Raw genomic sequence first — 72,089 nt, forward strand, 5'->3', positions numbered from 1 at the left:
GGCGATAATTTTACCTTATAAGATACTAGGCAGTTACCCGCTGCTTCGCATGCAATTTTGAAAGTGTTGCACCTGTATGAGCACTTCTGGTATGAGTGAATTATATTTTCGACCCCAATGTTGAGTTTGCCTTCTTCCCACGATCAATGAATAATGTTAATTTTACAAGTCCATTGTAATTGAATTGTTCTTGTTATAATTTGATCCGTAATTGACTTACTTTACTTTCCTACCAAGAAAATATATCGGATCAGAGAAGCCCAAATGAACTAAGATGAGTTTTATGTCGGTCTTAGTAAATAGTAATTAATTTATAACTGAAAGAAGTAAGAAATGACACAGTCCATGTAAGAAAATTATGGATAAAAAGCTGTGTGTATAAAATACTAAAATGTAAACCTTTAAATATAATTCTTATGTACGGTACTAACAATAATAAACGATGCTATGGTTCGGACTAATTTAAATATTTAGAACCTATATATACTAAAAATACTTCTATTAAATATAGTTTTGGATATCAGAGTGTAACATAGGGTCGCTTGAAGGGTAGATGTATTTTCAATCCGTACATCAGGCTAGCGAGAAGCTAGAAGAGCCAGAAACAATCTCCTACGCCACTTTGAAGCTTGTTAGTTAACATTGCGGTGAAGGAGATTTACTCCAATCCAGAAATCCGAGACATCAATCCAGATAAGTAGGTTATTCCTATACCACTTTAGGCTAGTTCAATATACCTCGTGTACTCCAAACTTCTGATAGTGTTTAGAAAACTAGTTTGTGTGAGACTTTGTTAGTGAGTTAGCTAAAGTGACCTAAACGTTTTTCAGATGAAAGAATAGAACTATAAAAAAGAAGCAAACCCGCTATTTAAATCACACAAGGGAATGTATATAAAATATGTTACACATATTTAAGTATCAAGATGTGCCAACGGTGGAAGTCTAACTAATAAAAATAAATATTTTGAAACAGTCAAAATTATCATAATTCAAAGTATGAATATAAAAATATGTACATTATGTTTGATCTAACTAAAATGTTACATACACACCATGTAGCCTCCTATCTGTATGTAGCTGTTTTTCAATGAGGAATAAAAAGAAAGTGTTTTCTTATATTTTTATTCAGCATTATTGCTGCAGATTATAACACGGTAGCTATGGTAGGATAGGTTGATTCAATTGAATTTTGATTTTAGCACCAGTTCACCTTCCTTGTTATTGCAGCTTCTGGTATGTGATGCTGTTTCAGACTTGACTCCTGAAATCTGGTCATGTTCGTCTGGAATAATTCGACGACAAAAAAGCTAAAAACGTAACATTTACATCGTTTTGACAACAGAGACACCTATAAATAGGTGAAGTGGTAGTCTCATTGTCTCATCAGGTACACAATTGATTGCACTACGATGTAATAGACGCGATCTACAAGAACAGTGAAGCAATCGAGTTTTCTACAAATAACGTAGCTATTGTAGGAAGGGTTGATTCAATTGCATTTTGAGCTTAGCTCCAGTTGACCTTCCTTTTTATTGCAGCGTCTGGTACCTGACGCTGTCTCAGACTTGAGTCAACCACTTCATCTGTAACTGAACTCCTTCTTAGTCAGAAAATTAATTATATATTTGAATAGTTCTTTTATAAACTGATCATCCCCTCCATCCTCCATCGGGAATAGTGAATTTATACCATGTTGTATTTTTATTAGGCGTATGCAGAGATTGTCAATGTTATCACCTACGAAAATTAAAAATATACTCGTATAAATAAATACAAATGCCTTATTATTTAGACGTCTCCGTATAGTACACTGATTTACAGAACACCTCAAGCCAGTCTTAATTCTAGGAACTTAATCTATGTATGACTTATTGTATTCGATTTTAAAATATCCAAATGTAATTGGTGAAAATAAATAAAAACTAAAGTCACTTACAACTAGATATCAGAACAAATCTATCAGCTTTAGATTTAAAAGTACTGTAGACAAGGATTTTGATATCCTTAAACCAGCGGTTAGGATCTCGTTGTACATTTAAGGACCAAAGTAGGAAAAGCTTCTCCTATCGACTTCCAGCCTCATTCTGAGGAAGTGAAGCTGGCTGTCCTTTCGGCTCCTACATTGCGAGAACTAGTGTCTTTGCACAAGTTTGTAACCAAGATAAAGAGATTCTCCGAGTGTTAAGGCCTTATGGGGGTTATGAATTAACCCAAATCATCATACTAGTACGTATAGGTCACCTCAGTATAGCGTGTCACTGACTTTATTCTTGAAGACAGCAATAACCTTACAGGCAGATTTTAGTTAATATTTATTATATTTTACAAGATTCTAAAAAACCAGCAATATATTTATTTTATATTATTATTACTATGACAACATTCTTTCCAAATTTTACAATTTATTTCCCATTCTTGCACTCTTTATAGTTCTTTCACTTACACAATACAATGTTTATGTTCTACCCAGTTCTCTTTTTAGGTGATCTTATTACTATGACACAATATTTTAACAAGTCTTATCATTTATTGTAAACGTCTTTGATAGTTATTATATTATACTTGTTCAAATCCACCTTATAGTCAGTAACGTGTTCAGCAGAGTTCTGAGGCTCCGAACTAAAATTTTAACAGTACAGTTAGTGAACGATTTAAATATTTGGTGAACATATTTTGAATCATATGAAAAATGGTAAGTGTTAAAAGTACAATTTTATTTCATATTAATACACTTACATCTATCTGTAAGCTTTGTTAATGTAGATATGCTCTATTATAAAACTGTTGTAAGAATGCATCTCGCCCAATACTGTATAACCTTTTGTTTAATTTAATATTCATATATTCTTAAAGTTGAGTACAATAAAGTCTCTTCTGACCTTCTCATTCAGATCCCTAGAACTAGAAAGGAGTTTGGAATCTAGTTATTTACATATTGACGTTGTAAGAGGGTTTGAGACTAGCCGAGATTGTTAAGATTGTTGAGATCTTTAATCATTCCGGGGCATTTGACAAAATTTACTCTTATATAATATACATCAGTGTCTAAAGAAATCTCACAAAATTTAAAAAAGCTAAGAAAACAATTAAAAATTAAAGAAACACAAATTTAATATAATAAAACTGGAAATTTCGTAGTTTAGTAAATAATGGACGTATTTACCATGTACATTTTTAGTTTATAGTGTTTATATTGAGTGGTTATGTTCTTTAGGAGGTTTCAAAGATCAGTTCGGGGGATTGGTAAAAATGTAATTATTCTCTGTCTGTCTGCCCGCAACATCTCTCAATAGTGAAGTGATCTATAGACTTGAAATTGTTGATTTCTATATGAAACACGGAGTTCGATAATGGTACATGTCACTCCATGGGATTTGTCTGAGCGTTATCGCATATATTTACATTGGTCTTATGGGTAACCATGATAAAATTGAGAAAATAGTAGAATAAATAAATTTGTAAACAAACGTAGTACAGATCTAAGAGATTGAAACATATGAGATATTAACACATGTAGCCTACTGTCCCAACACATACATAATTTTATAGTGAATAGAAAATTGTATTATTTATACACTGACATGAAACTCTATTAATGAACGATAACCTGATTCTATCATGTGGCAAAATATGTCAAAATATTTCATATGTGGATTTTAAATTTTGCATGAAACATCACTTCTATAAGAATAAGATCTGTGATATTTGGTCAACTTCTTTTTTGTACGACTGTCTGAATGTCTATCTGTCCGCAGGACATCTTTAGAGTGAAATGAACTACAGATTTGGAATTTTGCATACAACTTCATCAAATCCACACGTTGTGTGGTGTATTTCAACTTTGTACTAATCGATCATAACCTGTAAATGCCTTCTGAGATTTAGGTAGATCTGTTTACTAGAGCAGTGTAGAGCAATCTCTTAAAAAGATAAATATCAGGAATTATCTTATCACAACCCCCCTCCCAACAATGCTTAGTCAAGGTTAAGCGGTCAATGGGTGAAGTGAATAAAGCTGAGCAAATGCTCTTTCCTCCAAAAAATGAGTACGTACTCTAGTTTCATGTGAATAAAAAGAACTTGCTCAGTGGAGGCTCGGAGCACTCTCTCATGTTGACGACTAGACAATTGACTTGGAGTATCTACTCACCTTTTTAGGTGAATAAAACTAGGCACTTGCTCCAAAATGTGAGCAGGTACTCCAGAAATTACCGATCTACTCTTTAGTTTTACATAATTATGTAGGCACGGCCACAAGCCTTGTTGTAACACACCTAACCTTGGCTTGTGGGCGTGTTGGATACGCGGTTGTACACACTACCTACATAAGACCCTTGAGCGACTGTCCCAGACACTGGCTTTACGGGTGTAAGACTGGCTCTATTGAAAGTCGTACGCACGTAAACACGGTCATTATGACCCCAGAGTTTAGATATTTTTTGTATTATTTTTGTTTTTTGTGTGTTTTTTTTAAGAGTTGGAGGTAGATAGGTATTTTTATCCTAGGATCAGGATGAGAATTTATTTTACATTATTATACATTTACTACAGAGTAGTGAACTCCAATCCATCACAGTAAGTTGTTGAATAAGAAGTTCCAATCATAGCTTGTAGTTCCTCTGTTGAAATTCCGTTTTGCTCAGATGGTGCTGTTGATTGTGGCTGATCGATTTCCTTAGATTCTTCTCGTTTCAATTGTATATCAACCAATTTTTCAGCTTTTTTTAAGTACTCAAGCTGCTTAAGTAACACCAAACGTTGTAGCTCAGGCAAGGTCAAATCTTTAGTTTCCTCAGTTTCAATTAATTTAAGTTTTTTCTTTGCTTGTTTAACGTTTGGTCCTGTTACTATAAGTTGTTCAGCAGTTGAATCTTGCGTTTTCCTTGTCGATTCTCAGTTGTTTTGTCCGAGCTAGTTTCAAAGTTGGTGGAATCCACCGAAGTCAAAAGTCAAAAGAAACACTGTTTTCATTCTGAGTCTCTTCAGTCCCCGCAGTAACAGTACCTGAAAACGTAACGTTCTTTATTACAAGCGTAGTTCTGAAAAAAATTAACACAAAGTATACCAGTACAACATGAAGAAAAAATGAGAGTTTATTTATCATGCCAACAAGATCAAATAACTTTTATAAAAAGCAAAATTATTTTTTTAGAAGTTTTAACTGAACTTACCTTTTAAACGCACAATAGCCGGGTTGTCGGTGTCACCTTCAATAAAATTAAGTAACTCCTCTTCCCATGGTTTCAAGATAACCTTCTTGTTGCCAGTCTTGTTAGTATCGGCCTTTGACTTCACTCTACTCTTCATATTATTGAATTTTTTCCAAATTTGGCTTGAGTCGAGATGCAATCCCAATTCATTATCGATTCGATTTTGAATCTCTTCAATGGCTATGTTTCTTTTGTTTTTGATATTTGGTATATTACTCTTTTCCAAAATAACTGGATATTCCTTCATAATCGAAATTAAAAGAAGCCTGGTTTTCAAGTTGTGGGTTATTCCCTTTATCACAAGCCATCACTTGTTTTGTTGTAACTCGTGAGACAACTAAAACAACAATGCGAATGTGGACGCTGAATATTAGTGTTATCTGCTAGTGTGATATCTGGACAAGTTGCAACACGTCTGTCTAGCACAAGATAGGGAAGGGAACTGTGAGCACTTGCTCCATTTGCCTGAGCAAGTCCTCTGGCCCAATATTGACTTTTTATTCACATTGAATCAGAGCACTTACTCGTGTTAGAAGGAGTTACTCCTCACTACCTGAGCATCTGCTACGGAGCATGTACTCCAACATTATTCACTTCACCAACTGCACACTGTTACAACAATGGGTGAAGTGAATAAAGCTGAGCAAACGCTCTTTCCTCCAAAAAATGAGTACGTACTCCAGTTTCATGTGAATACAAAGAACTTGCTCAGTGGAGGCTCGGAGCACTCTCTCATGTTGACGACTAGACAATTGACTTGGAGTATCTACTCACCTTTTTAGGTGAATAAAACTAGGCACTTGCTCCAAAATGTGAGCAGGTACTCCAGAAATTACCGATCTGCTCATTAGTAGATACAACTTGCTCAAGTAAAGACGTTCAATCTTGTGATGGCAGAGTTTTTAAATTTTCGTGCTGTAAAACTTTACAGAGTGCGTCGCGAATCTCTAGAGCAAAACTACCGAGCTCTTTATCGTTTTAATAAAATGAATGTTGAGTGGATTAGTGATCATTTTCCTGGGGAAAACTTTGAAAGGCGTGGTGGTGCGTTGCCCAATTTGGACAGAATGCGTACTTTTCTTCGATATGTTGGTGATCCTGGGTTTCAGAGTGGTGTTGCCGAAGATATTGGTATCGACAGAACTACAGTCACAAAAACCATTTCAGATGTATTAATGAAGCAGCTATATTAATGAAGAAAAACGTATGGATAAAATTTCCTTCTACAAGAGAAGAAATGGAACAACAAAAAGCCAATTGGCAAGAAAAATACAGATTTCCTTCAGCCATTGGAGCTGTTAACTGCACTCAAATACCTATACGCAAGCCTTCTGACCATGGCGATGAATATATAAATAGAAAGAGGTTTCCAAGTATAAATGTGCAGGAAACTTGTAATTTTGCTGAAGAGTTCACAAGCGTAGATGCTTCTTGGCCAGGTTCAGTGCATGATGCACGAATTTGGAGAAATTCAGATATTTACAGAATTATGGAATTCAATCAAGCTAATACACTCCTAATTGGAGATTCGGGTTACGGGATAGCTCCCTGGCTTATGACCCTATGAAAACCTAATAACTGCTAGAGAAAGAGCATACAACCTGTGTTTGGCCCAAGAAAGAGTAATAATTTAACGTTGTTTTGGTCAGTTGAAACAACGTTTCCCAATTATGCAAAACAAAATTAGGATTAAAACTAAAAATGTTTCCATCGATGGTTGTTTGTTGCTTTATTCTTCTTAATGTAGCAAAAAGACTAAGTGAAGAAGACTTTGACTTTAACATTGAGGAAAGGCAAAACAATGAAGTTGGCAATGTAGAGAATCGTAACGAAAGAGACATCCGCAACAGAGAAGAACCGAAATTTCTCGGCTGATACATGAAAAACAATACCAAAAATATCTAAACTCTGGGGTCGTAATGACCGTGTTTACGTGCGTAGACTACGACTTTCAATAGAGCCAGTCGTACAGCCGCAAAGCCAGTGTCTGGGACAGTCGCTCAAGGGTCTTATGTAGGCAGTGTGTATGTATACAACACGGCCGATTCGATTTTGAATCTCTTCAATGGCTCTGTTTTTGTTTTGTTTTTGATACTTGGTATATTACTCTTTTCCAAAATAACTGGATATTCCTTTATAATCGAAATAAAAGAAGCCTGGTTTTCAAGTTGTGGGTTATTCCCAAATGTCTGGAAGGTGAATCGCTGATGTAACAGTGTACTTCCGTGTCGCTACTTTTCCTCTGTTGCAGAAATGTTTGTTAATGATGAGTGATCTGAACTCGGGAAAGTACCAATCAGAAACACCCCTTACGTGCCAACCCTCGTTTCTAGCGGAAAAGCAAAAACGTTTCTCGAGGTAATATCTAAATTCAAGCTCAGATCACTTAATTTCCCCAATAGTGACGTTGTCGGTATAATGCCAAAGTACCTGATAATACTTTTTTATATATTTTAAGATGAAATATCTTAAAATCACCGACAATTATGAATTCTTTACGTAGCTCTCAGTATAATTCATTTATTGTTTTTTGCTGTATTCACTATAAACCTTTGCAAGCAATCACTGTATATGAAATGGTACTATGTCGTTCTATTTTTTTATTGATTCTGGAAATTATAGACGTCATTACTTTTTACTTTTCGCTATAGATTTACATTAGTACACTAATTAATAAAGTTTGTACAAGTCGCATGATTCTATAGATAATCAAGACAACCACAAAATACAACCCGTACACAATATTTATGGCAGCAACTCGAGCCTACGCACAGGCTTTCTGCCCATGTGTGCTTATTTCCTAGCTCACAAATATTTTTAATATTAACACTTTGTAAATTAATTACATTTTTTAATTATTCAACTGCAAAATATAGATAATGTAAAATTAGTTGTATACATTAATTCCATAATTTGTATGTTATTGACTAAACGTATGAGATTACTGATCAGTTTATATTGATGTAGCATTATTTTTTAAGGAGTTAGAATTTTTGTTTTTCACTGTATGCATGTAAAACATTTGCATTATAATTCAATAAAAAAAGGAAGTAGTTGTTAGGGTATGAGACTATCAAATTTCCCGTTGTTCTGGATAGATCTACAAGTATAGAAGTATGGCAGCTTACATCAGTATATTGAGTTGTGTAAACAATATAAGTGGGTTTGTGTGATATTTGGAGGTCGGGAGCTCAGTAATGCTCCCACCCTCACCGAAGGGGTGGTCGGTGGGGAGGGGGCAAGAAGCTGAGGAGGGGATACAGCTCAGTACTCTCTGGGAAAGGGCGGGAAACACATGGCGTCCAGACCTTCGCTATAGGGAATCGACACAAGGTAAACTACCATATTGTTCTGTAATTTGTATTCCATATAATATTTATATTTTGGTGTAATTGAGTATTTTATGTTTGTTTAAAATATTTATGCCAGGATATTTATCATATATGTGGTTTTGTGTGTTAAGAGGTTAGAAGCAGAATATGTGTTTAATTATTTATGTATACATGCAAACATTCAATTAAAAATTAAATATTTACTGAACTTTGAATTAACATGAACTCTAAATATGTAAAAATTAAATTTTACTTAAATAGAGTATTGAATAAAGTCTCAGTGAAAATATTTTTAACTTCTAGTCTTTAAGTTCCTTGTCGCAATCAATAAAATATGCTATGTAATAAGAAGATTGATATTGTTGTTCATTTAAAAAAATATTATTAAATCTACAGTAAGTGTACAGTTATATTGCTCTAATTACAGTTATAAAGGATTTATGATTCAGTTGTTTAACATCAAAATCGATTCAATCATGTAATAATGTTTTCAAACTAGTAAAAATATTACATAATACAAAAAACAACATTTTTAAGTAATTCTTAAACAACTAAAATAAATTATATTTTTTGTAACAACACAGCAGTTATATATACGTATTTTTGAGTGACTATTTGCAGTTCCTGCCATAAAATTTATAACCATAGTCTTGAGTATCTAATATAACGTGAATATATTGCAAAATTACCACATATTACGTGTTAAGAACATGTGAGTTATTATAAAATTGTACTATCATATTATTTTATTCTTAATGTTAAATACATGATTTAGTCACATTATCAATGAGCTAAATTTATTTAGAAAACTTGTCTTTTAAAGCCTGGCCCTTTATTTCTGTGTGTCTTAAGAAGATATTTTAGGCTTCGCTACATCTTTACATCTGTTGCGATGCCTAAATAGCATATGATTTCACTTCACAATGTATTTAGTAGCCTAATTTTTCAGCTAGATATTAATTTGATGATTTTGTTTATTGTATAAGTACCGTCTTTTAATTGACAAAACTGATATTACAGATTTATAATTTCACTTGCAATTATTTCAAGGAAAGTTTACAATAGTTACCTGTTTATGTACAAAAGCCTCATCTTATTTTATTGCTTATAAAGTCCATTACGTAACGCTTTTATATTTTGCATGTTTAATGAAACGTTTTGTTGTGTTCTGTTATGGCCTGCCAGTAATAGTTGCCATTTTGGATTTAGATTGATATTTATTTTCAGAATATATACATTCTTAAGGTATTATCAAATACATAAGATTGCAGGTCATGTTTTTAAACCAAAAGAAATACCTTGATGACAAAAGGAATTGCCATTAAGACTACTTGTTTGGTTGATGGTTGACTAGTTCTAGTGATGGAATACTGAAATTATATAAAGGCGTGGCATGGTTTACAAATTTTTTTCTATTAGCTTTGTTTCGTAAAACAATATTGAAATTGTTTTATATATCATTAAATTATATACGGTGACCTAGTAAACACCGAATTTGAATAGGTTCTAATCTAATTGCTTTTAATTAGTAATTCCACATTTTCAATAGATGTCATCAGTAATAGATATCGTTTGCAGTCATGGATCACTACACGACAGATCGGCGCGTGGGTAGTTATAATACGTTATAAATACGGAGATTGTTTTGACGAAACAGTGCTAAAGACGCGCGATGTTCGGTCGAGACAGTGCAAAAATAAGTTATTTGTCAATAGATTGATTACAAAATTCGAAGAAACTAGTTCAGTGTTGACAAAACGATCATAGTGTAATAGATCAGTTCGGTCGCTTGAAAATATTAGAAAATGTAGTAAAAAATCTTCTCTTGTTTTCTTACATAGTTCAACTCACACACGAGATCAAGCCATAAGATCCTATAAATCGCTCGATTCTGTAATTTTGAAGATTGAAAATCAACATGGAAATGAAGGGAGTTTTCAAAAATATTGCTCTTTAGTAATGAAGTCTAATTTCCATCGCAGTGCTTGCATAAATAAGCAAACCTGTTGGATTTCGGGAATCCTGTAAAATCAAATATTTCTGCCATTAATTACATTTTGGTATCGATTTCGGACTAATCAAGTCATTAAACTATATTGATTTGAAAACACAGTTCAAGGCACCTTCAATGTAAATGTTCAGCTTTACTGACAAATTATAAGAGAGTTTCTTCAGCCCAAGCTCGAGTGGGAACATCTGGTTTCAGAAGGTGCTGCGACCTACAATCCTGTTGAATATGATTGATTTGCTGCATGAAGGGTTCTAATAAAAAAATGAAGATCAGAACTGGCCTGCAAGATCATGCGATATGACACCTTCTGACTAATTCCTTTGGTGATATTTGATGTCACTGGTGTACCAATAGTCTCGTTTGCAATCTTCTCGGCTGAGTTGCCGAGCTTTGAGCAGTTCTGTACTTATATTAGTTAAATCGAACAGTTAAAGGTTACGGTTAATCAAAAATACATGCTCAGTTTAATATGTGTTAAATATTAAACTTTTTATTTATTGATTTACAAAATTACATGCTGGAGATAGTGACTAAGCTCCATAATGTGACCAATGCCGAATTTTGTGGACCACATGAGCAAGAATAAAAGTGAAGGTGGTAAATTAATAACAACTTTTTCATACTATTTTTAAATTTACATAGCACAATTATGACTATCCTAGCCCTCAAGGAGGAATTCATCGTGGATTTTGTGAATAAGTGGGAAGGTAATAGAAACCTATGTCAAAGTGGTTGGAGCTTGCCAGAAGATTACATGTGGGTCTTTATGATACATAATATTCCATAAGTAAACGAAAATACTGTACCTTAAAATTCATATTTCTTTTGTAATTTTACTTGTAAACTTATCGTTTGTTAACATTTTAATCCAACATTGCTGTTGGGGAACCTTTTTTTTTACTCATTATTACTTTCAAACGTCAAAAATATAACAGTTGCAATGTTTTATTTCTTTGTTGTGTGATATTTGTTAAAAAAACAAAAATAAATTACAAAATATTTAAAACCTGAATAAATGTTCTGCAAAAACATGACAGCCTCTAAGTTTCTTTCACTTTTCCGAACTGGGATCAAATGGGCCTATTTTTACGAGAATTTACGCATATATTAGTGAACATAAATTAAAAAAAAACTGTTTCTATTATCAATTGATGTAGAGCAATTCATCACAAATATAAAGTTAAACTACTATTTTATACCCAATTTTCAACCACCGAGAATATTATTTATCTATGGTTCGTGTATTGGGAATGTCTGGCTTTTGGGTAAATGGAGAGTCTTTAACTTCCCCATACTATTTATTTAACGTAGGACAAAAAAGAAACGTATATTTTAGTCCTACTTTTGACTCTATACCTTTTTCAGAATTGCACTCTTTCCCTTTTATATTGCTGGTAAACTTCTCTTGAAATAAAGATTTAGCTCTTGGGAACAAAGATAATTGTTTAACTCAACAGAAATACTCAGACGACGTTGGCTTCTCATTTAAAAGCCTAACCATGAAATATTCGGATTAAAATTCGGAAAATTAGGAAAAATGCCCGATATTTCTCAGTTAACATTCACGTGTTTAAGATCCAAGTCACAATAAATATTAACACTCTATATTAAACTTCTAACACACTAATAGGGAAAACTATTGTGTTTTAATATATTAATGAGAAAAATACAAAATACATTCTTCAATGCAAGGTATGCTACTAAGTTATATACTAGCGTACTAATAAATATGCAATATATCATTATCTTATCATCATCATAATATGGTATTAGTAAAGTAAAAGCTTTGAATGGCTTAAACAATAACCATACTAAGTTTATGTGTGCTATGTCTAATTCTGGATTCAACAGGACCGGAAACAGCCAGAAGCCTACTTTTCTCTGAGTAATCATGGCACTGCCATGGAATAGCTCCTGAAGCTTAAAATTCTAGTAAATAAGCGTGGTAGTTATTGGCTTGTGTGTAGTAGTATCGTTCTTAAAATAGATTGTGAGATCGTTTCACATCGTACACAAATTTGTGTTAGCACGGTAGGGGCGTACCGACAGGGGGCGACGAACGGGACCTGCCCCCCGCAAAGCCTTATATTTCAAAGCAATCGATCGCCTGATAGTCTATTTGAAAATCAAAATCTAATTTATGTTGGAATTATTGGTTATAATCAAATATAAATATTCAAACCATATAACTAATTTAATGTAACAACTGCCGAAATACATGCAAATTTTCTCAAAACCTGAAATATTTGTATTTTACCGTCACATAGCAACCACGAAAGTGAGGTTTGTTCTTAATATTTCTGTTCGCTTCTACATGTACTCGGTACTTCAGTAACCAAGTACAAAATGTACTCGTACTGATTGTTAATCACACGTTACAGTGTACTCCTAAAATGGTACAGGTACAAGTTCCAGTTATTGTTACGGCTAAGGGTCCGAGTACTTTGTACCAGGAACGGTATCTGTTACAGTAACTAACTTTCGGTTTGCGGTGATTGGAATTTCTCTGTACAGACGAGTAACCGGTACAATAAGTATCTTCTGCAGTAGTCCCGATGTGATCGGCTGTCTCAGTAGTGAGTGAGTTGCCGAGCTCTCAGCAGTTCTATACTGTATTAGTTAAAACAAATAGGTAACGGTTAGGGTTAATAAAAAGAACTTGCTCAGTTTAATATTTGTTCGAAATTAAAATTGTATTTAGTGATTTACAAAATTAAACGCTAAAGATAGTAGTTAAGGTCCTTAATGTGACTAATGTTGAATTTTGTAGACCACATGATCAGGAATAAAAGTGAAGATGATAAATTAATAACAATTCTTTCATACTATTCCTAAATTTACATAGCATTAGAGAAGACGTTTATCTATCCTTAAAAACATTTTAATCTGATCACAAGTTTTGAAGTATGAATGTTCAAAGTTGGAGTTTTGTTTAAAATCTTAAAACCGGTATTTTCGTTGTTATGGATATAAAAACTGGAAGTTATTGTTAGTAAACAGTTTGATATTGCGAAAAGTAGAATAAAACAGCTATAAATTAAAATGACTCCCGTTATTATTGTGCTATTAGTTACTCTGTGGTCAACTTTCAAACTCAGACATTTATGCTTTTAGATTAAAGAGTTGGCAAATATAGTTAAATACACTTCATGTAAACTGTGTTTGTTACAGATTTTAATTATTTCCGTAAGCTTTCTCTGGTGATAGGTAATAGAGTGGATTTACTGTAGACTTTATACACTCTGACCTGATATTTGCCCTCGTTTTATTAGTTCAGAATTACTAACAAAACGAAACAAAACATTAGGTCCTATCATTAGGACCATAATCAACATAGGTCATTTTACCATTTTAGGTCCTATTTATTTCAGCAATTTCCCGAAGGAGGGACCCCGGTCTCCCTACTAGTATGGGGGTTTCTATACCCCTTACTTTCCGGTTTTTAGGACACCTTCCATAGGAGATTTCTGGATGTGCCACTGTAGCATAGTACTCGTGCGGAGATCATCTTGCCGGCCAGCTAGAACCCAAAACCTGCCGAAAATGTAAGCCAACTGACGTCTTTTTCCAAATGATCTTTGAATCAAGTCTTTACTAAAGATCTGAGAAGGATTAAATAATATATTTTAGTACTTGTAACGGAACTAAGAAGTGGTAACATCGTTGAACACAATCCCAGACATACTCTACTAGCTGTTACTAGCTGCCTTATATTTTCCTATTAGTACATGTAATTTTTTTCTCAATAGTGAAAGATAGGAGTACGCTACACACGTGTCGAGTTACATTCACTCAGGGTGAATGCAAATCTGTAACTCATTTCATTCTCGAGATACAGACATTCTCAATTCCTGCAGACATGCAGACAGAGAAGCAGACAGAGAAGCATTTGTGTAAAAAATAAGTTAACACAAACATGATGTGTATGTATTTAGCCATTTTTATTGCTCGTATTTGATATGTAATAAAAGGCTTCTCCATCATTTACTGATAGTTATCTATTTATTTTATGAGAAATACGTTGAATTTAATTATTCTTGACTCTAAAAGCGAATATGCTCTGCAGTTAATATAGATTCTACGCGACCATTATGATTTAACTTAAAAGGTATTTTTACTTAATATATACTTAATGTATGGTATTTCGATTTAGAAGTACTGATATTTATGGTACAAGAAAGTAAATAATTTTGTAGCAGTGGTTTTAAGTTCAATACTTTTGAATAAATGTTACCATAAACAAGTTTAATTACATTAAAATAAAAATATATTTTAATAAAATCTAACTTTTGTGTCTTAGCTAGGTGGACACTGAGTTCTGGGTTTCATATTAAATATATACTTCATTGCTTTCATGCACATATGCTTTACGGATGTTTTCGCGAATTTAAAGTTTTTTTAAGCTCTATAGTTATTTTTAAATAAAACTTTAATTTCATTGTTTTATCTAAATTGTAATACAGTCGTGTACGACAAATGGTGTTTCTAACAATAGAAACAATACAAAAGTTATTTTTAGAATATATTTGTAATCACTCAAATGAAAAACAATATCCGGAAACTCGAATTTTTGTGAATACAAATCACAAAGCTCTATTTCGTTAGTTATATTTCACTAGTAAATAGTGGAAGAAGATTGTGCCAAATTATAAGAAATTGGAGTTGAAAATATGGCATTTAGAATGTTCAAAATTTATTACAAACGTAGTTTAGAGTTCACGATCAATACATACTCCACATTTAAACATTACCTTGTAACAACAGCTTATTCTCCTTTTGAAATGTATTTGAAGTGTACTAAAACATTTAAATCCTTAGCACAGTTCATTATATCTTTCCTTTGTATTTAACATGCAGCATACTGCTGGCCACGTATTATTGGTCAAGGATTATTTAATAGTTGTCATTCCAGTAAAATTGGTACTATACCACAACTGTTATTAAGAGACCTAAAGTGCCTTATTATAATCTGGTTGTTTGGCCATTTGTTTTACTGTTTGTCCTTCTGCTCACCTGTCCCATAAGTGTTTATAGAAAGGTCCTGGATATCTGAAACCTCTTATGTAGAATCTTAGTGCAAGAAAACTTTTATTGATTTTGGAGTCAAAAGTTCAGAGAGCAGTCCGTATGTCTATCTACATGGCAGTTAGTCATGTAATTCTTATAATGAACTACATGTGTCAATATAATTCTTTACTTGGACCCTAATGACTTAAAACGTGGTACTTACGTTTCTCCAGATCCAAGGAAGAACTCTATCGATTTTGAGGTCGAAAGGTAAAAGGTCTATCTCTTTCGTTACGCTCTACCGGGTTTCTCAATACTTCGTTGTATTGGTTTATTAGAAACATAGTTGGAATTGCTATTTCGATAATGTATTCACAGTACGTTTATATATTTTTATTTGATTTATTTCATATAAAAGTTCTCTTCGTTATTTTTATTTCTGATAAATTTATTAATACATATCTGAATTTTGTTGAGAGTTATCAACTTTCAAAAAGATTAACAAATCTGATCACTTTGCCTTCGCCAATGTCGTTTTTTAAATGCCGTGGAAGTCGATAAAAAGGGGATACCGCAAAATGAAAACAAAATATAATACTCTCCATAATTTCTTATCAAACATAAACGATAAACTATTAAATATAATATGAATATAAACACTTAAATAACAATTAATTATGCATCGTCGTAAACAAAATACACTTTTAACAGTAAAGAATGATGTGGAAAACTTATGTATCCCCAGAAAACACCCAACAACGAACATTTTCCATCAGATTCTCAGGTAAGAGGTGTGCTGCTGTGGGATGGTATTAGATGACATGTTTATAAATTGTGTTTCCCTTCCCGTGAAAGATTGATGCCGGTTGGTTCGATATAAACTTTTCACATTTTATATCGTGCTGTATATTGTATTACATTTACATTGAAAATACTTTTTGGACTTTTACATTTTAAATAGATAAGAACTTTCAGAATCTCGTACATACTACCACATTATCCGACAACCTAAATATAGGAAATTTGTTTTTATTTGAACTCTCTTACAGTCATCGTATCTTTAAATAACTAAAAGACATCGTATTGTTAGTTTCGTTAGGTATTTAATAATAATTTTATTTATAGCAATGTTAGAACGCATTCCTCTCAGTTAAAAAAACCTCTTTTGAATTAGAAACTCGGAATTAAAAAAAATAGATAAAAGTGTTTATTATATCTAAACGTTACTTACTAATTTCTCTTCTCAACGATGGTAATTTCTTATTCATTTTTCATTTTACATAAACATTTTAAAGTTGATGAAACTCAAATTAGAATATTGGGAATCTTTAATATAAAATAAAATAAGAACATTCTATTGTAAAATAAATGGATACATTACCATTCTACGAGGGAAAACTTTTAGTTAAACTATATACGGTTAATAGGAGATATTTATATACGAATTAATTCCTTTTAGACCTCGTTTTCTCTAAATCGAAAGCATTAAATAAGACTCTTATTAAATGTTTCCAACATAAATATTTAAAATCCTATGTTGAAGTGAGTGGTAAAATTCATGTAATATAAACAACTTGTATTATTTTCACAGCGTAATCTGGTAATAGTAGAGATCTTAAAACTATTGCTTTCTATATAAACCCAAATTATTAAAATTGTACATTTTGTGTTTCGATGGTATTATATATTTTTCATTCTTCTACTATGTCCATCTTTATAACTACCACTATACAGTGATGACATATATGTGAATTAAATAAATTTCAATAAGTTCATAATTTTAAACGTATTTCTTTAATAATGTTATTTTATTAAAACAAACAGAAAACTATAATGAAATTAAGACGTCTAATTGGTATTCATTCAGTTAAATCTCATCCTCAAAATGAAATGGTTTTGAATTTGTAGAATACATTTTCACCTAAAACTTAGTTAACCCGTAATTTTCACAGTTAATAACTAATCCTACGCTTTTATTATCCAAACGCCCCTTGTTCTAAAGGTAGATAATTAAATTGTACGTCTTTATGAACTCCATTGTTAGCCATACAATCACTTTGCTGAGCAACAGGAAATTACTAAAATAAACCTTTTGTACTTTTAGCTGACAGTGAAACACTCTCTTGTAACTTTATTTAGAGTAAAAAATTAAACACTTGCGAAGGAAAAATATCGACCTAAACGAACGACATTCTAATTAAAAAAAATACAATTTATAGCTCATAGTTATATGTAATTAATTACGGACATACTGTACTAACGTAATGATTTCGAGATATTAAGTAATAATTGAAGTATGAATAGAGATAAATGATAAAATTAACGGTAAAGAGTTAAATGAAACTTCTGATTAAGAGAAAGTATAAAGAGAGAGAATCTGGACGTTCTGATATTTTGTATTATATGTGTAAATTGAAATAACTATAAAGTGAAAGACAATAACACAAAACAATGTATCAAGACTAGGCTGTTGCGAAACGACCTTGAGGTTTGCCCCATAATAACAATGTTAAATCTCATGTACTTTTAGGCTATTTGATCATAACGTTATGACAGATGTATCAGATTAAAGATATAACTACGCATAAAAACATAACAAAATATTGTCGGAAGTGTAAAGTTTATTGATATTAAAACAATGACATATTAAACGTATGAGCTTTTTTAATATCATGTAAAAATATAGAAACGCTAAAATAACGTTTGGGCGCGTCCGAATGGCATCTTTAAAAAGAGCCGTATCTATAATTCTATCACAAAAATAACGTCCTGAAAGTTCATATTGTTTAACGTTGTTCTTATGGGCCTACAATAAAGATGGCCTTCAGTACCTCATAATTAGTAGCCTATTAATTTAACAAGCTGTTTATTTTGCTATTAAATTCCGAGTATACGATGATCAAAAGAAATTATAGGTATTGGATCGTAACTATTTTTAACAATATTTCCAAGTTTTTAAATAATACAAATAACAACATGATAAATTTAGGTTTTCTTATTCCTCACACTAGACCTGTGGAATTGCTCAGTAGTACTTGAGCCTTGAGGGCCTATTACGCACTCCAGAAGTATTAAACAAACCTCTGGTCCTCACACCGGACTGTCTACGCCTACCAGAGTGTAATTCCACGTCTGCTGCGTTTGGGAAATGCTGCCCACCAGTTGGAATTCTTTGGCGTATCCATGCTGGTGTTTCGGAGGGGGGTCTTCTCTTGGGTGTCTGAGCTTGGTGAACATTGAAAGCAAGAGTCTACCTTTGGTTGCTCATCCCTGCTAGTATTTTGTTATATTGTTTATTTTTGTTCTATATTGTTTTGTCATTTCATTGTTAAATGTTCATAGTTTATACCGTCAGCACACACATATAGCATGTACTTATAACACTTATAGTATTTAGTATTAGCATGTGGTTGCTCTGTTGATTTTTGTCTTGTTGTATATTGACCCATGCACTAGAGTTAGCACACGCTTAGCATGAAGCATGTAGTTATTATCTTGTTGCCTTGTTTTCAATTTGTCTTTGATGCACAAGTTGCATATACTTAGCATGTACATTATTATGTAATCATCTTGTTGACCATGTTATCTCTTTTTGTATCTTGTCTTTGATGTTCTATTTTATTAACTTTAAATGTATACCATATTCAATTGTTCTGTAACCATGGATAGTCCAGTAGTACTACTATCGCATGTAAGTGGCTATGCATGAAAAGTGTATTATCAATATTTCGAACACTATGTTGTAAACATTTTTGTAAAATAGCGATTGCCGTATGTATTAATAAATAAATAAAGTTTTTGTAGTCACTGAAACAAGTAACGAGATGATCCTGTTTCATCAATTTACACTTACCATCCTTGCAAAAGCTTACAGAGACGACAAACGGACCTTATCTTGCACACAATAGTCAAAAAGGAAGAGACCCGCTGTATTGCTCACTGCCTTGTCTAAAAAATTGATTATTCATAACCATTGCAGTGCCTAGAGAGCTGATTATCATCAGAGAAAATCACTCTGTGAAGGTGTTTTCTCAAATATCCGTACACTGTTATTTATTTTTATTAGCTTATTTGTGTTCAGGCAAACTATCCGTACAAAAGGAATATGAAAGTTTCAGGCAAACCCTCCTTACTGAGAGAAGTTTATATCGGAAGCATAGAAAGCAAAATTCGAAAAAAAAAATCGTGGGGGCCTGCTAAGTATCACATGTGACATGAGGAAGCTGACTACTTCCCGGCCGTGACAAAACCCTAAGGAAGGGACCAGAATGTTTATATCCACCAAGTACCTGTCACGATTGCCAGTCATAAAACAATGAGGAAATAAAAATACAACTTACCTACCTTAAATACCTTTTATTATTACATTGATTGAGTAGATGTTTCGTTATGCCTAGATTTGCTTACATATACGTAACATCAGTGCGTTTTGCTTTATTGCTCTTTGAAATAGCTGCAAAAAAGTAAGTCAGCTTCAGCCAATGTGTTAGTCTGGAAGTCAGTGTTTATACATATGATGGTATTCTATTAATAATCTTGATACATACGTGATAACTGTATCCGCTAGGTTTAGAGTTTTATGAGTAATATATGTCTTATTCCAAGATGATAAAATTACGATATTTTCACATACACCCGGCTTAAAAATAGTCACAAATATTTGCTATGGTGCGATTTTAATAGTTAAAATAGCGTTGGTTTTCTCATAAAGTTCAAAGACTGTATTATTTTTGTAAAAGTTGTATCAAACATTTATTTTTCTCAGTGATAGGTATAAGTTTAGTGTATCTTCAAAGTTTCAACTGTATTATTTTAAAAATTATAAAGAGAATGCTATAATAAAAACTTTTTTACATTCCTTTATGCAGCTATATGTTAAGCTATTTTCACAGTTTATTTTTTCACTTTCAGAACCACTCTGTATAATACAAGAATATTTTATGCAAAAGTCTACTGAACTCCGCGAGAAATATACCTTTACACAGAAAATATACACATATATAAACTATTTCCTCAGATTTGGCAGACAGTTTGTGTAGTCACAGCTTATGTAATAATTTTGCACGATAATTTCAGCATGGTACGTACAATTGATACTGTAAATAGATCCTGCAAAGTTGATGTCATTATACTCTGATATATACATTTTACAAACCCTTTAAGGCAAATAAGTTTTTTTATTAAATTAAAAGGTTTTTCAAAGCTCTTTCCGTGCTTGTAAAATGAAAATAAATTAATTTTGCATTTTTTGCTGCATAGAAGTTCACTGTTTAACTGAATGCTTACATAGAATTTCCTCATACACATAAAGTTCATTGGTGTGGATGATTTTTTTTTTTTGTAATAGAGGGGAATTTTTACAATTGTGTAATGAGACAAAAATTAGCTGCCATTAATGGAGGAGCTGGTGGCCAACCGCTCGGTCGAGCTAAGTGGTTGGACTTTGGACCTGAGTTAGGATCACGCACGGTTAAACCTATCTGTAGACAGGATAGGATTTAAGGCACTTTTTATCGGTACACTACCGACTCAATCTCCATTATGTTTATCACACCTAAAGACGGGCCAGAGGCCCATGAGGGCAAGTGGAATAAGAATGGAAAAGTTAATCGGCCTTTCTAAAATAAGTAACGTAACTTCTATCATCTTCTGCTCCATTACCAAAATCAGTAATATATAAAACGTTTGAGAGTTACCATATGATTGAATATACTTTGAAGATAAAATTTAAATACTATAAATTTTAATTTTTCAGAAACGTGCAATCAAATTAATATACGACATTCCGTGAAAACTCAACTGCACTGTATATTATATTGAACAGTTGTCATTCTGTCACTTATAAATGTCAATCCTATTGTCACATTAAAAGATATTCATCGTCTCCACTCTGAGAAATCTACGTCAATGTAATGCTCCCATGCATAATAAGTTGGTAATAATGACTTATATGTCATTACGTATATCTTCGATGAATCACAAACCCAATCAGCGTACTGTCTACATATATGACAAATTTATAATAAAAATAATTGAAGCACTATTTATTAGGGAAATTTATTAAAATTGTCTGTACAAACATTGCTATTTTTTATAATCCGTTAAATGATTTAAAACTAGAAGGGAAAGTGTATGGTAAAAACATACATATAAATGTAATGTAAGGATATTAATGACAAAATGTTAGTATTGAACAATATCACTGAATATTGAATTTATTAAAAATATTATTGTGTCATTGTCATGCATCTGTAGATGTCAATGTTGTCAATGCTATTTCTTTTACCTGCGATAGAAAATTCCAACTAAATATTATTAATGTCTAGAAAGACCTTCAAACAAACAAATATACTGGTACTTGTCGCGAGTTACTTTAGCTTGAATGTTGTATTTGTTTTAAACTCTAACAAGTTCTCTTGAACTCGCATATTACATAGTTTGCTAAGCGACTTTACATGAAGTAGGTAGGCACTTTGTAACTTTCCAAGATTTTATTTAATAACTTTCTATAACTTCTATTAACAAAACTTTTATTTTGCGTGAGAATTATTTTGTTAAAGTTGGCCACATTTGCAGTGATTTACTTAAATAATTAAATGATTTATAGTCCCTGTCAAAGCAACGAGGTAAACGAGGTTTTTTAAAATGTGGTACTATATATATATATATATATATATATATATATAACATTTCACAAAAAATTTAACAAAGCCCAGATTTATTACATTTCTGGACAAGAATGTAATATTTGACAGACTAAAAGGTTGGGTCTGAAACTTAAAGTCAATTACTTTAAACATAATATTATTATTTCGAAAATAATATTATTTTCATAAGTATATAGGCAAAAAAGAACTCTCAATTAATTGTCATAAAAATTCATGGATTTCTGTGTCCTCACGTTAAATCCTGTCAAACCAAAATGTCGAATTTTTCTTAACTAATCAATAAAGGGTGATATTTATCTCATTATGGAGGTGATAAAATTAATAGTGTATTGAAAGAATACAAAAGTCATTAATGTTTAAATTATATATGGCATAAACTGCAGTTGCCACAAAATCCAAAACGTATTCTAAAGTGAACATTTAAAAGAGTCCGAGGTCTTATAAGGCTATATTTCAAAGAAATCGCGGATTCTAAACTGTTAAGGAATTTTCTACTTCTATTTTAAGAATTTCGGTCCCAGCATATTAATAAATTTAGAAGAATTTAAATAAGCATAATTTAATTTATTAGATATATAAAAAAAATCTTGCTATATCTTCATATTTCGCTTATGATTAAATGGTATATGTACAAATATAATACGTTAATCAAATATGTATGCAAGGAAGTAGCTTAATTTAATTTCAATAACAATGTTATCACGAAAAGCACTTACTTTGATGCAACTCGAACTCGGATCTCTCAATTGACTCTCAAGATCACTACACAGAGCCATTACTTTTCACGATTCAAATATTTTGTATTTTGCCGTATATATATATATATATATATATATATATATATATATATATATATATATATATAAACCTGTATAAATTTGGAAAATGCTCAAAGATGTCCAGATTGCACTTGTATTTACCCAGACTATTACTACCACCGTAAAGTTGCTGGCAACAAATACCAGGCACGTAAACTGAGGGTTTGAATAGGATATCAAGGATTCACACTAGAAAAGTTTATTTTCTTTACAGGTCAGAAACTCGTTTGTCTCTCCATTCCCCACGGAATTTTCAATGAATAATGAAGCGTTCTTTAGCTGTGGCTTCCTTCTTGAAGTTTTTCTTTTATATCTATCATAACTTTGTTTTCAGTCAGCAGTCTGTCTGCATTATACTTCAACTGTAAAACTAAAGGGACCGCTTTATAAAAGTTTACATAAAAAAAAAACGTAATGGCATATTGTAATATAAACGATTTGTTAAATATAATTAATTTATAAATTTTAAATAATTAAATCTGAGCAATAGAACTAACTTAAATACCTACTGAACACAATATGTATAAAAACAAGATATACACATATATGTAAATGCCTATTCAAATTAAATAAATAATTTTATTTACGTTCCTTAGAGTGCAGTGTAGGGTATTGTAAACTACTCTTAAAACCAGTAACCGTTAACATAAACACCGTTCTATTGTAAGACATACTGTAATAGTCTAAATGCAAAGACGAGTTCACTCAATCGTAAATTGCACTTATAAGCAGTTAACGTTATAATAAACACCGCTCTATTGTAATAAATGCAGTGGTACCATAGATGCAAAAGACGAGTTCGCTCGAATCGTAAAATTGCACTCTTATCAGCATTTAACCGATATATTAATAAAAAACCGCTCTTATTGTAAATAATAAATGCAGTTAGTACCATAGATGCAAAGTCGAGTTACTCAATCGTAAATTGCCTCTCTTATAAGCATTAAAAAGTTTATAATAAACACCGCTATATTGTAATAACATTGCAGTTAGTTCCCATAGATTCATAGACGAGTTCACTCAAATCGTAAATTGCACTCTTATAAGCAATTAAAGTTATAATATAAACACCCGCTCTATTGTAAAATAAATTGTATTAGTACCATAGGTGCAGACGAGTTCACTCAATCATACAATGCACACTACTCTTAACGTATTTACATTATTATGGATGTAGATTTATCGCTAATGTAGGGAATTATCATAAACTGCTAGTATAACAGAACGTAAAGTATAACACCCGATAATATAATGAAACTACATTTTTTATAAATATGGATTATGGATGCATATATAACATACATGCTTTTTCCTTCTGCCTTGCAGCAAAATCTTCAACTGTTTTAAGCTTCCCGAAGTTGCTCCTTTTGGAAGGCAACTGAAATTAAAAATTTGAAATTATACATACATGGAATATTATTATTTTTTATTTGGATTATCTTGATCTTTAGCTTATTATGTTCGTTATATATGTACCGGAGAATGGTCAAATGTGTATGAGAATAGGCTATGTCTATTTTTTACAATCGTATATGTTATAAACACAAGGCTCTTGGAAAGACAGAACGCTTCATTGTGTGGTGTAAGATAACCAAAATGTTTAATATAATTCTAAGATATAAAATAAGCATATATCAAGTGTTGACACAATTTTACAACAAAGATTTAAGATGTCAAGGGATAAATTTGTGAATTTATTATTATATATTAATTTTCAAAAAAAAAAATAATTTAATTATAATCGAAAAAAATTATAAACGATCATTAAATATGAAGTAGGTTGTTCAAAATTTAAACGTTCAAAATAACAAATGATCTTAAATAAACCTTGAATATATTGTAGGTCTGAATATTAATAAATCACAAATATATAAATGAACACATAAAATTGTTAATATAATTTATAAAACCAAGTTTTTATAATAGGGTACTGACACCTAGTATTTATAAACACATTCAACTCGATTAGGTTACATTAAGTTAGGCAAGTTTTGGTTATGTTATGGGATCACAAGTCCAGATTGAATAGTGAGAAAGATTTCTCAAAAAACAGTTGCCATTATAAGACATTTCAAATTTTGTAAAAAAAAAAAATAAATAAAACTGGGCTATCAAGTACTTCGATATCTGTTGATTTCATATTTTATAAAAATATTACCGGTTATTTATATAACACCAAAGTATTCTATATAAATACTGTCAGTATTTCATAAATTATCGCGATTAAATACATAAACTAAAAACAATATATTACATCTGTCACATTTTAGAAAAGTAATCGTTAAGCTTCGCATAATTCTTTCTTTCTGAATTATCTTGTATGGCTTTTCAGGAAATGCATTTATCTTTATGCTCTAAGTAGTCTTTTCTATTTAAAACTACTCATAAAAATTTAATTCACTTTTAGACTAGTAGGAAAGAACTTTGTGGTCCACAATAGGGAAATTTAAAGCTTTGGTAGTGATTTAGAATCACTAAAAGGGTTTTGGTGATGTTGAACACTAATTACACTAAATCCCGAACCAGCTACTGTTGTAGAACTGACCAACTAAACTTGGGAGTCAACAACGTAATCTTATATATTTGGAAGTTTGCTTCAGTTACGTTAGCCCTTCCGAACTAAAAGACAAATTATTTTATTTGTATAAGGTTGCTCGGCTTGTTTTGACTATCAAATTTGTTTAAATAGGGAAAGATGAACTCAGTGATTAAACATACTGTTTGTTTAATCAGTAATATTTTATATCATTTAATCAACAACAACAAAATATATATATACGTAACTATTAGTAAGTTATTAGATTTATCTCGTAAATAAGTATTTACAAAGTTATAACTTATGACAAAGAAAAAACAGTGAAGATAATGTAACTTGCCCTCTATCAAGAACGAGCAATTTATCACTAATTTTTCAAGTTGTAATGTTTGGTTTCAAATGTTTTATGAAGACGCTGTGGGAAGATGGGTTCTACCGAAAGTCTGAGTTAAGGTGAGTACAAACGACAAAGTAAGTGAATCAATGTTAATTTTGGATTTCGTAATATAAGAAATCTTTAATGTTTTTAATATATGGTTCAAGAGGAAATAACTTACATGCGTCTCGTAAACATGCGCATTTACCCACTGAACTTAAATTACTGGACTGTAACTACAAGGGTGTAAGATATATACATAAATGAATGAAAATAATATTGTCTTATAACACATGTAGCTCGTTTACTTATAATTTTCAAGCTTAAGAGTTAGATTTATTGCACATTGAAAAAGTAACATTTTTACTACTTATTCATCGTCAAACCACACAACATAATACAAGTACTCTAAAGTCTTACAAAATAAATATAATACTATATAATAATATATAATATACTACAATTACAAAATATAAATACATCTGCATTAAAAATTGTTGGGGATGGGTTTTCTAATTGCTTCTCTCAAGTATTGAAATAATTGGGCAGTAGAGTCAATTATCAACGGTTTTTCCTGTTAAATTTATTTAAACTAATAAGGACGTTCATTACAATGAACTGAATGAAGTATTATCTAAATCAAATAACATTTTTCATTTCATACTGTAAATTCTAATATAATATATAAACTGAATAGTATGGGTGAATCAGGTAAGCAATTTATTTTGGTTTTGACTTCTAATAAAGTCAAGGACCAGAGAAACCGCAGCCGGTGAAATTCTACTTCCATCTCTTTAACTGTCTCTCTTCCGATACTGATTACATCATTTCTTAACCCTGACGGTGATATACTATTTTAATCCTGCGAGTTTTATAGTACAGTCTTTGAAACCATTTTAGAAATGGCGTGAATATTTCAATAGAATGAAAAATATATACCCCCAAGTCTGTTCGGTTTTGTATCTTAAAACACTTTTTGATGGCATAAGATGGATGGTACTTTGTATAAAAAATTCATGATTTCAATGGCGTTTTATTTGAACATAGATATCTATAATTTTGACCATAATACTGTGTGTGAATTTCACACAGAAATTGTGTTAAAGATAATGAAACCTACTCCATTGTTATTTTTTGCTAGTAAACATTGTAATTCTGTCAAATACTCAATTAAAACAATCTCCAAAACGTATCTTATTATGTTGTTTAAAATTTAAATTATTAGTCTTAAAAATAATTTGGTCTTTGAAGCTGACACTTTATTTTGTACCTTTTTCATATTATTGGTAACGAAAGAGAAAGTCCTACTTAGTTTCGTCTGATTCCAATTTCACTTTGGTAATAAATAAAAATTACACATTTTTTTACATTTTATCTAATGCCTTCAGATTAAGTGACTCATTTCGATGATGTAAGTTAATTGCATTTTTATTTATTACTATTTATAGGTCTTGAGCTATTTCATAGCATTTACAAAATGTAGTAGATATTCGTTCGAATTTTCATACTGTATTCCTTAAAACCTATGAGACGTAATAAACTTATAATGTAGCACCTACATAAGCTGTGGGTGAAAAATTAGATTACGTTTGAATTTCATCGTGTTATGGTATAGTTCCGTATCTTTCTATAAACTGGGATTACTGAATTTAAGGTACTGCCACATTGGCATGTAGAATAGTCGTAGTGCTGGACGAATGACACCACTGGTGACAAGGGGGTGGGAGAGTTATTCAGCAGTTACTCACTGATAACGGAGGGTTGGTTTATTACAGTAGCGGTCACGAAACGGCTCAGTTAACTTACATCAACTATGTCCACTTTAGTTTATGTGAACGCACATTAATTTAAGGAACTTTTTTTTCTTTCATATTTATTAATTAATCAATTATTTCTGCCCGAATACGTTCATATTTGATTATTATCAGTAATGACGCTCTCTGTTTATTTTTTGACATTCATACTGAATCTTTTCGCCAAGATTTGTTGAGGGGGTCCTTAGTTGAAATACATAGTATGCGAGTGGTGTATTGGCTGTAGTTTTTATCAGTTTTTTTAATTTAGTTACGACTTTTCTACTTTGTAAAGCTTTTTACTTAAAAAAATACTTTTTTGTTTCACGATGTTAGTATGTTGAGTATATATATTTTATAATTAGAATGAATTTTTAACAAAATTGTATAAAAATCAGCCTCGTGCAATTGCTTTCATGGTAGAACTTATGGAAAATTTCTACGTAATTTGACCGAACATAATCCCCAGAGCACAAAACAACACCCAGTTGCAAAGTGTAAAATGTTTATATATATATATATATATATATATATATATATATATTTTTTATATTAATGCGGCTTGTGGAAATAATAACTGTCTCACAAAAAGGAAAAAAACAAATTTAAACGTGGTGCCAAAATTGATCCTATAATTTTTTTTATCTCGTCTACGTCCGTCTAACCAGCTTTGTACGAATCTTATTTTGTTCCAATGTTTATATAAACTGAATTGACGGTGATAACTAATAACACACAATTACAGCAGACCTATTGATTGGATATGTGATAATTTGTTTAAGAACTGATTCCCACTGTCCTAGTCAAAGTTAAAGGTGATAAAGAAAGGTAAACACAACTTAATATATAAAATTTCTAAAAAGGTCTATGGGCCCTTTTCTCAAGGTGAACGTAGTTTCCCTCTCGCGATGTCCAGCGCTTCGCATCCCCTAGACACCCTGTCGTAAATATTAAGGGTGACATCCCTGTATTTATGACTACACCCAACTTTATAATCTAGTCATGAACCTTCGTTATTTATACATACAAAAATAGGTTGATAGTTTATTTACAAACTAATTAACATATGACGAAATAACATATTTTGCAGGATAAACAGAGTATTTTTATTGTGCCAATCCATGCCTTATTAGGGTTTTCCTCTATTTCAAACAATACCTCTACAACCTTAACTAAAAATTTCATTAAAAGAAAGGAGACACAATGAGAAAAGATCAACGATGAAATAAAAGAGAATACAGTGGCGTATGCATTAAAGAATAAACAGACAATAATCTTGGGCCTGACAAGCATTTCTTGTGTTATCCCAAGCATTTAAAAAGACTTTTAAGTCAGTCTGGAAATTACTCAAATATACTAATGGAAATGCTGCTTGTTTTGGTATAACATATAGCTAACAGACTTATTATATGGCAAGACTACAACGCGTATTGTGTGATAGAAGTAGTATTTTATTTGAAAGAGGAATGGAGCGTAAATGGTGATAAATAAAGTGGAAAGATGTCCTGATTTATTTTACAGTAGTAACGGAAAAGTTCAGCTGAAATTAAGCAGCTTTTAAACCTCTTCAGAGGCTTTCACTAATCAGTATCCTGCGTATCAGCACTTTTAACGCAGTAGGAAATATATCAGGCGTTTTTAGAAACATCATTCCAGCGAAGGAGCTACACGAGCAAAATTGAATACCGACTTTGAGGATTAAAGGGAAATTAACCACACAATAAGCAGTATATTTCTATCAGCTAATAATGATTCTATAGTGATACCCATCGATATTCTTGGTTAAAAATGAAAGGATAACGTTAGTACTGTAGCAAATAGTTTACTTTTTTTAACATTCTGTATAGCAGTAACTAATTAAAAATGGTGTGTTGCTGCATCATGTCAGATACTAAATACGTAGAGAATTAGAAGTATGTCGAGATTATTTAAAGAGTGAAAGGGTGTCGCTATCTTGAAATAGAGTTGTTATCTGCCCTATTAAAGGTCAATATCAAAGGCAAAAATAAAGTTCTAGAATTTTGTATTGACCTTATGTGTAACCATGATGGAAACGAGAATTCATGTAATAAAGTTACTTTGTGGATTTTTATAAGACTTTTGTTACGTTCCATAAATTATGTTATGGACCATAAATCCTTCAATATTCTGTTCTGTTGGTTTTATAAAATCACATTAAATATTTCATTTAAACATTTTAAAAATTTTAAATATAGTCATTTTTAATCAAACATATCAAAATATTAAAGAATGATGTCGCCCGGAGCTACTAACACTTATACACTCCACCTGAGTATTCTTGTTACAGAAACGGCAGATATTATTTCAATGCTTTCACGCCTTGGCGATGTGTTTATCTGTTTATCGATTGCCTATCGTCGCTACTCTGTTAAATTACACCTTAGAGTAGGATGTAAGTTTGTCACAGAATACATTATCTGAAGGATTTTTAATTTTCTTTTAAATTTAAAATGTTTTTGTTTTGTTTTTAAAATCTGTACAGGATTTTCATATTACAATTAATGTTAGTGTGTTCAGTACTTTGTTACTTTCAATAATGGGATTATTGAATTGAGTAAGTTGAGTAGACGGTATCAAGTTATTGCTGTACCTTCTTGTTTTCATAAAATGAAAAGCTGTATACCTTGATCGAGGGTTGACTTGGAATGAGCACATCAATCATGTTTACCCAAACATTTCCTCAGGCATTTATGTCTTGAGATCCTTAGCAAAATACTGCCCAAAGTCAGGTACTGATAACGGCGTATTATGGCTTAATTTATCCCCATTTGTCCTACGGAGTGGTCCAGTGGGGTGCGTGCGCAAGCTCTCAGTTTCAGAGAGCATTCAAACTCCAAACAAAGCTATTCGAATAATTGAAAAAATAAAATTTAGAGAGTCGTGCAGGCAAGCTTTTAAGGAATTGGAGCTGTTAACTTTCCCCTGTCTGTACATTTTGGAAATCACTTTGTTTTTTATATAGAAGTGTGCCTTAACCAGAGGCCGGGACATACATATGCATAGGACACGAGGTAGAAAACTACTACGAACTGCGAGCCACAGAACAGTGGTTTTTGAACACCTGCCCTCACAGGCAATTTTATTAACAGACTGCCAAATTCAAAAAAAAAATTCCCTAACGCCCAAGGCGTTCAAAATGCGCCTTAAACACCTTTTGGTGTCACAAGCATTTTATAATACAGGGGAATTGTTAGCATTTAACTGGGAGACCGCCCAATTACACGACTGATTCTACTGTTTAAAGTGGGATATATTGGCGAAGGATGAAAGGTGCATAAGTGTAAAATGTGTATGTGTGACTGAGAATTTTGTGGTATGAATGTAAGAAATTTTAGATTAAAATTTTTGACGTTTGCTATACAATGTACTATTGTCACTGCAAGAAAACTGATTTGATTTGAACTGTATTGAGAATCTTAGTAGTTAGTTTTTTGTTAAAGGAGAGAACCTTTTGAATCTTATTCTGCCCGTCCTCATGAGCCACTGGACTATCAAACTGAATAAGGAGAGGAGTCGATATACAAGGTCGGAGGAACTGATACACAACGGTAACATACAGTCTTTGAACCTGCGCTATCTCTACCTCAGACCCAAAGTCCAACGTTTTAGACCGTTCGGCCAGCGGCACTTCCTACTTATTTCTATAAGCAGCCGAACTGTGAACTCAGCTCTCAGACATTTTAGCAATTTAATCTCATCAAGAGCAAAGAGGCATCCCCATAACAATAGACGAATTTGTGGGAGAAGTAGCAGATGCAGAATCCCAACACTCTGTGATGGCATCTACTAAATGGTTAGCTTACGTCATATTGGGTCCATCCTTAAAAGTCGTGCCTATTCAGCCATCCGTGCTATTCAACATTGCCTCTAATCATGAAAATATTAAGGTAATCGAGTAGGTTTACACTAGCTATCTGCCCCCAAGACTCAGGAGGGGTCAATGAATGTCTTATTTTAGTAGGCAAAAGCCCTCTCTAACATAGCTTGGTGACCAACCACATAGGGGTGACTTCCGGATCACCACCACCAGGGCAGGCTACTTACAAGGTGGTCACTCAGCGGTCACCCATCCAACTCTTGACGTTGCTTGATTCTATTACCTTACAATAACCGCTGTACCCGCTACACGGTGTTATTAGTCAATATGGCTGCGGGCACAAATTTCCTCGTGCTTAGTCTCCCTGATTTTGAGGGTGAACAAGCAAAAATTTTAAGGTTTTTTAAACATTTACTTATTCTACAACTTTCTTATTATTGCCAACCATATAAGACCAAGGTAAAAATGTTTGATGACGCTCAACCAAATCCAGTGAAATGAATTGTTCCATCATTGAAATCGGTGTTGGCTATGAAGCTTTATGGAACACGTCGTATCTATATGTCACTTCGTTCTCAAGATATCTTGAAGACAGTCAGATATACAGAAATTAAATTTCTTCAACCAATTATTACCAAGTAATATATATGTTAGGTTCCCATTAAAATATTATTCTAAAGGCAGAATTGCATTTTGATTCAAATCATAACATTTAATAATTATAAATATACAAGAGAGAGAATATAAATAAGTATAGAATAATCCAATATTTCATTTGTTAGAATGTATACCCGTTTTGTTGTATCGAAAACGAATTCAGTTGCGTGGACATACAACATCAGTACGAACAGCAGTGATAGGATTTTAGAGAATGATTACTTTTATCCGTTTAGTTTCATTGAAACGTTGAATGCAATACACACTTTAGTAATAACGAATTTTTGCAAGCAGAGCTTTCTCTCAATAAAATGAAACGGTTGATCGAGTCCTTGAAAATAAACAGTTTTCAGTATTGAATGATTAACTAGTTAGATTTATTTGTACTCCATCAAATAATGCATTGAGGCCTGAGTAAATTGGTATCCACCCGCTGGTTAAATACTCACTAATTAAAGGTACGTAATTTTTCTTGAGTTATTAATTTGTAAATACTACTGTGTTGAAAAATAAGTGTTTAAATAAATTAAATGTTATCTAGGTGAAATGTACCGTTAACATTGTTAATACAAACTGTGAAATAAAAACATGTATAAGAGCAGGGGCGCAACGACGGGGGAGTGGCGAACGGGACCTGCCCCCCCCTAAGAGCATTTTATTTCTAAATAATCGATTTGTCTAATAGTCTATTTTCGACTAAAAATTACACTTATGTTGTTACTTCAAGTCAATTATAATTAAATGTGATTATATTAATTTACTAAATACACAGCTCTCCATATATAATAATACGTAATTTGTTTAAAAACGCGAAATATTTCATAATCACGCGTGGACTGCACAAGTGACGTCAGTTCTTACTATTGTGGCTACTGCATGTACTCGTTGCTTTCAGTATCCGAGTACAAAATGTACTCATACTTTTTTAGAATAAAACCTTACGCAGTACTCATAAAATGGTACAGTTACATATTCCAGTTACTGTTACAAATAAACGAGTTCGTCTACTTTGTACCAGGAACTTTGGTAAATAAGTTAGGAATCGTAAAAGTACCTGTATCAGTAACTTGTACTCTCGGGACAGACGAGTACCAGGTTCAAAGTACCGGTTTGCTGTAGTCCTAACGTGATGAGTTGCCACAGTAGTGAGTGAGTTGCCGGGCTCTGAGAAGTTCTGTACTGTGTTAGTTTGTTGTCACTACGATCAATTTCCCCACACCCTCCATAGAAGATTTGTGGGTGCGCTATTATATAAGAGATAATATTATGAAACCAAATAAAATGCACTCTCTGCTTCTAAATTTGTACACTTGTTATTTTAAGGTTTTAACTAACGATATCTTAGATAATTGTCGTAATATTTTACTGGTAAAAGACATTCATTGTTACATGTTGAAAATTTAAATATTATTCTGTATACTAAACTTTTATAACATTGCAAAGGAGGGACGACTGCTTGAAAACAGTAAAATAGTGTTATTGACACGAAGAGGAAGCGAGTTTACTTATGGCTTTCTTGGCAAACAGACCAGCAGGTCTCTCACGTAACTCGAGCTCGACATCTCCTTGTCAGTGGAACTGACAAAACGGGAGATCTGCAATATTTTTAACAAGATACGATTCCTACAAATGTGTAAATAGACCATCGAATGACAACAGAACTGACAAAAAGGATGATCTGCAATATTTTTAACAAGATACGATTCCTACAAATGTGTAAATAGACCATCGAATGACAACAGAACTGACAAAAAGGATGATCTGCAATATTTTTAACAAGATACGATTCCTACAAATTTGTAAATAAAGCATCGAATGAGATAAAATACGGGTAGAAGTCTGTAATTTGTGAGCTTCCCACGCCAAGCAATCATCTGTCTAGTTAGCGAATTCCCATAGGCAAAGTGAAAAGTTGCCGCCGCAGTCAGGCAACAGCCAAACCCAAAACTTGAACTCATACTAACTCTATACGCCACGTTATTGTCGCTTATCATTCTTTACATAGATGTTATCTTTTTAATAAATTTGAATAAAGATTGCTATTTTGTGAAATTTAACTATTAAAAGTGATTTGAGAAATTTGTATTTTTAGTTTCTAGAATTTCATTGAGGGAATCTAATTTTTATTCAATAAAAAGAGAAAAAGAACCTTTAAGCCCTTTGACGAGTTTATAGCTTATGGGTTGGCTGGAATTAGGACAGCAGTGATACAATGCATCAGAGGTGTAATTTAATCATGATACACAGCCCCTTTGTCGTGGATATGGACAAATTGGTCTCACACAACCTCTGTTCTGATGCGAGATAATTTTACCTAGTAACGTTAATACAACTGCCTCACACATTTTTTGTAGTAAGCCTATCAAGCGGCCAAGACGCTTGATCTAGTTGTATAAAAAACTACGTGCTTTGGCAAGATAAGATCGATTAATAGTTCAACATTTTACTGGCCTCATAATTGTACAGTATATATATATATATATACGGCTTTGTACTATATTGGGCACTAGCGTTCGGCATTAATTCAAAACTATTAAATATATATTCAAATATATTAAATTAGTGAAACCATTCTAAATTGTATGTGTTGTAATATGTGCCCATGTATTGCAGAATATTTATAAATGATTAAAAATGAGCTGTTTGGTGTTTTCTATGGATTTAGTCACTATAGTCTCTAGGGTTATTCCTAAATTTGGTCATATTTTTCCCATTCTTACTTTTAATTAATTTATTCTCGTAATATTAAACATTTATTCTTACAACAGACAAGAGAGACTTATTTATTTTTAATTTATTACTAATGCCCAATAGAACTACAACTCTTTCATACGACATTAAAATTAATTACAATTTGTATATGTCTGTTACCTCTTGCACATCTATATTTTACAAAACAACTATATTTGGCAATATGTTTTTATTTTATAAAAAAATGAGTAATATAACAACATAATTACTATCTTGATTTTTCTTTATGTTTACAAATTTAGTGTCATTTTAAATTTTTAGATTTACATTTTCAATGTTCGAATGCAAATTTATATAAAAAAATACTTGTATTACTTCTTACTTATTTATTATCTGTTCTTGCAAACAGCATTATTTTTTATATAAAATAAAATACAAATATTCAATTGCTTTAATAAATAATCCAAATCTTGGTAACTTTCCATTTTATAGATAGGTATATTTCATCATAAATAATTTAATTCTTTAGCATTTCTAGCTTATGCCGTTTCTTGTAAGAATTGGACTGCCTGTAACCAAAATGCCTGTGGCAGGTCGAGGAGGCAAGGTTGGGGGTATACAGAGTTTCGCTGCCAGAAATGTTGAGTGCTGGTATGTTTCATATATCAATAATTCTATTACGCGCCAAATTACTTAGAAAAGTACAGTATTTTTTTTACTCAATAAATCCTCGAAATATAAATTATTACGTACACATCATTGTCATTAAACTGTATCATGTTATGTCTAATTGTTTCGCATTGAAACATTTATGCAAAATTTCCCTTTTCGATTTTGGTACAGGAGGCAAGAAACAATTAGCATTGTATAACCACACAGTATGGTTTTACTTGAAATCTATAAAAGGTAATTTTTGGAATTAAAGCAACTTGACACAATAAAAAACATCAGGCTCGAGAATCAATGTTAAATCAGTGTCAGCTAATCAATCACATACAGACTCTTAAAGTGGTGACTTTATGTCTCGTTATCTAATTTTCTGGTGATGATATAACTATAATGTGAAAAAAACAATGATCGTTTCATATTTTACCACATTTATACTCTCCAATTTGGATATCCACTAAAAGTATCTTGTGTGATCGATTTCTTTCGAAGGGAAAAAACTCTATCGATTTAAATATAATCTGGTTATGTACTTACAGACATAAGTATTTAAGTCATGAGGTCGAATATAATTTTCTATTCAACTTCACTAGATACGTAACAATATAAAGTGTTTACTCATTTTAATGTTTTCAATGCAGGGTAAAACTTCTCCGGGATCAACGAGGAGATCGTGTGGATGTCCATAGGGTTGGCTGTGACGATCGCTATCCTGATCACGATGGCACTGTGTTACCTGCTACACGAGAACTGCAAGAAGCGACACGAGCACGGGTGGCACGCGTGACACAGGCCCCTGCCTCCCCCACGGGAGTACTACATCACCGTCTAGCGTCGGGCCAGGGGCTGAGGCCTGCTGGCTCACCAGAACCCCGGGAGTCCGCAGAACCCTCCCGCAACATCTCAACACTCAAGAGTCTGGACCACTCATACACTTAAGGGAAATAATAAATTGGCAGAGGGAATTGCAAAAGGGTCTTGTACTAATGGTTTCTTTAGTTCATAATTAATTAACTTAGTATTATGTTTTTTTTTAATAATATTTATTATATATAGATAATGATAAAAACTGTCCAAACAACATGATAATGCAAGTAGTTTATTTTAGTGTCCCATATGGTTTAGGTAAAGTGATTAAAATGGGAAGTTAACATTTTTCATTGTCAGAGGACCTAGATTATTCTTATATAAAGGTAAAATAGTAATGTATATGAAAAGACATATTTTAGATAGTTTTTGGTACCTTAGTTTTATATTGAGAAATAAACAGATATTAGTGCAGCCTGTTAATATTACATCAAACGATTCTTAAAACAAAATAAACACTATTTATTTTATAGACAATGCGTAATGCATTTTAGATGCAGTGAAATGTTAAATAGGTAATTCGGTGATTATACTCCATCAGTATAAACACCGAATTCCAAATGTAGAATGAAATTGATGATGTGTTAATTTGTATAGTTTACATAATTTTAGTTTTTGGTCCAAGTGAAATCCATATACTTTTATTTTTTATAAAAGTATATTTTCTGTGTTATCAATAAAGAATTTTATCTTTGATGCTGTTTTAGTTGTTAGTTTTAATTGTAGATTTGTTGAGTTATCTCTTTAAAGACACTTTTAAGGAAATCAATGATTTCAATAACTATTAAAAATTTAAACTAATGTATACGTAAAGTGATCAAAGATTATTTTGAGTCTGGCAGTAGAATATTACCTAAGATCGTTTGAAGCCGTGTACTCTTGGAGAATAATACTGTATCGATTCACTGAACGCTGTGGAACACCCAAATCACATTCATTAGTCGAAGTTTGTCTGGTAGCGAGAATTGTTATTCTCAGATAAACGTCAAGCTCTTGGAACGTTTAAGTTCGTTTTATTTAGTGCCTACAAAGTTTTTGTGTTCATATTAAAAAACACATAAATCTAGATTAATTTTGTAGTAAAACAAATATATACTACAAAGTTTTGGTGTTCATATTAAAAAACCACATAAATCTAGATTAATTTTGTAGTAAAACAAATATATACTACAAAGTTTTGGTGTTCATATTAAAAACCACATAAATCTAGATTAATTTTGTAGTAAAACAAATATATACTACAAAGTTTTGGTGTTCATATTAAAAAACACATAAATCTAGATTAATTTCGTAGTAAAACAAATATATACTACAAAGTTTTGGTGTTCATATTAAAAAACACATAAATCTAGATTCATTTTGTAGTAAAACAAATATATATCTTGTCTTTAATTAATGTTGCATTTAAGGTATATCTAAGTTACATTCCTTTTAATAACTTTAAAATGTAATAAACAATACAAATTATTAATACACATGAAATAAAATGTAGGGAAAGTAATAAAATTATTTTTTTTACCGATTTATACCTTTCAGACCTATTGTATGTATATAATATTTTCTTGATTGGGGCAACAATACAACTCTACCACGGCACCGGGAATATCTTACACCATAAGTAGATTTTCAGATTATGATATGTATACATTTATATTATTTTTTCTTAATAGAGGCAACAGTATAAACGCTACTGAGGTATTAGGAAGTATTTAAACAGGAAGATTACTAACGCCGTTCTTATTAAACTTTTAACTACTGTAGACTTCTCAGACCGAGTATTTAAATATTTTTCATCGCAGAAACAAAGTAAACTCTACCCTGACGGGTAAAATATAATTAAACCCTTGGGTCAAAACATTTTTCAAGTGCTAATGAAATTGTTGAAGGTATAATTCATATATTGTGTGGAATGTTGTAGAGAAAATTTCATTTGCACTGAAACCTGTTTCAGTTTCAGGCTTCAGGGCTCTAAAACTTTGCTCTTGTAAATTTAAAGCCCAATTATTCTGAAATGGATCAGGAGATGAGAATATCTTTCAAAGATGATTACACATTTTTCCGGAGTGTTTATCTAGCCATTTAAAAAGGATATGACTAGGACGTAAATGTTATTCAATAAAAAATCTCGTGCAAAGACTCGGGTTACTGCTAGTTAATATATAATTATTGAATTAGATTTCGTTAAGAGCATCAATGAAAGCTAGTGCATTGTGATAAACTTGCAGATGTCTACTGAACATGAGAGAGGATTGTTTAATTTATCTTTGTATAACAGCTATACAGGTTCTATATGCGATCCTGTAATCGTGTTTGAAAACATTCAATCTTGTTTGTGCAACGTACAGGTTTTACAGTAAAATTTACTATCAAATTCCTTTACCAAACAGAGCTAAGGTACATTTTTGACAGTATTAAGACCTGCTAAAGTTAATTACTTCATCTGCCTCTGAAATAACGGGCCAAGTTACTTTATTGCTTTTACAATGTCACCATACATTGAGTTTGTTTACATAATGGAATTCAGCTTGAATGCCTAATTTACTGCCTGATTTCAAAATGCCATTTAAACAAAGCACGTTTATACATACAAGATTTTATACAGACGTATACAGATTTATTTTTTGTTTATTTTATGTTCTATTATGGAAACAAACATTACAGTGAACACACTTTAGAAAGATTTCTATGTGCTGGAACAGTTAAAAAAAAACATTAAAACATTATTAAAACTAATATACTTAAAACAAGGCTTGTAAACTGATTAGTACATGTATTTTCCTTACTGCGTTATACTAAGTTCTATACTTTACAACAAATTTAGGTTGTATTGTTTGCATGGTATAACATAATTATATGGAATGTTCAAAGACTAAGTGCACAAATAACGTTCAGTTGGTTTACGGTCAATACCCTACAAACATATGCTGTATCGCAGTGTATCGGTTTATTGGCTGAGAGTCAATGAAGTCAATCACTCAAATGCCTAGAGAATTGCATTTCTGTCAGGCTGTTTGTCTAGAGGTCCGCTCGTTATCTTTAGAATTAACTTATCTATAAACTTGACATTTTACATGGAGTTTCATTTCTATGAAGTTCATTTCGATTATATATCGTCACTTCATGGGATTCCCTGAGTTTTAGCAAACATTTTACTATTAGTTTTTGGGTAAACGTAGCAATCACAACAACATACACAATAGCAATAAAATCGCTGGATAAATAGATTTGTGAACAACTGAGTACAATAATATGACATTTAAGGTGTGACAGATGCCACGTGTATCATATCTGCAAGATATATCAAGAATATTTCATCTGCAGACTTTAAATTTTATATATGAAATAATTAGTTTCATTATGTGCTTTTTCATGATTTCCTTGTTGTCCAGATCAGGAAAGTATATACTCGTATATACATATGTTGGTCTGAAAAGTTTACTTCGGTCAAAAGGTACTAATTCTGGCCAGTAATTTATTGTATTTCCGTAACCGTTAACCTGTGCACAATACACATGGGTAAAATTTCACCTTTCTAGGCCATTGGGAAGTTGAACAATACAAATGTGGCATGTTTTAGGTGTTCTAACCAATTTTAAATCGTTGCAGATGCGTGGTTTTTTTTGAAAATGTTGTATATTTCTGTTGAGAGCATGAAACACACTTATTAAATTTTATCTTCTTAGGATATCGAAAAAGTTAAAAAAACAAAATATAGGTCTTGTAAAAGCTGAAATCCCTTTTTATCTCCTATGGTTTTTTATCTTTATTAACATGCTATAGTTTTTCTATGTAAATCATGATTCATACGTGTGCCACATTTAAACGTTCTGATATATCGGGAAGTTGGAGAATTAGTGATGAGTGTGGGAGTGAGGACTTTGCATTTTAGATAGAGAGATTCTTGTGTGAAACCTATCAGTCAAACGTGCCAATTCTAATAAAATATACTTCTTATTTTTGAACACTTTTTAAACGGGTTTTCATCCATTTCAATGAATGAGTTCACCCTTGTTCGATGATAAAAATGCAACTAGTAAACTTTTTTCACAAAATAGTTGGAATACTGTGTAATAAACAATTAGTTATACATTTCTGTGTGGAAATGAAAAGTTTTAATTTCCAAATTAAATAAAAAAGTCATATTTTAATTCCAACGTTCTAATACTAAATTATTGTCAATGTACAGGTAAAATACTTTAAACTACTTCTTTCTCAACTCTCTCAATCTTACAGTATCGTATTTTAGTGATCAACAAAATACATTGTTATAGCAAAATATTTTTGCAAGTGCATTATTTTGGACATACATAACCCTATTTTTGTATTAAACACATTGATTTTCGTGTTGGTAACAGAACCAGTTTTTCAAGTAAAAACATGTAGGTACATAATGTACAAAATTATAGTTCATATATAAAATATTGTTCGTTTCGGAATTTGTTTGAGTATTACTATCAAGTATTACTATTAAGTTTCAGGGAAGAACACTCATGATAAAATGTAAAAGTGTACAGTATCAAAAAACAAATTTCATATTTTGCTGTTTTCTGAATATTGAGAATTTCCTTTAAGTTGAAATCATTCCTATCTCAGCGGTGTATTGAACAGTTTGGAACAGTTTCAAACTCAAAATAAGGGCATTGTCACAATGGGAAATGCATGGTACAATATTAATTATTATTTAGTAAAAAAGTAATAATAAATTCAGAATATATTATTAAACTTTAATTTATCTGCAATTACAAATACATTTTTTTAATCTAATATTCCCTCCGGATGAGTCGGAAGAAAGTCGAATTTCACAAAGGATGTCATTTCGAAACGTCAAACTGAAGATAGATTAACATAAATGTTGTATCTGAAAATGGCACTCCCCAGTTCCGAAAATAATTGGCATCAAAGAAACATATTCTAAACGTCTTACTTCTACCCATTTAATATGCTTCCGAGATGGTTTTGCATGTGGTTAAAAAACCCTTTTGTAATTATTAGTATTTGTGTTAAACCATAACATTAGAGCTTGAAAGGTTTCTCCGATATTTATTATATCCATTCATATATCACTTAAGTGCCTTTGAACAATTAATAGGATATTGATTGTACTATTAATGGGTCCGCAATGCCGGAGGGGATAACTGATTGATCATGTCGAGTATTGCTAGTGTATCTATATGTAAAGTATATACATTCGAATTTTAATCCTATACATACTTCATTAGTATTACCACCACACACCAAAACTGTTACTCTAATTTAACAAGATCTGATTTATTAATGTAAAATATGACGTCAGCTTTCTATACTTTGAATAACTTTGATACAAAACAATGTGAGGCAATATGTAATTATATTTCGTTTATTTAGGTTTACGTTATAAGTTGGTGTTTTATTTACCTATTCCAATTTTTGTATTCAACTCCACCGGTATCATGGTGAACCATTAGCAATGTAAAGGATCCAGCCTTGTTCGAATGAGGGGGATGGTTCAAGACAAGCTGCACTGCGTTAATCTGAAGTAAGAAGCGTAATAACACAGCCACAGACTTAGTTTGTTTGTTTGTGTTAAGATGCTGAATTGCAATAAAAACAAGCTTTTTAATAAATCTTGTATTGTTATAATGTTATTAAATGTAGAAATCAATTTGTTATTCGTTAGTTCTTATATTAATATCAACCGAGGGGGGGGAGCTCCGAGGTTACGAGTACTCCGGGTACCACTAACCCGAGTAACGGGTCTAAATGAATGTTTTTTTATTTATATTTTATTTATTTTTTTATATATTTTATCACAATACACTACCATTTAGCAGACAAGTGATACAAGTTCAAATGAAGTAAACAGGGGCCACGGTCAGGAGTACTCAGAATAATTATATTTTGCCGACTAACAGTATTAACAGTGTAAACGTTATTAAACCAAACAGTTAATTAAAGCATATTTATGCTATGTAACTTAATGTATACATTCTTAACTAAAAAGGTTTGTTATAATGCTATTAAATGTAGAAATCAATTTGTTATTCGTTAGTTCTTATATTAATATGAACCGAGGGGGGGGGGGAGCTCCGAGGTTACGAGTACCTCGGGTACCACTAACCCGAGTAACGGGTCTAAATGAATGTTTTTTTATTTATATTTTATTTATTTTTTTAGACGTGTTTTATCACAATACACTAAATTTAGCAGACAAGTGATACAAGTTCAAATGAAGTAAACAGGGGCCATGCCCGGTCAGGAGTACTCAGAATAATTATATTTTGCCGACTAACAGTATTAACAGTGTGGTAAACGTTATTAAACCAACAGTTAATGTGGAAAGCATATTTATGCTATGTAACTTAATGTATACATTCTTAACTAAAAAGGTTTGTTTATAATGTTATTAAATGTAGAAATCAATTGTGTTATTCGTTAGTTCTTATATTAATATGAACCGAGGGGGGGGGGGAGCTCCGAGGTTACGAGTACCTCGGGTACCACTAACCCGAGTAAGGGTCTAAATGAATGTTTTTTTTATTTATATTTTATTTATTTTATATGTTTTATCACAATACAACTACCATTAGCAGACAATCGTGATACAAGTTCAAATGAAGTAAACAGCGCGTAGGAGTACTCAGTCAAACATTTATATTTTGCCGACACTAACAGTATTAACAGTGTAAACGTTATTAAACCACCAACAGTTAATTAAAAGCAATTTATGCTATGTAACTTAATGTATACATTCTTAACTAAAAAGGTTTGTTATAATGTTATTAAATGTAGAAATCAATTGTTATTCGTTAGTTTCAATATTAATATGAACCGAGGGGGGGGAGCTCGAGGTTACGAGTACTCGGGTACCACTTAAACCCGAGTAACTAAATGAATGTTTTTTTATTTATATTTTACTTATTTAGACGTGACAACGTCTTAAATTAGGTTGCGGCTCGGAGTCACTCATGAAAAATATAACGACCCGGTAAACGTTACGATGCCCGTCCAGTGGGTCCGCCGCACGGAATCTGCACGGGATAAAGCAGATAACTATGTTTATTCGTGAAAATGTGGAGTGCTTAGATTCGTCATTTACAACAATTCAACAATAAAGGTAAATAATTGTGATATTTCATTATCGTAAACTATGATTGATTGATTAATTGTTAGATTGACACAAAAGTTGAGAAACTGAGTTCTATAGGTTAATGTCATACTATTGACAATTGTTGATAGTGTTAAGTAAATTTATTAGTTTTAAATCACTCTGCAATCAATCGTAATTCAGTCGATTGAGAAGAAGAAACAGCGCGTATTGCTAGTTCAACATTTAAAATAAAACAAATTATAACCTCTAACCTGTTAACAGTGCGAGCCAAACAAACGAACTAAACCGACCCAATTTAGAATTTAACTGTGTTAAGCAAGGATTTATTCCAATTTTAGTAAATGTTTTATTCAACTTTACCATTTACAATCAAATTTTAATTAATTTCAAATTATGTTACAATGTTTTAGTAAACAAAATATATTTCTATAGTTTAAAATTTGTGCAATTCTTATTTTCATTCAATTCCTTGTTCCTATTGTGCAATTTAATAATATTCATATCAATAAATATTCTACCGAGAAAAAGACGTTGTCACGTAAAATCTTCGCCCGTAAAACCGACTTTACAGGCAACCATAATTTTTTATTTTTTTATATATTTTATCACAATACACTACCATTTAGCAGACAAGTGATACAAGTTCAAATGAAGGTAAACAGGGGCCACGGTCAGGAGTACTCAGAATAATTATATTTTGCCGACTAACAGTATTAACAGTGTAAACGTTATTAAACCAACAGTTAATTAAAGCATATTTATGCTATGTAACTTAACGTATACATTCTTAACTAAAAAGGTTTGTTTTATTACTTTAATAAAACATTGTCAACAAATGTTATATTATGATACTGTGCCAAATATATTAGACACTATTAGTTCAAAAGGTCAATCATATTTGGAGCGCCAAGATATTGGTTTAGTAAATATTGCTCATACAGAATAAAAACCCCTACGCAGTATCTGGGTGATTACTACAACTCAAACTACAACAGCAACTTTTCCTCTCGTCGTTTAATGGAATTAGTGTGTTCACTTTTATTTACCTCATTAACGTGAAATGTGTTATTAAAATTAAATTACTCTTTTCATTGACAAATTACTGTTTAAGAATCAGAATATCTTGTTTCTCTCAATTGATGTTATAAACATTAAAATAATAGACTATTAATTATAACTTTTGTTTTGGTTAACTAATCTAATTGAGTACTATAACGTAAACCGTCTCCAATACGCATACGACCTAATTCAGTTACTTGCAAAGGCGTGAATTTCTTTTCATTTTGAATATATTAATTTAAATATATGCAAAATGTATTAGATGTTCACTAAGAAAAAACCTCTCATTTTACAAAACAATATAGGAATCTGCGTTTTCTTTCGGAGTGACAGCATATTTAGGATGGGAGTGGGTTCGCCCCTCTGTCGAGATCCCAAGAAGTGGGATAGTGGGATATATCTCGGTCATGTCACCTTACAAGAAGGGAATGCTAGCTCTGTCCCAGCCTTATAGTCAAAACGAGGAGAGGAGGAGGTACTAGCAACAGCTTTTAATACTAAGGGAGCTCCACCCAACCCAACTAACATCCTCCATACTAGTCTAGACCTATCGATCCATGGGCTTCAATGGCGCTCAGCCAAATAGCTACTACGGTGTTAGAAATACCTTAAACTGAAAGTATATGTCAATGAACGAAAGCAGATGAATTTATATACACATGAATAGACAGATCTGGAAAATCGTCTTCGGTGAAAATTCGTGTGCCGGAATGTTTGTAGACCGGAAGTAGATTATAATGCCCGGAAGAAATCGCTTTTTGAGCGAAGTAATTTTTTAGACCAACGTGTCTCATACTTTATCAGAACAACAATGCAAACATTACTGGGGAACCGGGAATAACTTAGGACAGGAAGTAGATTAGTAATGCTGAAAATAGTAAATTGTTAACTATAGTAGTCTTCTTTGATCAAATATGCAAATATCTTTTTTATTGTTGCAACAATGCAAACTTTACTGTCATGTTTGAAAAATAATTTATTCCCAACAGAAATGCTTCTTCACGCGCTGAACCTGAAATAAGAGCCAAAGGAAATTTTGTTTAGCTTTTGAACCTCCTAACAAAGAACACTTAAATAATATGTACCTTAAACCTCCGAATGAAAATGATCATAGAACTCCACCATGAGTGCTGTACCTAAGATTAATAAGAGCTTAATATTTGTACACGATTGTAAAAAATTGTCGAGGAGTTTATGTTTATATTAATGGCATGTTGTAGTGATTTTTTTCATTTTACTGGTACTCATAAAAGCTGTTTCTTTCCAAACTGGCTCTTTTAACTTAAATTCCAAATATTCTGAAGTGCATCAGGAGATGAGATTGGAAATTTATCCGGTGATCATCTGATCATCACTTATTTTCAGGAGAGTTTATTAAGCCCCGTACAAAGGATATCGCTATAACGTACCTGCCACCAATAAGGAAACACTTGCAAAGCTGTGGGTAACTGCTAGTATAATACACAACTCAATTTTTAGTATACAATAAATTCATGAAAATATACGTAATAAAATATTTTTCATTCATTTCCAGTAAAACTAAATTCTATGGACTACAAAATCTTTAGTTTCTTTAGTTCTCTTAGTTTAATAAAATGTAAAATAATTGTAATTTATTTTGATTATAGGAATTTTAACACGTTTACTATACTTTTTATCATTATTTTACGTAACCCTACATGTTACATATTCTTGTGCAAGCAGATATAGTTACGAAGTGCCCTTATAACTACAACCGATATATAGTAGATAAATAAAAAATCCCTTTAGTTTTTAAAGTATATAAATAGAGGGCACGGAAACCGTGTAATGGGACTCAAATTATTCCGTTGAAGACGTTTTATGTATTTATAAATCATTGGGATCAAACATGTAATCAAGTTTATTGTGTTGCAGACTAACGCAGCAAACATGCCTGTGGGAGGGAGAGTGGCAGGGAAGAGTGGAGTGGTCGGTCGTGTTGGTGAAGGTACGTAAATAATTATACAGATAATTTATGTGATCTTATACAATCCTCGGCTTAAAAAGAACAATAATTCTATGTATTGAAGTTTTGGACCAATTCCGAAAATAGTTTTCTGAAGATTACTACTCACGTTGCTTTACTACAGCAAGTAATCCGTTGATGGTCTAATAAGTAAAGTGGCTGGTTAGTAAAGGCTGTCTGGAAGACATCTTAATCTCGTTGGTCAACATTGAAAGTGTTTAAAGGGCTGTAAAGTTTTAACTGCAATGTAATAAACTTTGTCCTTTTAAATGTTTACTGGCTCGGTTAAGTGGGCGTCCCTACGTTCTATCTGACATAAACTATTGGTAAAATTAATTATTTCTGAAGGATGGACAATATGTGATATATCAATACTGACTATTGTTACACCATCTGACATATATTGAAAATACAAAAGCAAAACATAATGTGAAATTTTGTATTCTATGGATCACGTTTTGACATTGAATCGTTAAAATCAACACCGACAATTACAGCGATCCCTTGAGGTAATTGTTATCTTCTCGTATCAAATATTATGACACATTTCATTAACAATGTAGATTTCTTATACACTAATAATTTTGAAATAATATGGTATATAACATTTAATTTAACAAAATTAGCATTAGTTAAGTTATCATATAAAATTAAAATATCATATCCTTACACATCCATGTGTATATGAATTATTATTTACTTAGATGTCATTACTGTGGGTCCGTCTGTTCGTATGTATCTCGTGAACACACTGACCTACAAACTTTAAATTTTATATGAAGCTTTATTTATATATAAGCATCGTTGATTTTGGTGATGGTACATGCCAATTACATGGGCTAAGCGTTAGCGAATGTTTTTAATTTTTACTATTGGTAACCATGATGGCAACGAGAAACTCACGGAATAAATATATTTGTTAACAAGCTAAGTACAATTATATGATTTTCTTACATGTGAAATATACTCTAATGAAACAATACGTGTAGCCTAATAAAATAAATGAAAAACACATAAAATTTAAATACTACATGCAACCCCACCAAAGTCTGATACAGGACACGTAGAGTGCATACTGCAACATAGTTTTATTGCTATCACCAACCATATAAACTATAAACACTTTACATTGCAGGGCATGGGGTCGCCCGCATCAATGAAGACATCATCTGGATGACAATCTGCGTGGGCATCATCATCCTAGTGCTTATCAGCCTGGCGCTGTGCTACATCCTGCACGAGAAGTGCAAGAAGAGGAAGGGGTCCTGGGAGAGAGCGTGACGGCGGCTCCCCCTCTGTTCTTCTGCCAGGGAGTACTACATAGACGTCTGAGTCAGGAGCAGGAGACAATCTGGTGCCAACACAAACAAGGGGAGATTTGTCCCTCTCTAGTGTGACAAAACACAAAGAAATCTTGAGCAACAATCTTAATGTTATAGTTCACTTCCCGAAGTAGTTCTTTTCTACTTTTCCCATTATTGGCAGATTGTGTTATATGTTCAGCTTCACATTATTCACCAGTTCTTCATCTGAGGTGTATATCTGTGTAGTTCACTTGTCGTTATATTCTCAAGTTGTTGTGTTCCTAGCATTTGCTGTGTTACTCAAAGAACCCATTTGTAATACTGAAGAATCAGCAAAGTTTCCATTATGCATTTTAAGTAATATTTTTAATTGCCGTATGAAACGTGTTGTAACAACGTTTATAAAACTTGATTGTGTACACGGACCTATATATTTTTGTTTCCTCAGAAGAAAATCTAACTAAGGAAAATTACTATTGAACTGTCAGAAAGAATATGTCTACTCGTTGCTATCAACTGTCGCACAGTTAGATTAGATGTAGTGTAATATGTTTTACACTTAGAAGATATTTCTAGAATATAGAATTAGTAAGAATAGCCTTCTAGCTAATCTTTAATTAAATAAATGGGTAGATGGGATTGGCGCCTAAGGAAATTCGTTGTGCAATCGATGGACCGTCCTCACTAAGCGAGTAAACTTTTATAAAAGTAAATTATTTTTCTACAAATCAAGTTTCTAACATAAATACTAGTCTATATATATAAACGCTTAAAGTATTTACTTACTTCAAACGCAATACTTAATTAAATGAAACTATTTATAAGTTTATATTTAAGTATTTTAATTATAATAATGTTGTTTAGAATTTTTAGTGTTTGCTTAAATAGGCAATACAACTGAACTGTAAATTCAGCTATGAAATTGAAATTTGGTTCCATTATTCTTCAAGAAAAAAGTCGTTGCTTTTTCCATGAATTATGTTTTACTTATATTTTTTTTAAATATATTAAAGAAGCTAATATTTTGCTCTTACTTAATCATACAAGCAATTATCGTTTTTTAATGTACCTGTCAATCTGCATTTACATAATAAACTAAAAAATTATACAATATACAACGTATATGTCAGACATACAATTTGACATTAAAATGTAACGTAAATATTATTATTTTTTACACGAATTAAAACGACGTTGAAAATAAAATATCGTATTTGCATTGTTAGTGATATAGCAATAATGGATTAGCTAAATGTTAACACTTTCACACCCACGTGAATATTCACATTAATCATATTTACGCTAGATAAAAACATTGACCCTGGAACTGTAAGTGTTGTATAGCACTACTCGACTACGAGCATAAATATTAATAATTTATTTAGTTAATATATTCACTAAATTTTAAAATTGAACGTGTTACGAGGAAAATATAACACACTGAACGATAAACCGATATTTATGCGTTAAGTTATTAAAGATATATAATTGAATGTTATTTATGAATTATATAAAGTTTAATAATGTTATTTCAGCCGAGGAAACTTACGCAATTGAAATATTTACTGGGTACGAAATTTATTGGATAGGACAAAGAAATGTTATATTAAAATAAGTCAAATAAAGCTAAGCACAACTGTGATTGCAATCATAACTTGTTCCTTACGTCAATATTGAATGAAGATTTGATACTGTAACCTGTAATGTATATTTCATGTACCTGGAAGTCAATAAATGTTTGATTGTTCGCATTGTGTAACGATACTTACATAACACCCCGGTAGCGTGACTAGGAATTGGATTTGGGGGAGGGGGAGATGACAGCACACACAAACCGTGTGGTATCTAATAAATATGAATACATTTATATTTGAATACTTTAAAAGTTAGAAAGGCCTAATTCAAAATAATACATTTTACCGCTGTATTCAAAAAAGTTGGATTGGTGTTATAAGAATGTTTATATATTATTAGGACTCTTGGGGGAAGATTTTGCCTTGTCACTCCCCCAATGCCACTGCAACACCCAACAACAGTATAACAAAAGACCCAAGTACAAACACACAAAGTTGCAGCCTGGAGACATTCTTTAGAGAAGTATTCGTCAAAGTAACCGCAAACTGCCTCGCTCTAGAGACTTCACAGGTGTCTTGCTTGTCTCTCAAGGAATTTAACTGAATTAATTAAGCAATCTGTGTACTGAAGCGCCCATAGTCTTATCCATTCCTTAGTTATCTTGCAGTATACATTAAAAACAAAAGGATCTATTTTATATTATTTTAAATTTAAAAAATCTGTTAATTTTAGAAGTGGAAAATATAAGTGAGCAGTATATAAATAAAAGTAGAATATATTCATACACAAAATTCAATAAATACGGAACAATTTTAAGTTATTGATCAATGAATTAAAACTTATCGTCCTTTAATCATGTTTTCTGTCTTTCTTCACTTAGTGTCCGTCTATCTGTATTTTCATAGACAACTCTAATACGGTTTAAGTTTGTATCGTATATTGTACTATAAACTAACTCACTGCTAAAAAAGTTTATTTTTCTAGTTTAAAATTGGTTACAATTTTGAAGTAGTTATGCAAAATAATATGAAAAATTGTACAAGAGAAAGATTGTCAAGTGATACGAGTATAACACATCTTAAAAGGTAACACTTTAAGAACCTCTATTTTACTGTGGAATTAATGGTAAGTAATAGTCTTATTTAAGTTATATTGTTATTGTTATAAGTGCTTTTTGAGAGGAAGATTATTCTTTTGACAAATACTTACTAAACATATTCACAGTCAAGTAGTTTTAACTTTTTAAATCACATATTAATAATAAATCTATTATAAAAGTGATAAAAATGTAGTTGAAAGCTCATCGAAGGAAGCTTTACAGGTGCAGACATTGCAGATTTGATTAGCTCTTCAAGAAATGCAATTAATTTCTTAATAAATGATTTTAAAATTAAGATTTGCAAGTAGTTCCAATGTAACACAGAAAAGCTGTTTAGGGATCTCTCAACGTATATCTGGACTTGCGGAAAAAAACAAACAGTTTTCAGAGCACGTGCGGCTTTGGATTTTGTATTCTTCTCTCTTCACTAGCCTCCTAATCCTCCCAGAGGATCTGTTGACAGAACGCCGAAGCCATCTCAGATACATCTATTGTATTCCTTACTGACACCTAAGAATCCTGTCCCAATAAACAAAGCTTGTTTCAACGAATTTTGTAACCTTTACCCCGAAACACACTAAAGAATTGCATTTAATTTTAAAGTGTTTTTCTTAGAACCGATAATTTTTTCATTCAGGGTGTATGAGAAATATCTGGTAATTGGGTAATTTTTAATTAGGCCAAGGAAAGAAATACTAAAAATAAGGTTCAGAAATCTTTAGTTTGCCGTTTGTCTTTTTTACACATTTAAAGATTTTATTTGTTGTTTTATAAACCAGTAAAGATTAATTGAAATATGTCACAATTGATTTTTCTACTGTCTCAAATAGAAAAATTAATTAATACAAGAATACCATATTACGTTTAAATATACCAGAAAGTTGAAATATTACAAGCTTAGCAACGCGAAAACTAATAAAACTATACAAATTTATAAAGAATAAAAAACTGTAAAATTTAATTACGAACATTTGATACCTAGAACATTAAAACCGATATAATCTATGGTATGATTTTCATGGTTTACAACATGCATAGCAGCTTTGTTTGTCTACCATTTCAAAGTATATAAATCTATATATAGCTTATATAATAAATATACATTTTTCTGTTGTTTTAAGACTACAAAATCAATAATTGTATCAAATTTAAATTTTATACCTTTACCTAAATAAGAAATACAAACTTCAAAAGCACTTATAAAAGTAAAGACTGTAAACCAAGCATTTCTGACCCATGTTTATACTATATTTTTTATTTTCCTCTATCTAAAGAATTAATACCCAATGTATTACTTGAGAATTCGTACAAATTCTGTATATTCCATAGTGTTAAAACATGGTATATCTCTTGTGATAACAGATTCAAGGTAAGCAATGGTACTGTAAATATAACACTATTTATAATTCTATTCGTAGACTAAATCCAATATAAATTCAATATTGTCACTGATATCTCACAAAATATGGCCACCATTATAAATGACATTCTGCCAGTATCAGTCCTCACAAGACAAATGGTAGCGGACATCTCTTGCCAACCCGTTTGTTTGTATTTTATTTTGATACGCTGATCTTGCTTCCTGGACAAATTTTATTGTTGTAGGGTTATTGTTTACACATAGAAACTGCAATGAAGCAGTAGTTAAAACAGTGGATTTGACAAATTTGTTGAAGGCTAGAAAATTGGACAAGTTACATTTACCATCAGAAGAAATATTGATACTTATTCATAAATGTATTAATATTTATTTATAGAATGGTTTGGAAATTTCCCCTTCCCCAAATTTAATCGTGACTTAACCATGACAAAGGCCTATAAGGGAATAGAGAATATATATATATTGGGGCATTACTTGTTTAAGGATGAAATTAAATTACTGAACGTTTTAGTAATGATTTTTCTTCCAATCTCAGAATAAAACAATTATTTTTATTATGCATTAACTCTTGCTTAAAGGGCCAGGAGTTCTGCAAGTTTAATATAAAACGTGAACTTCATTATTTAATATATCCTGAGAAGTAAATTGATTGTAAGTCACACTCATTTAGTTAAGGTTTGAAATGGGAGGATGGCAAACGATAATTTTAAGTTATATATATATATATATATATATATATATATATATATATATATATTTATATCATTAAGTAAAACGATAACTATTTTAGAGTCAGACAAGGACTTATACGTAGTGAACTACTGACTGTAGAATCATAATATTTTACTCTGTTGCTACTCTCTTGTTGAGATTAGTACAGAACTACCGTGGTTGAAGGCAGATTATTTTCTTAGGTCGGCCCGTATTGGTTTCTGGGAAACCTACATTGTGTTCTTATACAATAGAAATTGCCTCTAGCCGTTTGGGCTGATATGATTGGTTTGAAAGACCCATTACAGCCTAGCATAGCCATATGGACACAGTCCCTATGTGCAGTTCTCAGACATTCTCACTCTATCTGGGCTAATAAGGGTTAAAATTATCTACAGTACACACATTTATGGAAAATAAATCCAAAACTAAACTTACAGGCTGCATCATTTCTTAACATTATCCTCAAATTCAGTAGAGAACTTCCACACTGACTTAAAGATAAGATAGGAATACGCCACCCACCGTGTCTCGAAACGGGGTTCGGTAAAGCTTCATAAAAAATTTAAACTCTTACTATTTAATATGTCACATGTTAAAATTTAATATGGTACTACAAAGTATTTTTAAATATTTATTTCCTATACTATTTTTTATGCTAAGATGTTGCCTATGTAGAAATGAAGCTTAATGCAAACGTTAGATGCGCGATTACTTTTCGTGATATCTGGCGTGATAGCAAATATAATACAATTGACATTATTGTACGCTTCTATGTTAATGTAATGAGACTGGAATGTTGTGATGCAATAGAATTGTATGTTGGAGAATGGCCGGAGGAGTGTCAGGTCACGCAAACACAATGAAACTGACCGATACCTCATTAACTTTGCGATAATTAGTCTCTCTGATACATCGTTGCCTTTAGCTCATTACTGGCTCTTGACATCTCTATGTTTAAAATCTCTCATGCACATTTACAATATTATATATTAGTTTATTTTATTTTATTAAAGATGAGGTTTCACATATCATTGAGTTTTTCGAAATTATGATCAAAGTGCAAATCTTTCATTGAAATGACGTAGACTCATGATACGGAAAAAAGTAATGAACTTTAAATATTTTTATATAAAAGCACTAACGGCTAAACAAAGATAGAATTACGGACATTTGCAAACGTTATATATTACAAAATGTATAACTCTACGTGTCAAGGATTGAAATTTATCCTCTTCGAGAGAAGACTATTAGTACATGTACATTTACTTAAAAACTACAACGACCGGCAATGAACTGCTACTGAAAATAGAAAGAAAATAAGAGAAAGCAAAGAAATTAAACATACACGAAAACTGATTTGGAGCCCGGATATGAGAAAATAAACATGTCTCACATTCCCCTGTGCTTGTGTGACGTGTGTTTGTGCTGTCGACTTGTCTTACTCGTGACTTAATAACGTCTGGGATATTAATTTACTAATATGAGAATTTTTTTCATCACAACCTTATATTTTAGGGTAATGTATTATGAACAGAATAAAATTCCGGTCTTAAAAATGATTTTGCTAACGTTTGCAATTTATACAAATGAAAATATTTTTTAATAAATTTCTAACGAAAGTGATTTACTATTTTCAGTTTCAGGATGAATCGCATTGTTTTGTGGCTTAATAGTTGTAAAAAGTAAACGTTTTATATTAGATGATCTCAGACAAGATTCCATGAGAAATCTAACAAGTGCTATGGAAGGAGTGTTTATGTTTATATTACTGTATTTAGTAGTTCATAATTACATTAAAGAGGAATAATAATAATAATAATAATAAATAAAATTATTGTGTTGTATTGTTACCGTTATTTTAACGTTATTGTATTTAATTCCAACTAATAGCAGACATATTAAGATAAACTGGTTTCATACTTTGGGTACAAATCCATGCTTCTTTTTCTATAACAATAGTGACATCTTTAAAGTGTTCAACAACGCTAAAATAGCTATTATTGTTATTATTCTTCATTTAATATTAATATAATATTTTAAGTATTGGGTTTGAACTTTTAAGTGGCTTACAAAACATAAAGCCTTTATTACAATCAAAATAAATGATCAAATACATGAGTGTGGAAAATATATTAGCATATATTACATGTGAATATGAGACTACGGATTAATACAAAGACTGCATGGGAACAGACTGCTGGTGCAATATATCTGATGAACAACATTGCTGTAACGACCTGGTCCGAGAGTCAGCTGGGATCATTGTTATTGTTCTCCATGCCTGGTGACTATAATACCATTGTTACAATTGTATAACATTAATAGAGTTACCGGTGATATTACAAATAGTACACGCTCTATTAATTACATTTATTACTTGATTTACAGCTCTTAAATATTGCGTTTACATTGTTTACCCTAAACTTATAATTGATATAAAAATTAAATATTTTCTTGAGATTACCAATAACAAAGCTAAATTTTTTATTTCTAGCTGACAACGTTTAACAACATCAATTAAACATTTAAACAACCACACAATTAAACATTTGATTATTATTATTGGAATAATGATCATCTTTGCTATTAAGTTTTAATACTATTATTGTTGTACTATTTTTGCGTGCACGTCTCTGTGTTTGTTTAAAAATATTTGGAAGCTTCAAGAGCGTATTTTATTTAACAACCTTCAAGATTTGTATTCTTTTAGAAAAGGGAACCTAGAATCATAAAACCTTAAAATATCAAGGTTCTTTTCGTCTGTGACACCTCGATGTTAACGCCCCAAAATTTCAACAAATAAATAAGTGTAACCTAATACTACGAAAATGTCTTATTGTTACTTTAGTGATTATTTTAACCACCTGTATACGACCTCCCCAATATGTAACAATGCAGCCGTACACATCAAGTGCCATCCGGATTAATATAGGAAAATATAGGCGTTAAGGCCACTTCAGAACTTCAGAAGAAAGGGACAGGAGTTCTGCCACAGCCTGTATATGCATTAATGAAGCCCGCGGTGACGCGACAACGCCGATGTTGTCGCAGCCACGTGTACGGAATGCGCTGAAATCAGCAATAGTTGTGTTGTTTGCAGGCCTTGAGCATTCTAAAAGCACCATGTACTTTGTTAATTACTAAATGAATCGCCTAGGCGGCAGCACCTCTCAGAGTACCATCCTAAGACGAAACGCGCTCTGATTGGTCCGGAGCCTTGGCAGCGGGAGGATCGGGCGATGTTGAGGTGATGCTCGGGGAGTCGGCTAACTTGTGCGGAAGCGGAACGCGACAGACGTTAACTTAGGCCCTCTATCTCTCTCTCTCTCTCTCTCTCTCTCTCTCTCTCTCTCTCTCTCTCTCTCTCTCTCTCTCTCTCTCTCTCTCTCTCTCTCTCTCTCTCTCTCTCTCTCTCTCTCTCTCCCTCCCCCCCCTCTCTCTCTCTCTCTCTCTCTCTCTCTTTCTCTCTCTCTCTCTCTCTCTCTCTCTCTATCCATATTTTTACTTTTCGGAAGCCAAATTCTAAATTCTTAATTATGTATTAATTATACCTAATTATTTTATTAATCTAATCCAAAGAGTGTGCCAATTTTAATAAATCATATATTAGTTCACTCCGTTGTTTTATTTTGAAAAGTTTATACAACCTTCCTCGCCACGAACCCAAGTGAAGATCTTTCGCCTCCCACTGGGCAAAAGAAGGCAACCTACCACACGTCTTCAGTTACAAGATGGTTACCCCAAGTATAATAAATAGAGCATCTTAAGTATATGAAAATTAGTTGTGCACTAACTAATGATTTGAGTATCTAAAAGGCTATCAATATTAAAAAGAGTACAGTCCACCTCTATTAATCTTGTGTTAGGTTATGTTATATTAGAAGAAATAACCAGGTAATATGTAATTCGATTCATAAACAGAATAAGAAGTTACAATTTATCATCCACTGCTTCTTTTAACCACTTCCGACAAATAAGGAAACAAATAGTCGAACTTAAATGTATTGTTAGTCACACTGTGGTGTTGATCTGTGTACTGTAGTTTAAAATAGCTTTAAAGCAATGACGCTCTCAGATAATGATACTATCTAAGAATATACAGTTGCGTTTTATCTAATTTGCTTAGCATAATTTATGCGTATATTGGAAGGTTTACCGAAATAATAGCTAATAGCCCATATTTAACTGGATTTGCTATATTGAGCTAAAATTTGCATTTTTCCATAAAATGATGAACATTTACAGGATCTTTACTCCAATAGCCACAATGAGTATCATCACACTAATTGACCCCATTTTTGTTTGAAATGGAGAAAATGGAGGTAAAACTTATTTAAAGCAGATATTTACATTTAAAACTCAAAGGTTACAGTCGAATATAGCCACAAAGTAGCATCGTAATGAATAAAAGCATATAATATTGTATAACCTAATAAGATTAATTTATTTCGATTTTGGAAATACATAACCTCAATGTAAATTCCTTTCAATTCTCAAATAATTTTTGTCAAAATGAGTTTTTCTGGGTGAAAACAATATTTTCACTAATGAACATATTGAGGAATTTAAATCTTGAGGAAATGGAAGGTAGATAAAAACATAGTAGAATAAAATGTCGACCATCGGACCAACCTGATTCATTGAAATATTATTTAACTTGAAGTATTATTTAAATTATATTTTTAGTAAAGTAATTCCATTTTGTTTTTCTTTTTTCTGATTATATACGAACGACACTGAAACGTCTGATTAACTTTGTCCATCCGTTAAATCAGTGGTCTGGGAACAATAGATAATAGTTGCCTTATCGGCTCAGGCCATTTGTAACACGTTGAAATAAGACCTTCTTGGGTCATGCCGCTGCGCTGTATTGAAACCTGTGCAAGGGATACCTGAAACATCAGGTTTTGTTTTTAGCACCGTAGCGAACTCGACCTTACCTTTCGATATAACGGACCTAACCTCAATTGTACTTAAAGAAGGGGGAGACGTGTACCCGATAGTGTTACTTGTTCATAACTTTTACTATGTAAATTTTGTTTGAATACTCTTTAATATATAAGTTGCTTAATTCCATTTTTTAAGAGCTCATTCAAAATAACTCTAATACTTGCCACATTAGTGTATTAATATTTTGCTCTTTCATTCCTATAAGTTATAAACGTTTAAAAAATAATCGAGGAGTTCAGATTATTGTCCGTGTAGTAAGAGAACAATTACTGAGATTTGAAATTAAATCAAATCTGTTAGTCAGAACTGGAAGTTAGTAAAGTGTACTCAGTTGGGAATATCTGCAAGTTACACTCCTCGATTATCATAAAGTAGTTCACGGGTCTTAAAGACGAAAGCATTATTATTAAACCTCTTTGTTAATACATGTACGTCAAGCCGGCATTTAAAAATGGTTTATGCTTTAGAGCAAAAATTCGCGGTTTATTTATAGTAAGTAATTATAGAAAAAATGCGTAAATGTTCAGGTTTGACACTAGAACTGTCTGCATAGGCTAGTATCGTATAATATTTCAAAAATTAGCTGGACAATTGAAACTTTTTCAATACCAGACTCCGCATTTTTTAACAATAGCTATCACTTTGGTATTGTAGCTGACACATACATCTGTAAGAAGTTTTGAGCCACTCAACACGTTCAGCTTTACATTAACAATATTTTATTGACTGATGTAATAATGCTGACATTTTGCTCCCTATACTATATTTTGAATACTTCTTTGTCTTATACTAAGTGTTATATCTTTAAAACAAAACAAAATGTTAAACACGCACAATTGTTTCTATTCTCTCCTAAAGTAAACCTTTCATAAAGATTAGATTGTATATTTATTTTAAAATAAAGAATTAATAATGGGACATACTAATCAATGTTATCAAAGATGTAAATGATTAGTTTATTTGAACCCGCAAGACTTTTCTTATTTTGAAGTAAACAATTTTAACTTTTGCGTAACTTTCTTTACTTTAGAATGATGCGAGTTAATGTTATGCAAGTATTTAAGCCATGTTTATGTAAGCTTAAACGTTCTTACATAATAGAATGCACTTATGTCAACAAGGCGGAGAGATAACGCGCGGGAAGAATACGTCGTAAACTTGACGAGAATGTAGAGCGGCGCAACGTTTCTTGGAAGTGACGTCATCGCAGCAGTCATTCAGGCTCTGGCTGGTGGCTACTGTAGCCTTAAGGTACAACTACAGACTCTTCCCTCTCTCTCCCACCTCTACCTCTCTAACTGCGTTGTTCAGTCACCTTCTGGTCGCCATGGCCTCGACGTCGTCAGTTGTCGCACTGTTACTGGTACTGGCGCTGAGTCTGGTGCAGGCCCAGAACTTCTTCGATCCTGATCCACTACCCACCTCGTCCTCCAACGTCTCTTCTGCCGCGGACAAGAGGCCACCCTGTGTTCTCATCAACCACTACGTAAGCTTTCAAATATACATATGGGTTTATAACTTTTACTTGTGTAGTTATAACAAGTCCGAAAAAGAACCTGCTCTATCCTTGAAGGTTGTTTTGAAATTAAGTTCAACTTTGGGAAAAAATTGAATTAAATATTAAGAAAATGTAAGAACGCAGCAACATTATTTTACACGCAGAAAATATTTTTGTTTACTATTTATTATATCCTAAAGTTTGATTACAAAATAAAATAGAAGTATAGTAGTAGTAGTAGTAGTTACTAGTTTATTATATGTACTCTATAATAAGATTTTTTAACCGAAATATTTGTTCGACTGTAAACAAACAAACAAAATTGTGTAAAACCAGTATGTTTACTAAAGCTAGTAAATTTTTAATTTTAGCTAATTCATATATTATTTGCAAAGTAGTGAGTGATTTATTACACGAATACCTTTTATTTATGAGAAGCTGAGTTTTCCCACACCATTAAAACCCTCATATTGATTTCTAGCTACAATATATATATATATATATATATATATATATATATATATATATATATATATATATATAAACAATCCAAATCCCTCAGGGACTGGCTATGTGCCCTTTAAAATCTCTACTTTGATAAGCCGTTTTGTAGGTACGGTAAGTAATAAATTTGGTTGATTAGATCCAGAAATCTGGTTATCGATTGAGTCTTACAATTAGCCAGTGTCAAGTCGCCATAGTCTTTGTATTATAGTGGCATTCATTCTTAGGATCATCTATTTTCTCGTCGATCCTTTATTCTTCTTCTTTATTATTTTCTTTTGTTGTTATTATAAGTCTTCTTTTCAAAATCAATTATTTACTTAAGTAACGTTTCGTTACACTTTGCAGAGTTTATTTTGCTTCATCTCGCATTGAAGGCGTCATTTTTATCTCAATTTGCTTTTGGTTTCTCGCTTTAAATGTTGGTTTTAGTAATTGCCAGAGAAGTTTGTCCAGCAACATTATTCTGATAGAACAAATAATGTAAAATAAAGATAATTATATTTAATATTCTACCGCTTAAACTATCAATAAACAATGTTTAATAATTTTAAAAGTGTAAGATCTATATGCGGGCCTTCATTTATTAATCTTTATTGAGATTAAATTAAGCTTTTAAAAGTTTAGTTTCCTAGTATATAAAGTATTGTTTCTAAAAATTTTAATATTGACATTTTAATTAGATTTTCATAGCATAAATCCAATTGTTTTTGTAAGGCAAATTACTACACATCTGTACCATTGTTTCAGTCAGAAGTCATTTCTAAAACATGACTCTTATTCTGCAACACCCCAAAATAAGTTTCCAACACCGACCTTGACACGTATATGAACACGTGATGAGACGGAATAGTTCAGTCCCGGGAGTAAGAGAGCGGTGACCGCCGATCCTCTGCCATTAGCAACCGGTTTCGTAAGCCTTGAAGAATCGGTTTAGTTTTTAAATAATTCATCAAATATGCGGACATATATATTTCAAGTTTTGTTAAATAATATAGGTTTTCTTTCATGTTGTGTTTAAAATATTTCTTCCATCTCCATTCATAATCGTATATACCTTAATATCGCCTGCTATTATTTCTAGCTTGAAAAAAAAAAACAAATTATACATTACCCATAATTAAATGTATTTTTCTCCATTAACATAGATTCTCCATCAAAATAAGAGCATAAACCCAATGACAAAATTGATAATTTTTATTCTTCACTTCGAAGCGAAATGAACCGTATTACGAAAACAAACATATATAGGTACAGCGAGGAAATCTCAAAAACCCCACTTACATATTGAAAAGGTGTTACTAAAATTTAACTGACTCAAAGAATGACTATACATTAAAACATTGAATTTTCTTCTGATCTATATAGCCTATTTTTGTTACCCATAAGTAGTACAGTGACTCCACAGACACCGTGACTCGTGACTTTGGTGCCTGAACTGATACGACGTGACGACCGTGACCTTTTATGTGATATAAACGCCCTAGAGGTAAAATAATGGCTACTGAAAAATATTCCAATCTCATAAACCATAACCGAATAGTTAGACTTTAAGAGTGTTTGCATGTAGTTTCTGGCCCATGACATGTTTTAATTATTCAGCGTATATATTTGGAAGTAGAAATTTAATATTTATACTAATAATAGACTTTGCCTCTGACGACACAGATCTCAAATAAGAGAAGATAATTTGAAGGAAATTAAATTGAGTAATGAGAATATGAAATCTCAAGGACAAACCCTTAATAAAACTGGTAAATACTTTCCAAAAACCTGTTTTGAGCCACAGATAAATTGACGTTAATTTATTGAGTTAAAGATGACAAGAACTAACTGTAAACGGCCTTGACGCATCACACAAGGTGAACTACTGCCTTGCAGAGAATAATGATAGGGCTATGTACATCGTATACAAGGATTGTACACCAGATAAATCTGGAACGAGGTATTTAGTAATGCGTAATAGGTATTTAGGTAACGCCCATTTAGTAATGCATGCTCCAAATTTATTGGTTAAAGCTGTAAAATCAGTACATTATCGGTGATCGATCTGTTAATATTTGTTATGTTTGGACAAAAACGCTAAAATTTAACACACTATGTTTACGGAATTGGAATATTTACATAAATTAATTTTTATTTGTGTTGTAACATTCTGCACTGTCTGACCTTGTGTGGTCTTTTATCTAGTAATTACATATTCGTTAATGTGGTAATAGTCTGTAAGGGAACTGATTCTATATCTAATATTTGTTTTGTTAACCTTAGTGAATTTATTCCATGTATTATTTTCCTTCTATTCCGTATATTGTAATTGTCCGTGAATGGTTACGTTACGATTGTAGTAAACAACCGTGACGTAGGCTAAATACGTTAATTCCTATTGGTGAACGGTTGGGACTTGAGAACCAAACCTATTGCAACATTACGCTCATAAAAACCTAATGTTCTGAGGTCACTAAATCCTGCACATGCATTACGAAATTATAATGTGCAGCCTTCACAGCTCATAGTAAATCAAACCTTCCGATACTTTAGCAGCATCATTGTTCAATCCGACTTTTTTATTTATTACAAGGTTTGAATACGCCACATGTTACGTGTACCGTAAGAGGCTTTTCTGATGTTATGCTAAAATTTTCAACTTTATAGCTCATTTAAATCCTTGAGACGTCTTGTGGATAGATGATTATACCGAACAGATATTTGTACATCCTCCAGACAGACAAAAGAGAAATCGTGCCAGCCTACTAAGTTAAAGAAGTGTTAAATCTCATGGTTGGACATGCAACATCATTGAATTCATTCTTGTCTATATACAAATAAAGTTTCGTGCTCAATTTTAAATCTACAGTTGAAACATTTCTTGAGATATTCTTCGGATAAGTAGGCAACATCTATTACTATTTCATGCAGTAAAAGTTTATGTTCATAATGAGTTTGCGAAAAAAAATAATTTACTCTACGATTTTACTATCCGTTTGCCATAGCGATTACCCGTATGACCAATGTAAACATATTCGCAAACGCTCAGCTAAATCCGATCATGTGAAATGCACTATTATTGAACCGGATGTTGGCCATTTGGAAATGAAGTTACATGCGAAATTTCTAGTCTATAGATGAGTTGGTTCTTTGTTCATGCGGACAAATAGACAGCCAGAAATGGTCGTTCTACGAGTGATAGGTTTCGCTATTGCCTATACTCGTACAACAACTTTTCATTTCATGATCATCGCATGCTTATCGCATGAATATTAGTGGATTCATGCAGTGCAAGAATTAATTTATGATAAGTGATATATGCTTACTTAAATTTAAATAAGTACTATTATTTATCTATACAAGATGTTATAATAATGTTATACACTTTCTGGTTATCATTATTTCTCTTACTATCCCAATTCATTGGGTTGACGTTGACTATGTATTTAGTTTCGATATATTTCTTTGTTGCTTGTACGCAAATGACGATTCATTAAAGATGTTATAAGACTTGGGAATGGCACTTTCCATTGAAACATAGCGTCAACGTATGATTTTCGATAGTCAGAAGTATGAAACGTATAAGATACCATTGTGAGGTACATTATAAAAAAACAAGGCAAAGATTTTGGATGATTAGCTAGTTATTTAAGGGGAAGAGTAAATACATGTTAATCTACAAGAGAGTTCCAGAGTCCATGTATATGATGCATTATTTGTAAATGGATTCCCACAGTTATTTCGTTTTGTTTCTCTCATAAATACTTACTACAGAGTTATGTTACAGTGTGGGAAGATAGTGCCGGGGACCGGGATGAAGAAAGAGTGTTGTGGGGATCTCACCTGTTACAAGAACAAGTGTCGCAGAAGAACCTGTTGTTAATAGTCAACATCAGTCAACTAAATCTTCTCTATTTTAAGACTGAAAACTATTCATATTTTTACTTATTTATGGTGCTGTATAATGGTGTACTTAGTTCAATAAATATTTATTTTTAAGAATTTGTAGTGGTTATAATATTTTATTACTGTTTAAAACACCTTCTTAAAATTGAATAGTTAGAAATAAGGTCCGTTAGAGAATTTATGTATTAACTATATAATTATTAGTTGGGACTTTTAATAAATAGAATAGCATTTTTCAATAATTACTTCAAACCCGTTTGTAATCAAGGGATTCATATATAATTTTTGTAAAGTAGGGGATAGAGTATTGCGATATCATTTCTAATATGCAATAAGGTTTAATAGTACGGACTCAATTAAACGTATCCACGCTGATTTCAAAGTTAATTAACTCGGTTGCACACTATACATTTAGAATACTGTTTATTGTGTTCCACTTTATTAAATGACATCGACATGGAAATATCATTGCTTGGATAAATGACAGTGTAGGTAGAAGTATTTGATTTAAAATTCATAAAACTCCATTCAGTAAATATTTTGAGGTTATCAATTTTTAGGTTTTACAATTTTAAATTGATCTTAAAAAATTTTTTGATTTGAAAAAGTAAAAACTACTATTCAATAGTTTATATTTAGTTTTATAAACTCAAGAGCAAATAATATATATATATATATACCTCTAGAGTATTTTTATATGTTATATATTTAACACACAACTACAAATTGTATTTATATTTTTTCATTACAGTAATTTATTTTATTTGAAATTTCTGTCATGGTCTTCTTAATAATGTATGTACGACAGAGTTGATATTTTAATACGCACATCATATAAAATACAACGGAAAATCAGATGACACACATGTATACTGTTATTATTTAGTTGTTAAGTTGAAGGATACATTTACAATATCACCTTTCCGTTTAATTCACAAATTTAAAGCAGGTTCACATTCGTTTCTCCATTACGGTTTTGGAGTATAACCGCAAAATCACAGCTTCACACAAATTCTCACAGCAACTCTGAATCACGCTGCAATTAACTGTGAGTACCTTTCATAAATTTAATGTGCTCTACGCGAACTCCATGTCGTTTGCAGCTCGGTCTGGTTACATTATTGGCACCGCAGCGACTGCCCCGCGCCGGGCTACCGACACCGGCAGCAGCTATTAATGGTAACGTGTGACGTCACACGTGTTTTATCACGTTTTTAGTGGCACACCTCTGCAGTTTAAACATTATTATAGATGAAATAAAATATCGAGACGAAACAATGTTATTATACAGGGTATGTGTAGAGTCTCGCACGTGCTTAATGTTTTCTGAACGATTACACATCAGCAATCACTTTTGGTACAACATTATTGCACATAAATATCTTCTTTTTCAAGTAACTATCAGTTTTCTGACATATGTAATACATCAAGACTTCAGGGGGTTGGCATAAAGCAAAGTCGCTTTCATTTACTTCAATTAGTTTTTATAGGGACGTACTCGATCATGTTGGTTTTGAGACTGAGGGGAAAAACATCAATTAACTTCTAGTTTCTGAGTCATTGGAGATACGGTGGACAGGGACGTCAGCACAGAGGGTTACGTTCTACTCGGCCAAGTGCAGTGGTTTATGTCTTGGCCGTTAAGTTAAAAAGCTCTAACCTTCACCCAAGAAAACCCTGCTTTCATTCTATAGATGACTGCTTTTGGGTTGTATAATTACTTAGAAATGGAATTCAAAGTTGGGTTGGGGCTGGAGATGGAGAGTACATTGCATTGTATCTTGATTGAATAACGAAAGTTCATTCAATAAAATAATTTCTTAAAACCGTTACACTCATTACTAGTTTTCAATGTTAATGACCAGTTTTATCTGATAAAACAACGAACACTATTAGTACTATTAATACTATTGAAAAGTAATGAAATGAAGATGTATCTGTGACCTATTTAACGTTAATTTACGCGAAGTCTCTTCTATGGCTTTCATCATTCCTGGTGTGATATTACGCAGGCTGCAAAGGTTGCTATCTCATCTTCCTATTTTGGCACATCAGTCACACAGCCCTGAGTGGGTCAAGCGCCGGTAATAATGGCGGCCATTTTAATTATAGCCCTACAAGAACAAGGTTAAGGTTCACATACTTGTTAAACTTACACACTTTTGGAATTTTAATTATAAGTTAAAAAATGTGTTTAATGGTTATTAAAACAGAATTTCAAACTCTTTCGTAGTTCATAGTTTAAATATTCAAAAGTATACACTTCTTTAAGATAAATTAAAGAGCGTTTGAATGAATATTAATCACATCTTTCTAATGAGACCTCCTATAATGGTATGACTATAAAAAGCTCGCAACACTGTGTTTAATGGGTAAAACTCAAGATCGTATTTTATCTACTATGGCCGGCTCTTAAGAATCGACTATCGCTTGGGCTCCTACCAAAGACGGAGAGTAAAACAGCTTTTTACAGAGTACTTTCGCTACAATCCATGGGTAGAGCACTTTACAGTTCGGCAGAAATGATCTCAGGAATAGTTCAAGGTTATTACTTCCGCGAGTAGGTCCTGTTCCCTTTGGGAATCTATGGTCAAAATTAAATTAAATTCATTAACAATTGGGTAAACTGTCTCATGACAAGAACGCGATGATAGTAGGATACATCATCCTATTAAATATTAAATGCCAGCACACGCGTGCTACGACGGAACTCACTGTAGTTGCATTTCAAGTCAATTGGTGCATCAAACACTATGGCTGTGGATTATCTGATGTTGGTAATAACATAACACCAAAAAAAACTGCTACGACGGAAACTCACTGTAGTTGCATTTCAAGTCACATTGGTGCATCACACTGAGATGGCAGTTGAGTCACATTGGCATCCTATGGTGTGGATTATCTGATGTTGGTAATAACATAACACCAAAAAAAACTGCTACGACGGAACTCACTGTAGTTGCATTTCAAGTCACATTGGTGCATCAAACACTATGGCTATGGATTATCTGATGTTGGTAATAACATAACACCAAAAAAAACGCTTTACAGTTTTAAATGGTCTTGTTAAAATGTACGAAATATATAGACAAGAAATCCCTTAATAATTTCTTTTTATAATGATTTTGGAATAGAAATTGGGTCAAAATGTCCCAGCAAGGCGTCTTTGTTTAATATTCATGGGACATGGTAATGTCACATTGTGTACACAACGTTGCAGATGTACAAGTTTTTGAATGTAACCAAACTCACAGGGAACATAATAGGAGTTTTTATGGGACAATAAAAAGCAAAGTATTGTTCCTGTACAAAAGTTTGTGCGGAATACTACATTTTGAGTTAGCAAAATGAATCCTCCCGACGGGTTTATATACCGTTCATTTTATTCAGCCAAAACTTTCGTCGACCATTTCATTTTACTTAGTTCTACCGGGAATGCAATTGTGATTCAACTCAATTGATGGAACAACGCTGAAATTGATATTCCCTTGCAGAAAGCTATTTATTACTATGTTTCATAGTAGTTCAGGTAGTTATTAATTTGAGAAAACGTAGGCAATCTCCCATTATATACTGAATGTATAATATATTTTATATGTAATGATATTACACAACAGTTTTCAGTAACAATTTCATTATACCAAACGAATCGAAGGAGACAATTAAGTTTAATAAAATGGTCATTGGTTATGTACAATAAGGAACGATAACCAGAGGACTTGCTGATAGTATGACATAACCTCCTTTCTCTTACTATCTCTAATATCTTATCCGAGAAGGTTTGATCGAGGTTCGAAATTAGATTAGGTTATTCAGTGGATCAAATTTAAAATCCATATTAGTATTTATTATAGAAGCTGTGGATTCTATTTGGTGAGTGAGGTTTAAAGTATTAGTATATCCTTATAGCTAATCGGTTTTGACTTTGAGTTGGGGAAAACGACTATGACCACAACTAGGAATGATAACTAGAGACAATCTTGCCACGATGTCCAAGGAGTCAAAAAAGAAAATATGTCGTAGCTGTGAAGTTCTATTGGGAGGGAGAAGTAAGAAACAAGTTAATCAATCTCAAGTAATCGCTTAAATTAATGCATTTTTATGTTGGACAAGTTACATCTTGGTGTCATTGAAATGGCCACAAATAGTTCTATTATAAGACAAGTATGAAGTTAAACAACCTATTCAAAATTCGACCGAATTTTCACACCCGTCTTGTACTCAAATTAGTAATTATTTAATTATGTGACAGGGTAAAATAATAATACAATTTTAGTAAATACTGGGTGATATCAAAATTTTAACTAAAACCTTCTACTTGAAGGTGTATTGTTACCTTAAAATATATTTTAGTGTCATTTCTCAAAAATATCGTATTTTCGTCGAAACGAGTAACCAGTAAGTTTATTTTGTTTTAACGCTTTTAAGTAAATAAATAATTAAGAAAAATATTGAAATGAACACTTTATTACAATTTAAATTTTCATTGTAACAAACTACTTATAAGAATAAAATAACTATTAACTGATATTAAAATACACAAACAAGTTTTAACATACAGATAAAACAAAAACAATCTTTTAAATTTAAATTCAAAAAGTTTATACATTTAGCTATTCCCACTAAAAATAGTCAACCAGTGTTTCACTAACAGTTTAAGTCCTGGCAAGAAAGTTGGGAAAAGTCATCTAAAACAATTTCTCAAGTTAAATGAAAACAGTACAAAGATTTAAAACCACTTTATCAAAAGTAAACAAGATAAGGAAGCTCTGCTAGAGATAAGACGCTTAGCACACCTGGGTAATAACTTATTTTCCTCGAAGCGGTTAATCAGCACATTTACTTGAAAAGATCTTTGCTTCCAATATAACACTTCGTACAATTTTAAATGTACGATTTAAAATATGTGTATCTTGAAAAGACAAACAACTTTAAGGTATGCAACAACAAACAGGGTAGTTTTATGTTTTTACTGTTCTTAATCCATATTAGATTACACAAACTTGTTTCAAGTTTTACTTTACAATAATAATAATAAGTATTATCCTGATGTTTTTAAATATTAAGACAATTTATTTCTGTCACTGACTTTTTCGATCTGTTTTGCAGAATTAACTTGTATTAGAGTGCATTATAGAATGTACCGTATATGGATTTAAATAGGTATAGACTAACATTTTACAAAATGTTTTTTACCAAATTAGGACAACACACAAATTAATTGTATTTAATAATTTTACTATCAATGAAAAATACAATATAATTAAAACAATATTTTTTAAATATGATTTCATATATGAATTTAACATGTATTTAATTGTTGGATAAAAGACGATTGAAGACAGGCAATACGTGATGTGAATCAGTCAGCAGATTGCAGGGTTCAACTAACTGTAATCAGGACCGGCTGCTTAATCAGCTCCTATCTGCACAAGCCAGGCAGCGATTAGTTTTTGTGCATATCCAGTGAGACCTGCAGACCCCATATCTCAGGGGAATTGTTCGAAATAGACAATGTTCGACAAACGAGTATTACTATTAATTAGTTTGTAGAGTTTACAACTTTTACCACTTTGGGAACTGTCATGTATTTATTATATTGAGCATGGCTGGTGAAATGTTGTCACTAAATCACGTTGCGTGAAGCAATAGACCAAAACAGATTTTATGGCTGATTTTATTACAGAAAATATTTTTCCCTCGTTAAATAGATGAACTGCAGAATAGTGTTTTTTTTTTAACAAAAATCTGCTTTAACAATTTTTGACGTGACAACGTCTTAAATTAGGTTGCGGCTCGGAGTCACTCATGAAAAAGTGTAACGCCCGGTAACGTTACGATGCCCGTCCAGTGGGTCCGCCGCACGGGATTCGCACGGGATAAAGCAGATAACTGTGGGTCCGCCGCACGGGATAAAGCAGATAACTATGTTTATTCGTGAAAATGTGGAGTGCTTAGATTCGTCATTTACAACAACTACAACAATAAAGGCAAATAATTGTACACTGATATTTCATTATCGTAAACTATGATTGATTGATTAATTGTTAGATTGACACAAAAGTTGAGAAACTGAGTTTATAGGTTATGTCATACTATTGACAAATGTTGATAGTGTTAAGTAAATTATTAGTTTAAATCACTCTGCAATCAATCGTAATTCAGTCGATTGAGAAGAAGAAACAGCGCGTATTGCTAGTCAAACATTTAAAATAACAAATTATAACCTCTAACCTGTCATAACAGTGCGACCAAACAAACGAACTAAACCGACCAATCACCACGCGCGAAGTTAGAATTTAACTGTGTTTAGCAAGAATTTCAAATTCCAATTTTAGTAAATGTTTTATTCAACTTTACCATTTACAATAACAAATTTTAATTAATTTCAAATTATGTACAATGTTTTAGTAAACAAAATATATGTCTATAGTTAAAATTTGTGCAATTCTTATTTTCATTCAATTCCTTGTTCCTATTGTGCAATTTAATAATATTCATATCAATAAATATTCTACCGAGAAAAAGACGTTGTCACGTAAAATCTTCGCCCGTAAAACCGACTTTACAGGCAACCATAATTTTTTGTAATATTCGAAAAAATCGATTACATCATATATGATTTTGTATTCCATGGGTAATATAGTAGCTTCGTACAAAGTAAAATTATAGCTAAAATAAATAGCACTACATCCATGAGTTATATTTAAAATTTTAAATACATTCTAAACCACTTAAAAAGTACTTTGTGCGCCGGGACTCGAACCCTCGCTCTCTCACTTCCCTGGCGTGTGCGCTACCACTACAACACTGAGCCCTTTCTTTTTACAATTATATTATTTTAAGTTTATTCCCAACAAGTAGATTTTCCTTTATTTCATATTTAGGTAGATGTCAAAAATAAAATACGCCAAATAAAGCCATAAACAAAAAGTCGTAATGTCAGAAATGGAAATGAATCATGTTTTACTGCGATAGAGCGAGAGTAGTAAATCAGCTGTGTGTTGACGGGCTGCATCGATTGTAGTCCGGCTCTGTACACAGTCTGCCGCGAAAGCAATTTAATTACTTATTTCTAAATACCAAAAACTACTAAAACGAAACCAAAAGAGTTTAATTTTGTTTTAAAATTCACTTAATAGTAAACCACTTTCGTTACCGTTTTGAGGAGGTAAGACAATGTTTAAGGCCATTGCTCACATTTTGCCATTCATAAAATAGATACTCGTATCACACACATATAGGCCAGTTATTTTCATATTCACCTATATATTTTCACTGTGACATATTATACATTTATTACTGTGGATAATATATTTATTATTTTATAGAACATTTTCAAATAGCAAAGGTATCATTTAATTTTAAGTTGAACTTGTATAACGCGTCTTAATATGAATCGCTAGTTGTCCAAAATAAAGTTTTATATTTAAATTATTGTTAAATGTGGATTGTAGTTAATCTTTTAATTATTGACTTGTATTTCTCATCGTTTTTCTATGAGGAGTAAACATCTTTGAGTCAATTATATTAGGTAGATATACTCGTATTCGTAATAAAATTGTGACTTCAATTAAACAAAACGTCATCACAGGGTGGGATGCCCGTTTAATGAATACATTAACAGATATTTACAATATTTACAGCTTAATAGAAAATATTTTTAAAAAGGTCGATCTTTACTAACCACAACTATTGAACAAATTTATTAAATTTCCATAAAAAGTTGTCCATGAAAAGTTTTAATTCTTATTAGCTAAAAAATGATAACTTTACGATCATTGGCTACGATTATGTAAGGCTTGTGTTGAGTCGTTTTAAGACCACTAGTTTATCCTGTACAATGTTACAAACTTTTTAATTACCAAAACACGTTAAGAAAAACGAACATTGCGATGTCAGTTCCATATTTGGAATGCTTCCAAAAATTAATTGTTTTTATTCGATTATTATTATACCTACAATAACTGATGCGAAGTAAACTGACGGACAAGAAGTAGTCGCCTGTATAAACAGTACGGCTAACGCCTGGCTGAACTGTCATGTGGTCTGTTTTATTCAACATGTTTTTTCATGCAGAGGCATACAAGACTTGTATTATAAGTTTACCATGTCTCCAAACTTTCAACTTTGTAGTTTTCAAATTATATATAAAAAGCTATAATATAAAATAATACAAATAGACACGCAAACGACAGCGTTTTTTTACTTTCATTTATATAAACCTTTTCCCTTCTTTAATGTGTTTACCTATTTCCTAAAGTGTGGTTGTGTACTTCATGAACCACCCTTTATAATAGTAGAATATCTACATCTCGAGACAAATATTTGCAAACAGAAAATATACACATACATAAAATATTTCCTCAGATGTGGCACATACGTCTGTGATCACAGCTTATGGATTAATGTGCCACTTAATTCACACTCTAATAGTAAACAGATCACGCAAAATAGACAGCGTTGTTCTGTTGAGATATACATTTTTTAGTTTTTAAGAGAGGTACAGTTTTTTTAATCATATTAACATGTCATTTCAAAGCATCGTTTCGTGATCTAAAATGAGAA

The 72,089-nt window shown here is 31.9% G+C and overlaps 1 protein-coding gene across 1 annotated transcript; it reads left to right on the forward strand.

The window, feature by feature from the left end:
• Nucleotides 1-8,495: 8,495 nt before the first annotated feature.
• LOC124352790 lies at nucleotides 8,496-49,627 on the forward strand. Its single transcript, XM_046802504.1, has 3 exons — nucleotides 8,496-8,545; nucleotides 46,515-46,587; nucleotides 47,741-49,627. The coding sequence occupies exons 2-3, from the start codon at nucleotides 46,530-46,532 to the stop codon at nucleotides 47,884-47,886; spliced, it is 204 nt and encodes a 67-aa protein (XP_046658460.1). The 5' UTR covers nucleotides 8,496-8,545; nucleotides 46,515-46,529; the 3' UTR covers nucleotides 47,887-49,627.
• Nucleotides 49,628-72,089: the final 22,462 nt, after the last annotated feature.

Source organism: Homalodisca vitripennis, chromosome 1 (genome assembly GCF_021130785.1).
Source record: "Homalodisca vitripennis isolate AUS2020 chromosome 1, UT_GWSS_2.1, whole genome shotgun sequence".
In the NCBI taxonomy this organism is placed as follows: Eukaryota; Metazoa; Arthropoda; class Insecta; order Hemiptera; family Cicadellidae; genus Homalodisca; species Homalodisca vitripennis.

What these genes read in the sequence shown, in the direction of transcription:
- LOC124352790 (XM_046802504.1), top strand. Translation starts at nt 46,530, where the DNA reads ATGCCTGTGGGAGGGAGAGTGGCAGGGAAGAGTGGAGTGGTCGGTCGT. An exon ending in GGTCGGTCGTGTTGGTGAAG is followed by an intron (nt 46,588 to 47,740) that starts GTACGTAAATAA and finishes TTTACATTGCAG; the next exon opens with GGCATGGGGTCGCCCGCATC.